This window comes from Dermacentor andersoni, chromosome 10 (assembly GCF_023375885.2).
Source record: "Dermacentor andersoni chromosome 10, qqDerAnde1_hic_scaffold, whole genome shotgun sequence".
In the NCBI taxonomy this organism is placed as follows: domain Eukaryota; kingdom Metazoa; phylum Arthropoda; class Arachnida; order Ixodida; family Ixodidae; genus Dermacentor; species Dermacentor andersoni.
In genome coordinates, this window is record NC_092823.1 from 46,375,140 (window position 1) to 46,425,885 (window position 50,746).

The 50,746-nt window shown below is 42.3% G+C and overlaps 1 protein-coding gene and 1 non-coding gene across 2 annotated transcripts; both read left to right on the top strand.

Annotated features, from left to right (window-relative positions):
• Window positions 1–10,536: 10,536 nt before the first annotated feature.
• Window positions 10,537–48,417, top strand: LOC129380636 (uncharacterized). The gene is made up of 6 exons (XM_072285109.1): window positions 10,537–10,755; window positions 13,181–13,319; window positions 26,378–26,486; window positions 34,447–34,614; window positions 40,505–40,618; window positions 48,250–48,417. Exons 1-5 carry the CDS (start codon window positions 10,570–10,572, stop codon window positions 40,515–40,517), a joined length of 615 nt encoding a protein of 204 aa, XP_072141210.1. The 5' UTR covers window positions 10,537–10,569; the 3' UTR covers window positions 40,518–40,618; window positions 48,250–48,417.
• LOC140213832 (U2 spliceosomal RNA) lies at window positions 16,447–16,632 on the top strand. The gene has a single exon (XR_011890812.1). It is a non-coding gene; the product is annotated as a U2 spliceosomal RNA (small nuclear RNA).
• Window positions 48,418–50,746: the final 2,329 nt, after the last annotated feature.

Consider the following 50,746-nt stretch of genomic DNA (forward strand, 5'->3'; position numbering starts at 1 on the left):
ATTCTCGCCTGTATTTGTTAAGTCGTAACACGAAATGTCATTGTTGAATGAATCGCAGGCATTGTTTCCGCTACTCGTGATAGGAGGAGAAATGGCTGGGCTATGCTGAGCCGACTACAGCTCGGGGGTCGAGCTGAGTCGTAGTGAAATTAGGCCGATTTATTACCCTGCGTTGTCCAGCACTTAAGGTAATGGCAGCTTTACTTTGTTTGCCTTAGTAAGTAATTTCGCCCTCATTCCCTCTCCTACATGTTCCGGACACTTTGTGGGCCCCAGAAACCTGGTATTAGTGGTCAGCGGTACGCAGATAGATTTAGACGACAGCGCTTCGACGGCACCTTGAGCGCTTTTTTGTTATTGAAATCAATTGTATAAGTTCAATAGCTGGTAACGTGTTTCCTCTTACATTAACTTAAATTGGGGGGCGGCGAAAATGAAGATTCGTGTTTTAAGCAAAATTATCCCGGAATGCCACCCAAATGTGGGAACTCAGACCCAGCCACATAATTTCTGTCTTTACAGTTTCTTCGTGCTTCCTGACCAGATTTGGCTTGTATCTAGCCGGGCCATTTAAAACTGCTGTCCCATCACATACATAACAAAGACATTTTGCAGAAATGTAGCAGTGTAGCAAAACAACGCCATTTCTGCGATGACCGCTACAGCACTACATGCGTTAACGTACAGCGTCGAAAGCAAAATTTATTAAGACATACACCAAGCGTCTTTCGTGATACGCTTAAATTGCTGGGCGGAAACAAATTTAGATGCCTCTCGCCAAAGTAGGCTACCAACAACCATGAGGGGTGAGCAGGACACAAACACTGTATTGCAGGACACCAACACTGTATTGCAGGACACAGATGGCAGGCCAAGTAAAAGTGCGGCAGTTCGTCGCAAAAGTGTGGACAAGCCATTATGAGTGCGCCATAACTACAGGACAATATTTACAAAAAACGCACAGCATACAAGCACCTGCTCACACTAACTTGTGGCAGACGATGCCAGGAGTAGTCCACAGTCAGCGTGGTTCCCACGGTGACTCCGCTTGATATTGCAGGAACCACCGTTCAAGAAAATTCCGTAAATTCCATAAAACGAACCAACAAACTTACGTCAAAATGTAAACTCGAGCCAGGAATGTCGACCGATCTCGTCAAGCAGCCTTCATGTAACGAGAGAGCGCACGAACGCGTGGCGTGGCGGTGGAGTTTCCTAACAGAGGTCCCATGTAGGACGGTGCCACCGCAAACAGTTGTAGCTATCGCAAAACGAATGTGTACGATTTCTGGCTGCTCAAATGAGAATATCTCTGATTTGACTTACATAACACATGTTACATGAATGCCGAGGGTAAAAAATTTTACACAGAATATTTATTTTTCAGCTGATTTGTATCTGCGGTACAAGTACGTTTTAGGGATTCGTCAAGTAAGGACGTGAACATGAAGAACGCATATTAAATGAAACTGGAAACCAAAATGTAACATACAAAACACTTCTCTTCAAAAGTAAAAGTTGCATTCTCTTGAGGTATTCAACTTAGAAGCGGCTTGCTGTCATGGAGCGTCGTTGTTCGATTGGGGCATAAGCACCATGAAATTACTTTTTGTAATAAAAATTCATTCCACTTGGCAATGAATAAATCTATTTGAAACACTGGCGTTTCCGATTTTCTCATCCTGGTGCTCCTATCTCTGTTTCGCGTTCTTAGCCATTATAGTAAATAGTTCAACGGATGGTGTCCTTTATCCGTCACTCAATTTTGATCGAACGTTTGGACCTCGAAATATTTCCTAGGCGCAAAGTGAAGGAATGTCAATAGTTGTGTCATTTCTGCCTCTGCTGTTTAGACAATTTTGGAATGAGGCAAAGATACATGGTTTTCGTCTAGTTGGTAATATATTCTTAGCTTCCGTTTTTGATGTAACCCCGGATAAAAGGAAGCTAACCCACAGCTCCAAGAACATAAGCGAGCACGACGCATTTTGCAATATGTCTGGAGCTAATGCTTATTTTACTAACTACCAATTTATGCAAGTGTAATGCTAACGTATCCAAAATAAAAGTTTTTTTGTTCGCGCTCTCAATTGAGTTTTTTTCCCTGCGTTTTCTGTTCCAAAACAGCGCGGAAAAAATACATTAAGGCCATTTGACAGAATAAATGAGTGGGAATGTTCGCGACCCTTACTGAACAGAACAACATAAATCTTCTTCGCGTGGCTGACTGATTGAGATGCGCATCGAAAGATTCTTCATGGTAGCACCTAAGATACGCTTGCAGAGAAAGTGAAACTTTGTGTTCTACCATGGGAAGAAAAGGCTAAATAACGCAATCATATAGTGCAGTGTTTGTGTGAAAGAAAGTGCACATTTATACACTGCTTCTATCGATCCACTGCCCAGCGGGAGAGTCGACCACTTTGATCTTTCGAAAAGTGTGTGCGTAGATTTCGCAGAGCATCTGTAAGCAAAAGTCTAGCCGCGCACTTCTAAGCTTTCCACTTGCATGCGCTGATATTATGGCCGTTCATTTGGACTTTGTGTCTGACTTATCAGCACAATGTTTGGCTTTCGTTCTGAGGCTTGTAGCCTCCTCGCGTCCTACCTGAAACGACCTATGCCAACAATTTTCTATTTTCTTTAAAGCTTCAAATGAACGTGTTGCATAGGTAATGTGCTATTTGTTGCACATTTGCCGATCCATTGCGTACAGACACGCATCAGCTAGAAATTCATGCAAAGAGCAGCCTGCTCGAGAAACGTTTGACAGATGTTAGCTTGCACGACCAGATCTTACCCTCAGAAGAATATTATGGCAGCAAGATATAATTTTGAAGAGCTGAGTACACTGCTTTGAAAATTAAAAGGATTGAACAACTTAGACCCCTCACTTACATCACTTCATCTTCTGCGGAAGCTGTAGTCCACACGCATTGAATTTTCTAACTGGTAACTGATGTAGTGCTCCTGCAACTCACGGTAAACATGAACCCTCATTTTCTAAGAAAGAGATAACTCGGAAACGACTTCGCCGTCAACAACGGCTAAACCAGTTGTGTAAACGATGAAGAAATATTTGTTCGGTCTGCATTCAGTGCTGATTTCGAATAATACACCAGGGCCGACATTATCAGTAGATCACTTAGTCCTCCTCTCCGACGTCAAGTCGCTTCGTCAAACCTGGAAAAGTATAGTGTTGCAGAAATTGCGATGCGACTTGCTGGTAACGCCACGACGTAGACAGTTAAGGTATATCAAATGGGTGTACGCAGCGAAGACGGGTGCAGCTGCTCTACCCGAAAGAGCGCCTCAGCGCGAATACCACTTCTGCGGGTGGCGACGTTTTTCCAAATAATGCAGCAGCACCCCGAGGACGGTGTATTTTGCTGAAGGAAAGCTACGCTGGACACAAACGTGCTGGTTACACCATGAACAAAAACAAACCCATTTTTTTCATGGCTGACTTTTTCATATATTATTGTACATACATATATATTAGATATATTATTATGATATTTGTATACATTAGTTCTTCTGCTCCTGCTTCCCGAGAAAACGTTTTTAATCGCTTCTCATATTATTAAAAAGCATAGACATTCATGAGGCTTTTTAAAGAGTTTTAGCGCGTGCGCATGCGCCTCGACGTATGTGCCACTTCTGTTTTATGTGATCACTGTGCGTGCGATATTCGTCAGGCAACACGTCTTGTAGCATCTAAGGTGGTCAATTTAGCACACATTTCTAGCTTTCCAATAAAAACGACTGTTCTGTCTCCTATAACTCGCACTGAACATCTAGTATTTTGGCTGCTACTACTCAGTAGACTAAGTTCTGATTCTCCCATCTAATTTAAAAATTGTTTAATAAATAATGATTGAGTACATAATGGAAAGTACGCAGTGCAACGAACCAAGTAAAGCATGTGAACTTGTGTCATTTGCATACCATTCCAAGTGTTCATGTTTTTTTTCAGAACACGATATCACGGTGGCCGTAAGTTACTGAAACGAAAACTAACAACAACATAACAGTACGTTTTGTTATTAAAGGCCGTTCTTCTAGTTATCTTCCTCTGCTTACGAACCTCTTTAATATTACTTTGCATACGAGTGCCTTTGGTTATGGTCGAAAGAATACAAGAGTTGCCCCATTTCGTAAGTGTGACTGCATGAGCAACATAAAAAAATTACAGCCCCGTGACGCTCTTCCCTCCGTTTGCAAAAGTGTGTGCAATAGCTATGTTTACACATCAGCCGTTTTTATTTAGGCGCAAGATTAGTACATGCCAACGAGTTTTTGTTCATGTTAGGTCTGTGGAATTAAACCTCGTATCTTTTCTTGATGCTGCGGGACCCACTGTTGATAAACGGAGGCTTTTAGGCACAGTATACTTAGACCTGTCAAAAGCATCTCATAACCTCCTTACCCATACACTCTCCCACTTCCGGCATGTGCAAGCTGATTAAAGGCAACTGGTCCACACATTTATTTACGTTACCTTTGGTGCGAAGTGCTCTTTGCCTTATGAATCACCTCCCGGTGTTCCGCAAGGATGTGTTGTAGTCCTATCATAATTAAACACTTTTGTTAATAAGCTTGAAGAACGTTTGCGTCATACATGTCTCATTTTGTACACTGACAATACTAAACTCTAAGATGAAATAAGTTCAGCGCAGAATTGAGAAAGCTTACAGCAAGATGCGAATCCTGTAGCGGAGTGCCGTGCTTCTCACTTTTAGCATATCATTTCAACTAGTACACTTGTGGAAATATTTTAGTTGCAACATGTCCTTACTATACGAATACTAACCTACTAACGTTTTCTGGAAAAGAGCGAGCTGTACGTACGACTTAGGAATACGGATTGATTCCCGCCTAACTTTTGAGGAACATGCTGCAAACATTGTAAATACACCCTGCAGAAAGGTAGGTCTCATATAAAGAAGGACAAAATGTTTACGAATGTCAACTGCGTTGTTCTCTTGTATTCTTTTTTTTCACACTCGACGTTAGAGTTTAGTTCTGCGGTATGGAACAGTATTAATTTGATCAATGCGGCAAGAAATTTAATGTTTTCATCGAGGCTTCATTTGTATCCTGTACGATAATTTCTGGGACGCCTCGTATTTTAGGCCTTTGAGAGCGCACTGCGCATGTCAAATTTTAGACCCCTACAAATGCGGCGAAAAAATCATGATTACATTTTCTTGTATAAGCTAATTCACAGTGACCTGTCTGCAGTTAATGTCGGCTGTAGCGTTCTGCGGGTCGGACTCAAACTTGCGTAATCGCAGTTTTTCCGCTTGAATTCAGCGTGCACCCTGAGTGGAAGCTCTGATTTCCTCATCTTGTTACTTTCAGCCCTTGCATTTATTCTTTACCTGCTTTCTGTCTTGTAGTTGCAATGTTTTGATCATTGCATCTGGTATGACTGTTGTTTCAGGTTTTCTGTTTTGTTTTCCGTTTCCGTTCTTTGTGTAGAACAGTTGCACAAATACGAAGGCGTAGCGGTGTTCTCGGACACCTTCAGAGAAAAATAAATGAAATGAAATAAGGCACATGTGGACTTCCTGAACAGCAGAAGGACTCTGGCTTTTAAGCAGCAGATTGATGCAGAGGTTGAAAACCTGCATTAAGTTGAAGTGCAAAAGTGAAGTGACCTAAGTTAGTCTTTTGAGACATCAAAAAGCGAGGAAGCGTCTAGCAACACCTATGCTTTTCAGGAATAAAAAAACCTGTTTTCTCCGCGCGAGTATCCTCAATTTATCTACGCCGCAGCAATCTTACAACAATACAAATAAACATTCGACAACATGTACGCTTGGGATGCGTTTACAAAATTTAGCCATTGCGCTTTAAAAGTTACAGCTTTTACCGTTATACAGCGAGAAAATGGCTATTCTTTTATCATATTAGCTGACATCTTGAATAAAGGAATCTGCACAAACGATCATAGATGGTTCCGGAGTTTCTTTTTCTGTACAACTTTATCGGTATTTTATGCACAAAAGAATTCGTTTTAAATCCGTAGAGCCCTACTGTTTAGTTTGACTCACTCTCCTTGTGGTTGTTTCCGCATAACAAACTAACTACTAACATTATAGTGGCAATCTGCAGTCACTCCTTATCGGGATTTATTTGTAAATTACAGTGAATGAGTATTCGCCATTGACGCAAGGAGCAGCAGGAAAAGTAGTATATACACGATGTTTAACGTAACTTGAACCAAGGATTTACAGAAAGTGGTTAGCCGCAGATGAGTGAAACCAATGGTTTACCGTCATGTGACGCTTCTTAGACCATCTTTCTTATATTCCGCTTAATGAGTTAATTAAGATCAATTATGCAAAATCTGTATTATTCACATTAGGGCCAAGTGCGTCGTTCCGTTGTAGAGGGGGTTCAGAAACGACCGATCCAAATTTTGGGGCAACGTAGTGCAGGCTGCATGGCGATTTTTTTTTTTTCGGCGTTTAAAGAAAGCCCACGAAATATCAAATAAAACCACGTTGCTGCGCTCGTGCGACATCGTATTTCAGCGTTCCGAACCGTGCGTCGATCCTATCGCTTATCAGGGGCGACGGCGCTTCCTTTTCCGTGTGTCACCGCCAAAGATGCTGACGCTCTGTGAAGCCGAGGCCTAGAGCCGTGGCCGCTCATTTCGCCACGGTCCGCGCGCACGGTTCTTTGGCACGAGCCGCGATTAAGAGCGCTGCCATACGATAGTGCACGAGTGCAGTCACGTGGTTTTACTTCATATTTCGCGAGAATTCTTTAAACGGCGGAAAAAATCATCACGCAGCATGTGTTGCCACAAAAAAAAAAATTGCATCGGTCGTTTCTTAACCCCCTCACAACGCAAAGCACTTTGCCCTGAAGTGCATATTAAAGATTTGCATAATTGATCCTAACTCATTAGGCTGAATATAAAAAAAGTACTCTAAGGAGCGTCACATGACCGCAAACCATATGCCGTTTGTTTCATTGAGCTGCGGCTAAGAAATCTTGTTTAATACCTTGGTTCAAGTTACGTCAGGAACCCTCTGTATAACCCTTACTAACTTTTTATCACCGATTATATGTAGCTAGACAATGAGTTGAGCTTAGGCTAATGTTAGAAAACCTCAATCGCTTATTAACCAAATATTTCAGTTTTGTTACGTATCCTGGGAGAGCAGAAGAATTTATTTTAAAAGCCCGACCGGTTATATTTTGTGTCTTTACCGGAGCAAGATTTCCTTTGCTTGTAATTCTCAGTGTTTGCAGTAATATTTTACGCCAATGTCCTAGCGGTAATTTTTTTTTAAATCGTGTTGTGTCAAGATAGACAGTTTCCTGCTTGTGAGATTGGCAGCCTCTGAAAGTTAAGAGGTTCTTGACACACGACCTAACGCAAAGGTTAGCATTTCAGTCGACACTACCGTACTTTATAAGCGAGAGTTTAAACTCCAGAAAAAGCTTCTGAGGATGTTGTTCGTAGCTCTGGTCTGTGTTCTGGCTGCCAGCACGGCCGGTAAGCAATGCACGTTTTTTTAGGTGTTCACTTAGTGCACTTTACTGATGTATCGGTTTTAAGATTCTTCATGCAATTTATGTAGAATGCCGCGGAAATTTAATCCTACAAATGTCGCTCCATCTTGAATTCACGCTGCCCCAAACTTGTGGTAGTCAATGAATGCGGAAGTAGAAGTACGGCCATGTGTGACAGTGTAACACTAGGCTACTCAAACCTAAAACACGTCAGTAAAATTGTAATTTTGAAACACCTTTCGCATAGGTAATCGCTTCCTTCTCATACATCTATGTGGCCGAGGAATGTTGACATAATTATTGAACTTTCTAGTTCTGTCTTCGCTATCATCACAGAGAGCCATAACAAGAGCGTTACCAGTTTCGTACAACCAATCGCTTCCCAGGAACGGAGAGCTTGCGTACAGTCTATCCTGTGATCATGGAAGAAAGAAGTGGGGATGCGCCATTGATTCTGCGCATTCACCATGGCCTAACACTTTCTCTTACCAAAGCCTCAGTTGCCAGCGAAGTGCTTCGTCTGAGAAGCTATCTCGATGGCAAAGCAACTGACAAAATTGTAAGCACGTTTTTGTCTTTGGTGTCATTACGCCAATACTTTCTAACCCCTTCTATCCAGCCTGTTGTACGATTTTATGGCGTACCGAATCTGAACTCATCAATCCAAACGGCATGCTCAACCCACGAGAAATGCTGGATTTCACATCAGGTGTGATCAAGCAGAAACGCGTGAGTGTGCAAGGGTTGAACTTCGGCGTGTTTGTGATGGTGCAGTAGCGGTGCGGTCGTGCATCCATTTTAATTAATGAAAAGCGACGGCAAAGCATAGCAATCTCGTGAAATCACCCAGGCTGATATTATGAATAAGCTAGGTGATGTGCGTGGTTGTGCTTTTTTCGTAGCACTGTTGAAGCGGGGATTTAATTGCCTCACTTTGTCTTGAGGCGAAGCGGAGCACGTCCTTGAAACGTGACAGTCGATGTATGATATCAGTCATTCTCGTCGGATTTTTTTGTCTCTCGCAGTGTATATATTCTGTCTATTCTGTGAAGAAAACCAGTTTAAGGTCAGCGCTCTTTCGCACGGCGCGTCGTCCATGTGCAGGATTTCTGGGTTGTGCACCCCATAAAAATTCACCTCCGCGTGTCACCATTTCTGACTCGAGAAACAACGCTTTAGGCACGATGCTTCTAATGCGCCTAAGCTCGTGGGCTGCGTCCATCAGGGTTTGCTATTTAAAGTCGTTATCTTTGTAATGCCGGGTGCTTTATACAGTGGCACAAAACGTGCCAAAGTTTACCTACCAGATGTGGCTCTCTTTATTGAAAACCATGCGAATGATATACGAGGACACCATGACACTTCTTATGCGATGTGATTGCGAACAAAAGATGGAAGGATTGAGCGCAGCTGAGTGGTCCTAGTTATTAACCTCTCGCGGGCAAGCGAGCGCGTTCCAACTCTTGGCCAACGGCTCTTAGATAGCACAATGCCGGTGCGCTTCGAGCCGCGACCTCATGCTACCTCGCCAGACTGCCATAGAATCTTATGGGAACGCTCCTGACTGTACCCCGGTGATTCTGACGTCATTGCTTTCGTCACGTCGAGCTGGGCAATGAAAATTGTGCTCGAAGTAGCATGACGTCGTCGAGCAGAGTGCGCAGGCCTGCTATCCAGGAGGCGCTGCTATTCAGGAGTGAGCCACTCGGCATCTGAGCCTGGGGTCGCAGGTGTCGAAACTCACTACCGCCAACGTTTTTCCTTTTTAATTTATTCTTGCCTTTTATACATTAATTTCTTTACCGCCATTAGGGGGGCGCAGTAAAAACGCAGGTGAGAGCTTGCACAGACAGGAAACACGCGCAAAAGCTCAGGCAACGCAACAGCTGGCGCCCTTTCGAGTAGCAGGTGGTCCCTTCCGCCCACTCTGCTCTGTTGAGGCGGCTCGTGATGTGTTATCGAGGCCAATGGAATCGTAGGTGCCGTTTTTTGCTTGTGCAGATGACAGGCTCGCATTTTTTACGCTGAATGGGCCATTTGATACTTTCTCATCAATAAACACAATGGTTTCTGATAGATGGTCACTGCAGTCACTCTAAAGTGAGTGTACAATAAGACCTTGTGGGAGAGTACCTTGGGATGTTCTAACCTCGCACTAAAATATTTCGAACTTCAATTTTTATGTTTTATTGGGATAGCAATAATACGAACACGTCAAGCAAATTTTCGCCAACGTTGTAACCCTCCGGTTTACGGTGATATTCTGCTTAGAATTCACGTACGGTAGGAATATGTTACTCCTCCTGCGCCTAATATTTGCACCTAATATTTCATCTAAAGCAGACGAAATTGCTGTTTATTATACTTTCTTGTAAAATGATAATAGATAATCACCCCGCAGTACTTTTACGAAAATCTTTCTAAGGGATGTAATAATTTCCGGTAAGCTGTAAATTCTCATATCACATTTGTCCGCTTGAGATGGTTAACGAGATCAAGTTCACCGGGCGCCGCATCTGTTATTTGTCTAGTGTAATGGAAATTGAGGTCTCATGCTTGCACTTATGGAAACTGAGTGATTTTACGAAATTAACAAAATAGTGGTCTACAAATAAACTTAGTGGCGAACAGTTTCTGGTATATCAATTTGTTTTTTCTAAAATCTAATAGAAGTCTCTCAAATTTTTAAGGTTCTTATTAAAAGCCCTACCACATTTTATACCTATTTGATTTAGGAAACTTGGTGTGGGGTCGAGCTATAGCTCCTTCCTAAAGCTTTCTTAGCTTTGTCACAAACGGCAAGCGCTCTTCGTTCGAAAACGGGCTCACTGAATGAAACTCGCACACGTCAAAATTCGTGCAAGCTAGGCAAACATTGCTATTAGGAATGGCCGTCATCTTGAATACTGCAATTACAAAGGTACGAGTTGAGTTACCTAAATCGCATCAGTCGGCATTGTGAAATCCTTGGGAGCAGTATTTGGTCGAAACATATCAGTGAACATAAACCTATAGAAATAGAAAATAGGTTAAGGAATGAAATCGAGTACGACAGCCTCTGTGAGTGACATTATAAACTTTTGTTCTTGTCGTTCAACAGTGTGTAATATTGGTACTTTTACCCTTAAGATACAAGCGTCTGAAATCGAAGAAACATTGTTCGAAGATAAAACCAACTTGGCTACACTATCGCTCGTCAAGGGTCCTGACGGCGTTCGAGTGGTAAGGGCTGCGTGCAAAAATTATTTGTTCTTTTTATTGTAGTACTAGATTGTCTTCGACCTTCTGAAGCAGTCGAAATCTCATATTTCGCCTGAATGAAGAACTATTTTTGTTATAATAAATAAAATTTTCACAGTAATCTTATTGGGATAGCAAATATATGAGCACTCCAAGCGCATTTCCCCCGTCGCCGTGATGTTCAAGGCCAATAACGCCGTCGCCACACGCCCTACGCAGCATGTGCGAGTGAAGGCGTGCGAGGGCAGCCGACGATAGCGGCTGAATCTCGCCAGCGCGAGAAAACTATAGCGCGCGGGATTTTACCTGTTTGCGTTGTGAGTTATAAGCTTGTTTAAGAAGGTAATGACGAAGATGTGTTTTAATAATGCACCTTATAAATCCTGCCAGCATTTAATTAACGCGAACTTCAACCAACAAGCTTCACGGCTCCTAAAGGCTGGCTATGTACCAATTTGATGGTTTCCGTTGGAGAAGGTTCACTCCGGCGTCTAAACGCGAGTCACTCTGCCTAACACCGAATCTTGGCCCCACTTCCGAGAAGAAAATGGTAGCAGTTATTCCCTACATCCACCAGGTATCTCAAAACCTAAAGAAACTAGCTCCACGAGGCAATGATCAAGTTGTTTTTCGGCACTCAGTACACTGGGTAGTTTATTTTCAAGAAGAAAAGAAACGAAAAACAGATCCCGCGATGAATAGGATACTGGGTGCAAAAAAAAAAACACCTAAAAATTTGTTGAGCACAAGACCTCTGTCATTTATCATATTCCGTTGTCCTGTAACTAATATTACGTCAGGAAAACGGGACATTGCGTCAAGGCTCAGAGGGCGTAGCAGTAAGGTTAATAAAACGCCACCCGATTGTCTTCTTGATTACATAGCCACAGGTGTAGACGCCAACCCTATGTCGATACAACGGTTATCGAAGGCAGAAACAAAGGCCAAGTCACTCGCCTAATAATTAAAGTCGAGCAAATTCACCGTTTAGGTGACGCATGTATCGTTAATTTTTCTTAACCTTCATTGAACATGAATTTCATGCGCATGCAATGACTGACTTTTTAGAATTCTTCAGGGTAATCAGTTTTATATTCAGTTTTAAAGTGATTCTCTATGACGTCATTGAGTGAAAGTAGCTTTGTTAGGCTCGGTGAAGGAATTAAAGATCATGTTTAGGAGCGCCTGTGCGTCCAATGTGCCTTCTATTGTACTTGCCTTTCCCTGTGCTCAACCACCTTTCGTTAATATAAATCACTTCTAATTTCTTATACAGCCTTCTGTGTGCCCTAAGGCACTGCTCAAATGAAAAGATCAACAGTCTATTCTAACGCACCTATTCCTGAATTAAAGCACACCCTTCGCTTTAGAGCTTGATTTCTCGATCACTTGAAAAATACACATGCTGCTACTTCTCATTTCAGCTGTGCAAAAGCGCAACAGTAGAGTTGTCAAGAAGCAAATTGTGAGGAAGAGCACTTCTAAGAAGTTCTAAGTATATATATGTAACGAAAGAGAAAAAAAAAGGAAGCGGAGAGGCCCGCTTCACATCATAAGAACCCAACGAACAAACTCAATCAAAAAGCACAACAAAGCACAATTGAAAAACAGCGTCCCATAACGGAGACAATGGGACATTGGCCCGTGCACGGTCAATAGCTACTTTTTTGTTGTGAAAGGAAGTGCTACCACAGAATGATTTCAATAGGAAAACCAATAACGACAAGCACTGTTGTCTGTTGGACGTCCCAAATTGTCACTCGGGCTGTACACATCCCGGAACGCTGTATTTCCGGTGCAGATACCATGCGAAGATACAGGACAGAAAGTGGCTTATTCACTTTTCAATGGAAGCCATCAACGATGTGCGTAAGGCATTTAACCCACCCTAGTTGCTTAATAGCTATTGCGCTGGGCTGCGAAGCACGAAGTCGCGGGATCAAATCCCGGACACGGCGGCCGCATTTGAATGGGAGCGAAATGCGAAAACACTCGTGTACTTACATTTAGGTGCATGTTAAAGAACCCCAGGTTATCCAAATTTCCGGAGTCCCCTACTATACCGTAACTCATAATGACGTCGTAGTTTTGGCACGTAGTACCGCATACTTTGATCTTACTCTTTTTTCTCAAACGTATTCAAGTGCACTGTGCGCGTATTCAAGACGACTGTGCAAAATAAATAAGAAATAATTAATTGAATGCTCTATAAATGGCTAAGTCTTGTATAATTGCTCATGTTATTCAACGTTTCGAACTAATGAAAGCTATTTTAACATAAAATCGCAAATTCTGCATTTCTTCCTGAAAATTAGGGACAGTAACGCTTATAACTACCATCCAATGCAAACTTGTGAATGTGAAAAAAAATGAAATGCATTTATCATCTTTTTTTTTTGCAACGCAGACAGGATTACTTAGCGCAGCTGAAAAAATTCAGCCGGCATTGTATGGGGCGAGACATGTTTCAGGAGGCCTACCCCACATTGTGACGAGCCTCCAACGGCAGCATGGTTCCCGAACGGTTATGCACGAAAGTAGAAAAGGTACAACTACAATATTGAATGTAATCGAAGTATCGTAATAAAACATTTATATAGTTTATATAGAAGTAAATATCGTAAACATGTCGTTAAGCTTTAGCGGTATTGTCAAACAGAGAAATCAGATATTTGTACATGATAAACTTCAAAACGTTGATACTGCGCTACGGCTGCATAGTGCTGCTTTGGAAGAAGCTTGACGCGGAAACCATTATATATCTATATACCATGCTCTCTATAGTTTGACACTTATGCTTTTTATTGTGAACTTGTGTTAGGTACTAACAAGAAATCGTCCATCATTCCAGATTTGATGGCGACTCCTTTTCAAAGTGCTGCACTAAATATAATTATTGACGTTTGATTGTTGATAGGAAAATAGTACGGCAAAGAGGACGTTCAAATGACATCCGCTAAAATAAAACAAAATTTGCTGCAGCAATGTGTGATCCGGATGTTCAAAACCTTTGGAAAAGTCGGAAATTGAGCAGTAAACAACTGGATGCGGAAACTTCAACAATGTGATGCATGGTAGATATTGCAGATGAAAACGTAGAGCAGATTTAAAAAAAATGGCAATTCTCCAATATAAATGTCTGTCTTGAGCTGGACTCGTGTGACATTTTGTCAACATTTCCTCCATGGCGCTAATCACCCATAGTCTCATATGCATCGGCAAAGACAACAGGAAATCCACCAGTATTATTAAAATGTGATGTGCGTATATGTTTTTCATCTTCTTCGCTCTGAATGTCTTTCACACAATTGGTATGTGTTTGTTTTTTGTCATTTGCAACTTCACCGCTTTAAGCGAGCCCGACGTTCCCTGAGTTGATTCTGGCAGACATGTATGCGCGTCTTTTAATTTCGAGAACAACCGTAGTCCGTAGAACACGATAGCCATGCAAAGCGACATTCACTTTCATTCGTCATCGTCATCATCATCAGCCTATTTTATGTCCACTGCAGGACGAAGGCCTCTCCCTGCGATCTCCAATTACCCGTGTCCTGAGCCAACCAATTGCAACTAGCACCCGCAAATTTCCTAATTTCGTCGCACAACCTAGTCTTCTGCCGTCCTCTGCTGCACTTCCCTTCTCTTGGTACCCGTTCCGTCACCCTAATGGTCCAATAGTTATCTAATGTGCTCATTGCATGACCTGCCCACCGCCATTTCTTTCTCTTAATATCGATTAGAATATCGTCTATACACATTTGCTCTGTGATCGAAACCGCTCTCTTTCTGTCTCTTAGATATATGCCTAAGATTCTTCGTTCCATCGCTCTTTGCGTGGTCCTTAACTCGTTCTCATGCTTCCTTGTCAGTCTCCAAGTCTCTGCACCATATGTATAGGTAAAATGCATTGATTGCATACCTTCTTTTTCAATGATAACGGTAAGCTTCCAGTCAGGAGCGCACGATGTCTGCCGTATGCGATCCTCACCTTCATTATCATGCTATAAGGAAGGAAGGAAAAAGTAGAGAAGGAAAGGCAGGGAGGTTAACCAGTTTAGCGTAACCGGCTTGCTACCCTACACATGGGAGAGGGATGGGGGCGATGAAAGATGGGGAAGGGGGAGAGAGAGAGAGAGAGCACATAGCACAACACACAAATATCGTCCGGTAGAGTCCATCAATCTGGCATTGTACGTGATAACACTGTCAGAGCCGCTTGTCCAATCCCGTCTCTTTCAAAAACTGAAGTAGTCCCTTCGTCGCCTTCACCTGCGATGTCTTCTGTCGGCGGCATGTGAAAATCGTGTCGAGGGACAATGGTCTAGTGTCAAGGTGCGCGAGAACGGATGCCAGGGACTGTCGCTGAACATTATATTCAGGACAGTCGCACAGAATGTGTTGCAGCGTCTCCTCGCAAAGACAGGCATTGCAGAGAGCGTTGTCGGCCATTCCAATGCGGAATGAGTAAGATTTCGTGAAAGCCACCCCTAACCATAAGCGATAAAGCAGAGTCGCCTCGCTTCGGCGGAGTCCAGTTGGCATATAGAGATGCATCAAAGAGGGCAGGTGGTATTGACGGTTGCTCTGGTTGGTCTGGCTGTTTGGTGTGCACCATGAAGAGAGCGTCATCTCCTGTGTGATATTATAGCATTATCATGCTATAATATCATGGTGTGGTGAAGGAGTTCCCACAGAAGTGTATGGGTCCCAGCCACTGGCTGCCACCACTGCCGTAGTCGCTCACTGCCCCGGCGTCCAGACGTGCCGTTCAATAGAAGGGCTCGTATGTGTCGACGTTGCTCGTGAATAACGACACTGCGCCAACATCTCGAGTTAGGCAATTAACGCTAAATAAAAGCATCAAAGAACAGCAAAAGGCATTTCCATAGCAAATTTTTGTTTCAAATAAGTTAAAAACACAAAGGTCTAAACGTATAACGGTTTCCAGCAAGTACTGACGCGAGCACAAGCAAGAAGAAACGGACACGACAACGCTGGACACACGGCTGAAGTTTATTTGGTATACATTCCACAAATCTCATGCGAGGCGGAGATTTCTGCACATGGGCGACGCCCGTCAAATTGTATTAACGCGATAGTGTTAAGTAGCCGGTGTCGCAGAACATCCGGCGCCGGCGCCCGCCATCGGACGTCGTTTCGGCAAAAAGATTTTCAAACCACCCATACCCAGGCCATCCATGTGACGCGAGAAATTTACTGAGATAATCGAATTCCTCAAGCTAAAATACGTAGAAAATCGTAAACTACGACATACACGCAACCTACAGGTATGATCGGTCTCGGATTGTAATGTGACTATAAGAGAAAACATAATTATGTAACACGAAAACTCAAAGAAACTCCTTTTCCAGAGTTTCTACAATTCATAGACCGGCGGCGGCTTCCGCCATCTGCGTGCGCGGCACGCACGTGTCTCAGTGGCAACGGAAAAGCGCACCCTCTTCCTTGCAATACCTCTAGCTGGCGCTCACCGCCGCTGCATCGCGGCCCACGCAAGAGGCCGCGTTTCTACGTGAAACACCCACCTTCATGCATAGCGTTAACGGCTAGCGTTTTTCGGTAAACATTACTGTTACATACGCTCCATTTGCCGGGAAGCGTGAGAAGCAGCCAGAGATGTTGGAATGCCATCACGTTCCACTCTTAAAGACGAAACTTAAGCGTTCTTCAAAATTGTATGTGTTCTTATAAGCTTAATATCTGATACCGGTTGCGTTTCGACCCAAGATATTGTCACGTCAAACTCATTTTTCAAGATGGCGGAGTGGTTGAAGCCTGCTTCACCTACCATCGCGGGTCGTCCCGGTTCATACTATCTTCGGGATAGGTCCATGATTTTTGGTCTACGGACATGAATCCGCTGGAAACTAGCAATATAGGGCTTCGCTGGACGAAACGGCCAAATCGGTCTAAGAACACTCTCCTGCATTATTTCTATGCATACCGATCGCATCAAATAAAGCGCGAGGACCTCCGTTTTGCCTCAGGGAACCTCCTTTTTTCCTTATTTTTTACACAGAAGTGCTTCTCATTCTTTGCTGGGTGTAATTACACACCTATTTTTGTAAAATATCGACTACGGCAAGCGGTGAGCAGTGACGCCACTTAATATGACACACCGCCACCAGCGTGGCCTTGAAACAACACCACTTTGAGGCATATCTTGCGGAAGTGGCTAGCATTGGCCCCATTCTTTGCCCCTCCCCCCCCCCCCCTTAAATACCCCAGTAGGCCCTTCAGGTACTGTCTCTCTACTGTACTATTGACAAGGTCTACCAAGAATTTTGTTCCTTGAACAGCGCGTTCGTCTACACGAGCCTCGTTGGTTTTTTTAGGGAGCAATCAGCTCTATGTACTGATCTATTGCCTAGGCCCTGAAGCAGTGTGAAACATTCTTTTATTTCTTTCCTTGATTCATTCAGTTTTGAACAAAGTCATTTCATTTCTAGCGCATTGTTATGACATATAGCAGTGAGAAAATAACGATATCATAATCGACACTCCCCTAATGCTGATAACTGGCAAGCAGTCTGTGCATCACCGGCATTTTGTATTTCATATCTGGCGTGCAACACAATTTTCGCTACGACATAAGTTATAAAAGGCGTCATTCGTTTGGTCGTTTCAGATAATGGCCCTTTAAACTGCACCGATAAATCTATTACCAACAATGTAACTGTTGAAGTTTACGTTGTGTCGGACTATCCCCACAACAAGAGATTTGAAGAGCGGGACTTCTTGCTCTACCTATGCATCTTCATGAACAGCGTAAGAAGAATGAACAACTTATATAAGGATGGAAGTGTGTCATACAAATAAGCATCGCGTAGGGCGTTGATACGCACATATTTGACTTTACTATAAAATAAACATAAACCTATTGCGAGAAGCACCGGGTTATTTAGAAGTATGCATTAGTTTAAACTAAAAATACCACAGTCAATCCCTGAAGCCACATTGCGAATATGTAGTGGTAAGAATATATCAAAATATTACAGTGAACAATGATAATGATATCTTAACGTAGTGTTAAGTCCCGCATACCCGAACATTGCGAAGAATACGTATTCTCGATTTTCCCAAATATTCAAGATGCTTAAAGCTTGTCAACTCTACCATGGTCTTAGATTGTCGTTCATCAGCCAACATCAGATATTGCATGCGTATGTTCAGCGGCGTGCACGGCTGGTGTCGCGACATAAATTCGGGCTGACTTTCCGATACACAACAAGCAGCCATGTCTTTCAATACCAGATTTATTTACTGTTCGGTAATATTTGTTCTTCGTTCTCAATAACCGAGGACAGCAGGTTACAATGAGGCAATAATGAATAAATAGATATAGACACCCGTGTATATCCCGCAAAAATTATTAAATCTATATTCAGTAAAGCAGATGCGCACAACAATATCACAAAACTAGCTTGTGGCATACAGCGCCGTAACGTGAGAGGCTTGTGTCAGTATAGAAAATGGGTTCGGGGTGTTTTTGTTTTGTTTCAGCTAAACGCGATATTCATGAGCATGTCTTGCCCTGACGTGAGGCTTATACTCGTTGGAGCAGAAAAAACCGACCAGGCAAGTCAATGCTTTCATCTTTGAAACACTAAAATATTGCGTCTGACACAAACAATTTTCTGGACTTTTCAGAACCGAGAGACTGAATACGTTTTCGGACTTGAACTAATGAACGACATGACTTCCTTGCATCTCTTTCGGAATTACGCCAGCGGTAAAAGGGCAGAATATGGATATCCGGACATCGTGCTGCTACTCACAGGGTAAAATATATACGAAAATGACGAAATTCTATCTCGGTGAAGAAACCGATTTTTATGTTCAGTTTGTACTTTATGTACGTTTTCATCTATGAATAAGGCGAATATTCGACACCTACAAGATTTTCTGACGTAGTTCTTTCTTTCTCTCATCACGACATACAAGATACTAACCTCGCGCACGGAGCCATATTTTCCCTTCGCCCGCTAACATTTCCTCCAAGGCTGCAGCATATATCGTGTGTCATTGTAGTATACTATGATAATTTGTATATAACCATCAAATAAATATAGAAGACCAAACACATATGCAAATAGACCAACATATTTTTTGCACACTTCGGCGGCACGTTGTTTGCTAAAACAGAGCTTACAATCCACTCAATAAAGCTTATGCAACATGAGCACAAGACAAATACGCTGAAAGACTGCCACGTTGCCGCATGTCACAGACACACATTGAGAAAATATACGCGTTGCCTATATAAAGAATAATGCCCAAAAACAGACACCATATTATCAAATTATACACATATTGAATAAATACCATATACAGTAAGATGGAGCAAGTAAGCTGGAATACAAAGCATATGTTGAGGATATATCTCATAAATACTGACCTAGAATTATCGCCATCTCTTCATTATTTTCATACTCTATTTAATTAGGTTACATGAATTCCTACTGTATTTTGTGATTATTGTAAACATGCTGCTTTTATTTTGTTATTCGAGTCTTTTTATAGGTATGCAATTGTAAAAAGTGATTCTGTTTTCCTTCCTCCAATATTGAGAATGTTATACACCATGTTCTTTTGAAATCAATTGGGAAATTTTCCTTTAAATAACTTTTTTCATATGAAGAATTTTTTTTGCCTTCTGAAATTTTATAACACGGGTTTATGGAAGAATATTTGTGGAATTCACTTCTCATATTGCAAAATGTAGGAGCCTCTTTCAACAATTTTTTTACAATTTTTGTAATTCACTTCATGCAAACTGATGGGGGCAGTTGGCAACAAGCAACAACATTCTCTCAGGTGTCCGAAGCGTCTAGCCTTAGTTTCTTCAGACGCAGCCGTAAGTGAAATGCAATTAAAAGTGAAAAATGAACAATAATTCTTGGGGTTTTAGATCCTACAGATCTTCTCTGAATTGCGGGTTCGCGTAGCGGGGGCCTCCACATTACTTTTACATATTCGGTTGTCAACACATGCACCTACGCTCGGTACGCTAGCGCTTTCCCTTCCCCCACCGTAGTCGTGCGGGCACTTCACCGGGAATTTCAGTCCCCGACCTGGTATTCAGCACAAAAGAAAACAAATGAGAAGCTTCTGCGGGTAAATGCATTTTCTTATTTCTGCTAAATAATAGTCAGTGTGCCGGAAGAGAGGCATAGGCGTTAGCACGGAAAGTGTTAATGTATTCCAGCCTAAGATAAGGCCACGTGAATATTCGATGACCACTTTTTTCATGATACAGGTTCAGTCGAAATCCTAATGTCACACTGATTTGTTGGTTTTTCAGGCGTGACCTCTACGAAAGTACTCGTCGTGGGCCAAACAGACATGTGTCCGGTAGGCTTGGAGCTGCATCAACGTCTTTTATAGTGCTGATTTTCGTTGTGCCGTAAGCATCATTTCGTCACTGCATGTGCAGCATGCTTCGTAATATCATCAGAATATGACTAAAACGTCAGCAAAAGCAGTAACAACAGCAGCTTCTGAGTTTAACGCTGAGTAAGCTACGGTAATCAACAAAAATTAACTAAGCTAATCCCGCTGATGACGTAGCACAAACATGGTTGATCCTGTTTGCTGAAATGAAAACCGCTTACTTTTACGGGATGCCTGTGCAGGGTAACATGTGTTTGGTCGCAAATATTTTATTTAACTTTTAAAGCGAGCCAACTATCGAAGTACTGTAATGAGAAGTGTGGGTGGTCCAGCCCTAACACTTTCATGGAATTACCACCTCTCCAGGGCATTATGCGGAAATTAAGCTTTTAGGTTGTCTCTTTCTCTGGGATCCGTATGAGTTCCTTGCCCAGTAGATGTAGCCGGCCATCTCGCACACAAATAAGCCATGAAAAAATAAGGCTGGAACACCTGTAACGCTAGTACGGTGGAGTTTCGAGAGGTATTTTGTAGTGGAGTTTGTTTATGTATCAGAAGTCGTGTTTGTATGTGTAAAGGCGGCCGCCAAAATATTTATTAAAGTATAGACTGCTCTTGAACAATGCATTTATATGTATGCAGGCGCGTTAAATGGCGAGCACTGGGTTTTCTGTTTTAGTACTCATAAACCCTACTTCCTACTGCCATGGTTGCTTAGTGGCTATGGTGTCGGGCTTCGAGGTCGCGGGATCGAATCCCGGCCACGGCGGCCGCATTTGGATGGGGACGAAATGCGAAAACACCGGTGTACTTATATTTCAGTGCACGTTAAAGAACCCCAGGTGGTCCAAAGTATCGGAGTTCCCCACTACAGCATGCCTCATAATCAGAAAGTGGTTTTGGCACTGTAAACCGCCTAATTTAACACCTACTTCGAATTCTAACGGCACCTTGACACGAAAGCGGTCTCTGTAGTAAGGTGTGATGGTAGACTTCATGGAAATGACTTACGTTCGCGGAAATCAATTACGTGGATGCACTCGGAAGAACTAATCAGGCTAACATCTTTATTCTTTTAATGCAGACGCTATCAAACAAATTTTTCTGACGTATTGCTGCATTATGGTTGATGGTCAATTTATGCCATAAACATCACATATACAAAACCTAAACCAAGTGTTACGTCGTAGCGATGATAAAGGAGCACGCAGTACCAACACCGTGAGCCACGAATTACCTTCTTGGGAGAACTTGGACCGCGAAAAGCAACTTACACCCAAAGCGTAGCGAAAGCGGCCAACACAGTCGCCGGCCATGAAAAACTTGATCAACAGGTGCAGAGCCTAAGCTGTTTTTTCATTACTCGTCGTACATTCTAACATAATCACTTGTGTTCGCTAATGTTCTAGAATCATCACCACTACGCACATTGAGCACGCAATATGATTGAACGAGGTGCTTCGCTAATATACCTAGCCACACTATTCCAGAAAATTTTGGGATATAAAGGCGCATCTTGCACCCAGTGACAACTTTGTTTTAAGTTATATAGACCGTGAAAAAGATTATGCAACCCACGCACTGTGGAAATCGGTGTCAGCGAAGGTTTTTGTGCTGTTTGGTTCAATTGGCGATCAGTAGCCGTGACTTTGATGTCAAATGTTTAATTCCTTCACTGTATTGTGCAATGGGGAACGGTGAGCAATCGGAAACATTATTTCGCGTGGAACACACAGCATGGCCTTTTTGCTTCAGGCGTTCTTGTGTCATTGTTGTTATAACCATCGATAAGGTTATCATTGTAATTTGGCCACACTGTACGTCAGGTTGTTGCACTAGTGTTACAAATCGTTATTGTAATTACGGGGGTTAACGCGCGAAAACCACAATGGAATTAGGATGCATGACGTAGTGGCGGACTCCCGATAGTGTTTTCTCCCCCTGGGGTTTTTTATAGTGCTCCAAATCTATGTGCACGAGCATTTTTGTACTTCGCCCGCATTGAAATCGGGCTTCCGTGATCGGGATCGAACCCCCGACCTCGAGGAACGCCCGACCCCAAGGAAAGCTAACGCGGAGACCCGAAAAGTGTTTATTTGACGTGTGGTTGCTTTGTAGCGTCGCCTAGGCGCTACAATGCTTTAATGCGGCTCTGCGTCTGCACGACCTGCGTCACTTCTCCACCTGATTAATTTGCATGGCCCTTATTTTTCCTGAATATCGGAAACGTACGATAATGTACCTTGAACATGAGCTTATCCAATTTGTCCGCAACCGGCATTCTTCTCTAGCAGCAGTGTTTTCTTGCCTTCTTACTTCGCCTATTAACTTTCCAACCGGTGCCCCATTTATGCGAGCTGCGAGAGAACAGTGGCAATGCTGTTTTTCACTCGTTTAGTGAATGTGGTGGGTCAGCCCATACTCGGTCCTTTCTCTCCCTATCTACTCTATATTAATTTATCTTGCTCCCCTCACGACTGTTGCAGGTTAGTTAAGAGGTAAGTACTGCGGTGTCCGCAATGTGGGGGAGGGGAGGCACGGATAAAACAAGTTGTCATGTGGCGACGCTCAGGGAGATCCGGAGGACATTATGGTGGCGAGAGGGAATGGTACAAGGGAGTTTCAGTCGTCACCTCTCGCGTCCTGCCTTGTATATACACGCCCTAGACCATTAGTCCCCCCCCCCCACACGGCGGTGTACAAGCCAGCGACAGCAGCAGCAGTAGTGGAAAAAATTGAACTAACAGGACAAAGCTTCACTTTAAAAGTGAGGGCAAGCCACCCTTTTCAGAGTGTGAACTCGCCTTCAAAGGGACCACTGAGCCTGTTTACCTTTCGATTGTTCCAAAACTGTTGATTCCGAGTATAGCAGCCGGTCACCACACTACGCGCGGCAGTTATGAGATCAGCGATTACAAATACGCGCTCGATGCTGAAAGCTGACGATGCGGTTGTGATTTTCTAATGTGTATTCTGTTTTGTTCAGGACAGTGGGTGCGTCATCACGTGAATTTTGAATCTTAAGCGTCCGTACGAGGAATGGTGCAAGATGGGTGAAATAGAGAAATAATTGGAAAAAGAAAGATAACCACAACTTGTTAAATGTTAATGTCTCATCGAGCGGGAAAACTTACCTAGAAATGCTGGCCCCATACGCACAAGCAGCTGCTACTTGCACTTTTATTACTGTAAATAATAAAAGTGAATTTTAGTGACTGGTATGAATGATCGCATACAAACTAAGCACGTGCGAAGAAAATGCGATGCAGAAGCCGCAGTTATGTTCATTCTGATGAGGCCTACAGATGCCACACTCCGGTGAAAGGTCGAAGTGGTTCAGATTAGATTATGGTGTTTTACGTGCCAAAACCACTTTCTGATTATGAGGCACGCCGTAGTGGAGGACTCCGGAAATTTCGGCCACCTGGGGTTCTTTAACGTGCACCTAAATCTAAGTACACGGGTGTTTTCGCATTTCGCCCCCATCGAAATGCGGCCGCCGTGGCCGGGATTCGATCCCGCGACCTCGTGCTCAGCAGCCTAACACCATAGCAACTGAGCAACCTCGAAGTGGTTCAGTTACCGCATTCCATCTCCACAGTATCTACGAATCCATACCTACGTTGAGTTAGCATTGACGAACGCAAACAAGTGTAACTCTTGGTGCCAATTTATTCATGATTTCTAAATTACGGCTAATCATCCGATCAAGTTCACATTCACCAACGCTTACGTTGCATCCACGATAATACAAACTTCCTTAACGTGGCTTCTTTCCTCCTTTGCGATGATATCTTTGTCCGCGGCATCCCCACACGTTTCCTATTCTACCCTCCTCTCCGAATTAGTTGAGGCCATTCGTCACTATTTATCTACCGCACACAGGATCGCCACCAAATTACATCTTCAGGCAAGTGTCTGCAATAAGCGAATGAGCTGGGCCTGCGCCTACTTTTGTAGTGCATTTCGCACGACCACCACTGTTTGAACTGTGCCCTGCTCTATGTCACTTTGGATTATAATTGTTCCTGCCGCAAACCTAGCGGTCATTCTGAGATTACGCGTTTCTTAGTTCCAGACCCTTCATTATTCTTGGTCACCTAACTTTCCTTTCATGGTGCCTCGCAAAGCGAGCACATATTTGGCGGACGCTGTGTATCTGCGATCTCTGATTTTGGTTGGCGCTCTCAAATGAACTCCTTTAGATTTAAATGTGCCCGTACTGCGTGCTTTGTAAAGTGACTAAAACCACCTATGACACAATCTTCGTAAACGCCATCATGCCATCCACGCTGACATCCCTTGACCCGCCGTGGTTGCTCAGTGGCTATGGTGTTGGGCTGCTGAGCACGAGGTCGTGCGTTCGAATCCCGGCCACGGCGGCCGCATTTCGATGGGCGCGAAATGCGAAAACACCCGTGTAATTAGATTTAGGTGCACGTTAAAGAACCTCAGGTTGTCGAAATTTCCGGAGTCCTCCACTACGGCGTTCCTCATAATCAGAAATAGTTTTGGCACGTCAAACCTCATAATTAATTAATTAATTGACATCCCTCGAAGCCAATCAGGCCGCACGTCCACCATGCTCTTCCTCATTGGCCCGCTTGACATACCAGGATTGCGCTTTTTCCATCGTGGCCAGCATCAGAGTGCAGAACTACGACCATGGTAAAGGATAAAATAGCGCAGTGCGCAGGACACAGATCATGACAAAACAACAGGAGCACTTTATGTCCGTGTACACCCTTACGTTATGTTTGACACTGCTACACGAACTAGCATACACTCCTGGGCTAGAAAACCGTAAGAACTATCCGCGAAAGTCAACACAGATTTGTCGAAATACCCGAATTGTGGTAAATACAAATCGGCAGAGCAAGGCACCCTTTGTAAAGAAATAGTGACGCCTCCCATGCAAGCCTTGCTCATAGGTCGTTGGTGCAGGCAGAAGTATTCAGAAAAATAAACAAAACTTTATGCCACTAAAATAACTACAAGCTTGTTTGCGACAATGTTTACTTATATTTCAAATCAATGAAACCACGGAGACATGGCGGTACAAGCAACATTCTAAATCTAAAATAGATATATCACTTTTCTAGAAGCTACGCCAAGAGGTCAATCTAACCATGTACCCACGTGAACAAAAAGCTATTTGAATAAAGAACATCGATTAAATACAACGAATCTATTTTTCTAAGCTCAGTACCGCTACATAAGGTACGCCACCGGTTTACAACACAGAAACTTGTCAATGCGGCCCTCGGTCCATTGAAAGTATCCCCTTGTTGCAACTAAAAAGAGTGTCCACAAAAAAAGTGACTGCAAGCACACGGTTCAGCCACCCTCATGCTGTTCCCCATGAACTTGGCTACACAAACAGGGCGAATATATTACATAATCCGTCCTACGATAACACTGATATTGGAATGAAGACAATGTGTAGTATGATGCACGAGAATAAACGCGAACATATGAGAAATAATTATGAACCGCGTAGAAATGCAAACCTAACACATTGGCCACACGCAACGCATTTAACTCTTTTCCAACACATAACAATATTTCCGGAATTACACGGGGGATGAAAATCTGCGAAGTAAAAATATTTGTGTGTTCTATTGCTCAAATTCAAATGTTCCTTTAACTAACTGGTGTTAAAGACTGTATATGACTGCGAAGGAATAACCATGCGTTGGTTGAACTATGGCAGTCGCGTTTGAGAAATATGCTGTGCTCATATTCACAAAATTAGCCAGTTTTGTTTGCACGGGTTCGGCATCGGTCACAGCTCTACAAAATCTCGGTGATTTTGCTAGCGCGTGAAACCTGCAGGTTACATTGTTTTTTGAGCAAATTTACCTTGATGTTGGAAAAATTTGTGCAGAAAATAAATTCATCTTAGCAGCTTATGGAGCTTGCGTTCACTTTTACACCACCACTGAGACCACAGCTTCTGGCTTCTGTGAAAGACCGTCGCTGCTCAGACGCCTTCTGCGGTATAGACCGGCTCACTTACGCTGAAAACGCAGAGCCAACTAGGGCGCACTTGACACTGACTGGATTGTGATTTCAAATATACTGCTGTTTTGCTTTGAACTTGACGATTATGAGAGTAAATGACAGCGAATAAATGCAATGGACGTTCTCGACAAAGGCTTTGGTCATATTTTATATTGTAATACTGCAGGAATCGCTTATGAAGGTGGCCTTTGCACCGATCACTATGTGGCGATAGCTGAAGACATCCCAGGTTCGTACAGCGGTGTCCTGGACGCTGCACATGAACTTGGGCACAGGTGAGAAATAGCTCTATCAATTTAAAACACTGTCACATTTTAAAAGGGCACATTGCCCTCCTAGAGTGAAGACGGCATTTCTCAAAGTGAGCCAGTGTACCTCCGTTGCAATAGTCTCCTACAAGGCGTCCAAGAGACAAATACGGTGGCCGACACTCGTTATTCTCAAATTCTTGCACAATTACCCGTCGCTCGAACAAGCACACAGCGCAAGCCGCAAATCTATGCCATTTTACAGCATAAACGGTAATGGACTCATTCCAATGGTTGTGTCGGTCGGTGATGGTGACCGCTGCATCCGCCGACCGCATCCGGCGCCCGTGCCAGCTGTCGCCGAGGGTGAGAAAATGCGCGGTTTCCACCTGGGTTCCCGCCGCGTGGCAGTCAGCTACTCTACCACTGAGCCATGCCAGCGCATGCCGGCATGTAATGGAAAAATGCCCCGTAAGCGCGTCCTAGCACGCGACGAGACACGCGATGTGACATGCGCGCCGCGAAGCACCGAGGGAGCACGACACCGCTTTGGCAATAGAGCGCTTACCCTTCCAACCGTTCGAGGTTACCCTGCTCCTTTGCTCTTCGCCACCTCCGTCGGCATCGGACAAGGTCTTCGCCTGCCCTCTCCAAAACGCGGATCGAGCCGTGTATTGGACGCAACAGCCTTACCTAACAGACCATTCTTGCGATAATCGATTCCCCGGCTGGTAAAAGCAGTCATTCACCACCAGCGACACCAGCCTCTGCGCCGGCGACGCGCGATATAAGGTTCCGCCCGTGAACTCCCATCTGGGGCACAACACCGCTTTTATAATGAAGCGCTTACCCTTCCTAGTGTTCCAGGTCAGTTAACTTGATTATTGTACTTGCCTAAAGAGCAAGAATCGCTGCCTGTTGTTTGTGTCGTGCCCCAGAGAGGGCTTATGTCCCTTGGAAACATGAGCTGAAAGCGTGTGCCGTTCTTTAAGTAGCCTTCTTTTAATTTTTTCCTCGGAATTCGAGACTAACCCCTGAACCAGTCCTGACGAAGTACTGGCTACTGTGCTGGAGACTGTTCAAAGGATTGAATCCGGCCAAGACGCAATTCGCAATCCTTTCGAAGATTTGAAGCTGTGAGAAGCATACCTAGATATTGAACTGAAACAATTGTGTTCTAGGCTTCGCGCTCTTGAAGTTGATGTTTCAGAACTAAAAAAATTACCATTATTTATCGTCAGCTGATTCACGTGGTGCGGTTTCGAGCGACATCTCTGATCAGCTCAGAAAAATTGAATCACGCTATAATGATGCGAAAAACCGGCATCCACGCGATAACTTTTTTTTTAATTACCGATGATGTTTCTGAGACGTGGTCAAACTCTCAAACTAAAGTCATTGACCTGTGCAAGAAAAATTTGATATTACAATTGATTGACCCCAAATAGAACGGGCACACGAAATTGGCAAATATGAGACGAATAAATGCCGACCAGCCATGGTCAAGTTCTCTTTCTTTAAAGACAAACACATATCCTTGAAAACGGTTCAAAGCTCGAAGGAACTGATGTCGCACTGCACGAAAATTTTTCCTTCCAGACCTGCCTGGCTATGAAAAAGCTTCCAGAATTCGCCAAACCAAACAAAAGTTCCGTGCATGCAAGCTCAACTTCGGGAAGCTTAAATTAAATGACAGCGTGTACGAGTACGATGCCGTTAACGACGCCGTAATGTTGCCTTCGGCGAAGGAAAGGCGTAACTCGACGACACCTGTCATCAGGAAAGAAAAAAATTATGTCTTATCGTAATACCACTGCACACTTATGCTTCACTAACATACGCAGCATCCTTCCTAGACGCATCGAGCTTAGTTCTCATCTGGACAGCTGTCAATCTGAGATTTATTTCTAACCGAAACGTGGCTTCCCCATGAAGTTAGGAACGACGAAGTCTTGCCTGATTTGAGTAACTTCACTATCTATCGAAATGATGGGAATGATAATAGGGGAGTTGGGGTGCTGATTGCAGTAAAGAGGCATATAACTTCTATTCACGTTGATATTCCTAGCAGATTAGATACTTTATGGGTTCGCATCACATCATCCACTTCTAAACACCTTTTTGGAGTCTGTTTAGACAACCTTACAGTCCCCAATCATTCACCTCTGATTTGCACGATAACCTCGCTGAATTAAAAGCTAAACTTCCAAAAGCACGTATGTACCTAGTTAGCGACTTCAACTACCCGGAAATCGATTGGTCTAGCTTATGTTCGCGAACGAGTGACGCTAATACTTCTCTTCAATGAACTCTCAATTTCTCATTGTTACAACTGCTGCATAAGCCTACCCGAGAGAACATGCTCGATCTCGTCTTCGCGTCAGTCCCAGACAGTATTAGCGATATTTCATATTCTAACGGATCTTGCGATCATGTGCTGATTCTTTTTATGTTTCCATATCCTTATGCACACGTGAACTAACGTATAAACGTATTTTGGCTATAACCTTGCTGACGTCAATACGATTCATTTCGGCTTGCAACGTTTTTGTGACTCATACCTTCCGACATTTTTACAGCGTTCCGTCCATGACAACTGGCTTTGTTTAAACACCGTTTCGAGGAATTAATGCACTTTCATATACCACTACACTCATTTCGCGTGAACTCGTCTAAACCGTGGTTTAACCGGATGTTACATGTACTAAAAAAAACAAAAAAAGGCCACTTTTAAAAGCTGCCAAACGCCTTGGCACACCTGCTTCATGGCAGAAAGACAAAACGGCCGATAAAAAGTATTGCAGTGCCATCTGCAAAGCCATTTTAAATACTATTCTCATGATCTTCAATCGCTTATGACGCAAAACCCCAAAAAAATTCTGGAAAGAGATATCGCCTACTGATACTACGGCTCTTATTTCCTTGTTCGATGACACTGATGCTGCACTCAATCAAGAAGATTGCCCGCATATTTTCAACGACTATGTTGCCTCAGTGTTAACGAAGGAAGACCATTCCGCTATTCCTTTATTACCTGATATAGATTACCAATACAATAGCCCCATAGAAATTAGTGTCACTAGTATTGAAACACTGATTAGCAATATCAAGACATCAACTTCCGCCGGCGTTGATGAGTCAGTTCAAAAACTCTCAAAAACACTTATGTATTCAATCAGTATCCTCTTTCATATCTATCGTCAGTCGCTAGCAACTGGAGATATTCTAGAGGACTGAAAAATTGGAAAAATTATCCCTATATTCAAATCAGGTGATAAAACAAACCTATGTAACTATCGCCCACCATTATTGACACCCGTCCCATGTAACATTCGGGAACACATCATTGTATCAGGTGTTGCGAAGCATCTAGAAATTAATAATTCGTTTACTAACCAGTAGGGGTATAGGAAAGGCTTCTCGTATGACACTCAACTACTGGAATTTACTAACGAACTATTAGAAAATATAGAGGAGAACTTTTAAACAGATGGCATGTTCTTTGATTTCTCAAAAGCATTTGATTGCGTCGCGCATTCCCGTTTAATGGCTAAAATGACTTCCCTTAACCTTAACTCATTAACAACATCATTAAGAAGAATTTTTTTCTCATCTCGCAAGCAATTCACAGTTGTTAACGGCCGCTCGTCTCCACTTAGCGATGTACTCTTTGGTGTACCTCAAGGTTGCGTCCAGGGCTCGTTGCTGTTCCTCATTTACATTAATGACCTGCCATCTATCATTAAATCAACGATACGCTTGTTCGCAGGCGACTGCATTATTTACGACAAAATATGCTCATCTGCAAATAACGCAGCACTTCTTGGTTACCTCGATCATGTAACCGCTAGGTGCACATCATGGAAAATGTAACTTAACATCGATAAATGCAAGTTAATGACATTCAACCGGAAAACAATGTAATTCTTCTTAGAGTTACTTACTCAGCAATTATTTAGTGTCTCATGCGTGTCAATACAAATATCTTGATGTTCATTTCACGAGTAAAACTCTGCTAGTCCACTCACATACAGAAATTAACAGCTAAAGCATCACGCACATTAGACTATCTAAAACGTAATCTTCATGGAACTCCGGCCACAACCCGTAAGGTCGCCTACCAAACCTTCGCTCATGGGCAGGTCGAATACGCATCACCCATTCCCCTCCCCTCCCCCCCCCCCCCCATCAGGCTTATCTAATAAATTCCCTTGAGATGGCTCAAAATTATGCAGCACGTTTCATTTCCAGGAAATACAACTGTGACTCGAGCCTATCAAACAATAAATCTTCGCTCTCTCTTCTCTCACTCACGGAGAATAATCGCACTAATCTGCCTATTTCACAAGATAGTATCTAATGCCAGTCATTCAACGCTGCCACTTGTACAACCTCACCGCTCTTTACTTCGTTTAAATAGCTATTTAAGCCTCCAACGCATTTCTGGTAGAACCTTAGCATAGAATTCATCCGCCTTGCCGTAGAATAACATCCACTGGAATGGTCTGCCGGAACACATCGTCCACATTTGTAATTCACCTCATTTTAGGGCTGAAACTCGCTAAAACAGACGTTTGGGCGAGTTGGTAAGCCACATTCTAAAGTTAGTCAAAGTCAGCGCTCGTCCGTGTCGTTCTCCCTGCTTTCCCCATCAAAACCGCGCTCTTCTGTTTCAATTAGGGCTGAAGTAACCGCCATATTTTCTAGTTACGAACGTGTCAGTAACTATTGTATAAAAATGTTCTTTCCTTTTAGTGATCGGTACTAACCGTCAATAAGCGTTGTATGACCATGTTACTCAGGCTCCCGACTTTGCCCCTATCTTTGTAATCCCCCCTCACACAATGCTCCGATGCTCTGAGCTTGTGAGGTGACTTGAATAATAATAATAATAATAATAATAATAATATAACGTGTATATCTCGTTTTTCAGCTGCATATCATTAGGCCAGGCAGAACGCCATGTAACAAATGCGCAGGTAACGGTACAAGGCAGTTAAACTAGGTCTGAGGAAGAAACAAAAGTTTAGCCTGCATACAAGAATGCTAGAAAGAATGTATATTGTGTATCTGCATAAATAAAGTTGTCTAGGTGACTATGTGACCGCCGCGTGTCAAAGGGGATGCCAATAAATCATAATTCATCACTACCATTAGCACGTTATCGTGCCACTTGTCAAATCAAGCTGGCTACGCTACTATGTCACTGCCACGTTAAAAAGGGGATGTCAATAAGTTATCGTCATCATCAAAATCATCATTAGGCTCGTGTCGTGCCATTTGACTTGCGATGTGAGGTGCGCGTCGCGTAGCGTCCATACGTGCGCCCTTTGCATTGCAGTTGCATATTATTACATCAAGTGGCACACCATGTAGAAGTTGCATAGGTGGCGGTACCAGTTAGAGAAGTCTTTTGGGAGGAAATATAATGAGGTGCACAAATATTTATGCAACGAAAGACATGTATCGCATACTTGATTAATTCAAGCAGGCTAGATGACTGTCACCGTCCCGTTTCAAGGGGAATGTCATTAAATAATAATCCACATCATTAGCATCGTATTGTGCCACTTGATACACGATGTGATGTGGCACCGTATAGCACCGTTACGTAGAAACTTTGCTTATAGCAGTTGCATGTTTATTGTAGCGGGACCTGGTTAACTCAGGCAGAATAGGTGACTATTTCTCACCGATCTGTTTCGAAGAGGATGCCAACGCACCATCACTATCATCATCATCATCATCATCATCATCATTAAAAGTAATTTACCGTGCCACGCGTGAAGGGATGCGACATGTGCGCCATGTACTCTGGATATCTCTGTTAACTCTGCGGTAAAAGTTATGGCACTTCCTCACGATGTACGAACCGCTGCTGAAGAAGCTAATCGTACACAGAGCTACGGGCGCGCCTGCAACCAGGGAACATCGGGCTTAGCAGAACACTGAGCAGAGAGCAGGACAAGCCGCAGCACAAAACGCCGCTCGCCATCGACGGCGGGCGGACCATTCAAATAGTTCGTGTGAAAAACAACATAAAGAGACTTCGCCGCGTAGACCGTGTATTGCGTGGTGCCTAAAATGTAGCTCCTACAAAGCCGCTCCTCCAGTTTAGGCTGTGACTGTGCTGCGTGTACCGGGCAGACCTGTGACTTTTCTTAGAGTAATGCGCACTGTTTAGCCGTAAGAGACGTAAGAGCATAGTTCCCTTTGCACTGCAGAATTCGCACTGACGTGTCACGAAAACGCAGCTTATCTCTTTTATACAGTGTGATCATGTTTTAGTTGTACGGAATTTTTAGTCATCGCCTGTGATAGGTAGCATGATGCTTCTCGTTGCGCTGGATTATTCGAAGAGTCGGATAATATTAAAACGAGGAATTGAAATACACATTCAGCTAAATACTGGGTAATATGTCCCCAGCGGCCAGATGGAAAATAAATTGGTTCGTTGCCGGGAGCACGCCAGGATTTCGCAGCAACGAGTGTGGTCCGAGTGACTGGGGGAGAAACCGTTGATTGCATCCCTTCACGCAGTGCACGATGGTTTGTGACAATGTTGGCCTACGTGAGAGGAGCCGCTAGAGGATGCGGATGACGGTACACTGACGCACCGTCGGCATTTTATTTCTCCATCTCCTACCGAATAGCGGGTGGCAGGTAAGGAGTAGGTGGCACGTAAAGAGTAGGTGGCAGGTAGGGCTACTTATTAGCGAAATATACCAGTGACCTTGCAATGCATCTGCCATGCAGCATACGCGTTGATTAGTCCGAAACGTCGGCCAGGACTGTGAAGTTATTGTTCGCAAGGCGGCGACAAGCGAAGAACCGTTGTCTTCGGAGCTTGTCCTTGTCGAAGTTGTGATACAGATTGATCACCTATGCTACGCTGCTCGGGTGTTTAAAATCGCCATCCGAAACACGTCATTGGCAATGTTTTCCATGATGTTTTTCATTTGATCAGATTCGGGCATGAATGCAATGACTCGTCTGCAGAGGTCGTGAAAGTGTACAATATACCTGGGAAACGACCCGACCGGCCGACCTGGCCATTCGTCAATACGCTATTCGGGGCACAGCTGTCTCAGGGCGGGCCGCCTAAACTAACTAACCGGGGGAGGCCGCCAATGATGGTTGCGTTTAATGCAGACCATGCCCTAATATCTACCTGGTGATTTTTTCGCCAGAGCCTACCGGCCGTACAATAGACATAAAATGAAGTTATTTAGTGGCGACATACGTTAAGTTCTGGGCACTTACCTTGTAATATCAAGAGGTCAAATCGTCAACAGCATTGACATTTGTGTAGCTGAATAGCAATGGACCTCACTCGTGAGACACCCCGGATCATACGACAGGTGGTGATGGAGGAGGCGGGCACGTGGTTGCATCGTTAGGTATGGTGGGCTTTAGAGCAGGGTTGTGGCATTCTAGGATAGAAGCTTGGCAGTGGACCCAGCATCTGCACCAGCTGAAGTAACGTTTACTATCTTTGATATGTATAATCAGTCGAGTCTAAGATACAATAATTCGCATACTGTCGGGTGGACGGAAATTCTTCCGGCGCAGACATGGCCCTATTCGTATACCTTTAGCGTCAATGGTTGTCCGTGCAGGCAGGCGAAGTGCCGCTTAAGTACAATACAATTTAAAAATGATATATGTTCATGTGCCTACTGGGAAGCGCCATATAAATAATATTAGTGCTTTCAACGCTCGACTAAGAGGCACAGTCTATTTCATTTATTTCGAAAGGTATAGTTATATTGATACTCTGATACAGTATCTCTGCTGGAGTTCCTTCGTCAATGTTCGGAAGACTACTTCAAGGATGCCGACGCTAGGGCGAGTATCAAACTCTTTCACGCAGCCATTTGTGTTTGGTAACTACAATTTACATACATATGCCTGGATTTTCTTTGCACGGAATTCTTGTGTGGAGATTTACTAGACATTATTTACATTGTTCTGAATTTTTTGCTAGCATGGGCGCATCGCATGACGGAACTCCACCAAACATGCAGTTAGGCAATCACCCTGGTTCGCTGGGCTGTTCTCCTTCAAGTGGTCACATAATGACATATGTAGACGGTGGCCACCTTCGCTACAAGTTCTCTGAATGCAACAAGATGGAAATTCGCCATTTACTGCGGTAAGTGCCTGATGTATTCATAGCCCATACGTGAATTCAGTGGCGATTTAGCATGATATGCGACAGAAACGTGTTAGCGTATCTTGCATCCTTTCCCTCTTAGTTTCTCTTTCTCGCTCTCTTGGATTCATGATTTAAACTGCGTTCACCACATTCGAAAGTAGGAGCTCACTGGGCACAGGCTCTAATTTTTCGAGGAGCGAAGTGCAACTTACGGTGATCCAGAGCAGACCCCTGGTGTGGAAATAAATAAATAAATAAATATGCGCTCTTCTAAGCTCTCTGATCTCCGCTCTGAGTCTATCACCTGACAGGCTTCCAACCCGCCACACATATACAATTTTTTTCCACTTTGACACTCCTAATGCTAACGCATTTATATTCGATCAGAACGACTCGGAAAATGCGGCTGAAGGCGAGACAAACAATGACTAGAAATGCTATCTTTTGATTCGTTTTCAACGTTTGTGAAGATTTCAGTGAAAACAGAATACATATTTCTCACAGCCACAAGACCACGTGACAAGACATTAAAACAAACCACCTAGACTTGGCATATATTTTATTCATATTGCAACAAGTGACCAGCTGCGTGCGCGTCACCTAAAGAATCTATTTACAATATGTTGCTCTAACCTTCATGGGGCGTTATTATTATAACTAACAAAATACGGAGTCGTTTATACGACAAAATTATATCAGGCTAAATAACATCTAAACTAACATCTAAAAGTAAATTATTTCTTAACACGGTGTGCACAGTCTGTTCTCTACCTCATTCGGAAATGTTCCTTAATCTTACTGAAATAACTGCTGCAATATCGGTCAAATAAAATCCTAAATATCATTTGTTTTGAGCCTAATATATGACGCAAGGTTTTTTTTAATTTTGTCGAGAGCCTTCATAAGTGCTAGTTTTACATCACTTTTTGCGTAATAGTAAGGATTGTAGACTTGATACCTGCATAATTTAATACTCTCCGCCACGGTGGCTTAGAGGCTATGGTGCTACACTGCTAAACACGAGGTCGCGGGATCAAATCCCGGACGCAGCTGCCGCATTTTGGTGCGGGCAAAATGCAAGAACGCCCGTGTCCCGCGCATTGGGGGAACGTCGAAAATCCCCTGGTATTGAAAACTAATGAAAGAATTCAATGCAATTCATTAATTATTATTTCTTGTTTCATTTATTTCTTTTAGGCGCAGCCATACACAAACAGCTTTTTCCTAAAAACACATACAGGACAAAGACTCAGAAAAATATTCGCTAACCAGCCACCAAGTAGACAAGTTTCTGTTTAGAATGTACCAAATATCCTTCGATAGACGCTTCGAAATTTTTCCGGTTTCAAAATATATGAGTAAATCTCAATATGAACCCTTCCTGGGTGTGTTCACTTGATGACGGTTAAGGAAATAACACATTAGGCAGGGCAGATATATTACCAGAAGGCACGGGAATGTGACCGCCATGTTGTACTTCTAGTTAATATTGCAATTACGTAATTCAACTGTCTGAATTCCACTGAAACGAATAGATCGATTCTGAACGCTCTATAGTGTTGCCATCTGGACAGAACACCGCCTTAGAAGACAGATTTGTGAGCTAAATAAGAATATTGATTTATTGTTTTCTGGACACAATTTACCGTAGCATTCTCTGGCAGTGCCTCTTGCATTTCGTGGGATAAGGAAACAGCAGAATATATGTTTGCTCTTGATGCAATGCAAGAAATTTCAGCACAGCATCGATATGTGACAACAAAAGCAGATCTCCTCGCTTTGGAAATTGTTCTAAATAATTATACTGCTGCTTGTCGCTGTTTCACTTTACAGCCACCGGGGAAGTACTTGTTGGGAAATCAAGGCAAAGAAGTCCTACGCTGTCAAAGGTGTCTACCCAGGCGCACTGCTCACTCCGGGACAGTACTGCCGGATGCTGTATAAGAACAAAGATATTATGTACAGTTTAGCGGTAGGACTGTATAATGGATATTCTATTTAGCGTACAACTGTTATATTGAATCTTTTAATAGGTTTTACTTCAGATGCAACAGCAGCTTCATTATGAAGCTTCCGGATTTCGTTCACAAAAATTCCACGCCATGCTATCTCACTGCTGACGTTCAAATGGCTGTGTATATTTTGAAAGATACATCCATGTAGCATCTAAAACAATAATACATTTTATAGACTTTAGGAGCTTAACAGCAAGTTCCATGGGATATTTTATTAATCGAAATGTCAAGGTTAGGCTCCTAGTTCTCTGTTAACGGGGATGCCACGGCGTCTCGCGAATAAGTGTAAACTAATGCACGCGTGCCTGTTTTCGCATTAGGCAACTCAATGAACTGAGCATTGAGCTGTCATGCCCGTTAATTTGAGTAAATGCGTTCATGAGGCAATGCGATACCCATGCTTTAGGACACCGCCATTTCACGAACGAAAACGTATATCAGCGTGAGGTGCGCAGAAAGTATACGGTGAAAGCTTCTCACAGAAACATTTGTTCAGCATTGTCTGGCGTCCGTTGATTTAATTTATCTCATCGTGTTTCGCAATTCCATAATACCAGCCAAACAACTACATTGCTGAACTGCGAATGTAATTCCTCGGAGAATGCAGGGCATGCGTTAACGAGCATGGCCTGATCAGCCCCTCCTCTTTTATTATACGCTATAATTTTGACGACCCCATGTGCTCACTCAACCGTACCGCTGCCTTCCTATTGCTGACTTCATGGGACTGTGGTTCTTCGAAAGCTTCTGTGTTATCCTTCACTTTCTTATACAGGGTGTCCCAGCTAACTTGGACCAAGATTCTAAAAGTACCGAATAGTTCTAGGGAAATCGTACCGACTGCATGGTAGCACTAGTCGTATGCGCTTACGGCCAGTCTTTCTTTCATCACGAATGATTACATAATTAATTACTTTTAATTATTGAACTTTTTAATTATTACTTGAAATGCAAACATATCAATAACGAAGTTGTACGGCGCCTCAAATAACCTCCGGAACAAGCATTTTTAGTAATATAGTAATTTAGTAATATAGAAACACAACTTCTGCAGAACCCTTGTACACAACGTAACGAATTCACGTAAAATATAATATGGAATAAAGAATCTGTCCGCTTTGAATGATCTAATGGATGCTGTTTACAGAAGCGCGACATCTGTTCTTGCTGCGCAGCTATTGATTTGTAAAATTCGTACTTCTATTTTTCTTGACTTTTCGAATTCTTCTAAATATTCTTTAAAAAATTCAGGTCCTAAATCAAAATTCCGCTTCCAGCAGTCACTATAATTTAACTTTGCGTCTAGATGCAACCAATTTCATTAAAATCTGTTCAGGAGTTATCTCAGAAAAGCGTTTTTACGTTTTACATGAATTTGAATAGGCCGTGTGGGAGTTGAGCCCGAACTAAAGCGTCCTCTTAAGGCGAAGCTGCCACATTGTTGTCGTAGACACATATGCAAACCCTAATCAGATTTCTAGCTGTAAACACATGAACGTGCATATATACAATGTGAGAATCTATTTTGATTCAGCATCAAGCCAACTTTTATAAATAGAAAACCTCTGCGTTTCGTGCTTTCCGATCAGCAACTACAGAGAAATAGAAGAATGCTTGCGTTAGAGCGTAAATGAAACCAAGTTATCAAGCATTTATAGCTTTATGCGCTGGTGACAAATTTCTAATGAAATTCCGGCCGTAATATAGAAAGTTAGGCTATTGTGTGATGAATTGATATTCATTAAGTTTAACAATGGTGCACTTCACGCTGCGTTTGTAAGCATCATGTAAGCAGCACGTTTGTAAGCAAACAAAGCGATGTCTAAGCGGATCCATTCGTTTCTGTGATGATCCTAGATTACGCTATTCCCACGAAAAAGCGACAAACGAAATCTGAGACACGTTTAGGTGATACTATAAGAACATTTGTATGTAAGTAGCTTCTTTGTTCCCCTTCATTATGTTTACGATTACTCTTGAATTATCCACTATCACGGCACATGATTACCAGACCACGGAAGAATTCACCTATGAACAGATTGTGGTTGTCATCAAGTTACCAATATTTGCTAACAATAAAAAACGCGACTATTCATTTACAGCAACCACCTTCACAATGTATTACACACTATACATGCTATAGTTGATACATACGATGAAATAGAAAACCTGGTTAAAATATACGGTAGATGTGGTTGTTTTTAGGTACTTGAATTACTCTGTACAAGCAAGAATTGTTGAATAATATCGCCCATAAATATTTTTTTTTGAAGAACAGTAAGAACGCGGCCAGTTCGACCACAACAGTGGTTAGAGAATAGTTAGGCGCCATCCTTCAATGTTAAAAAGTGCTGATTCGGGAGAAAATTGTTTCGAAGGGCTAACGTGCCCCGCTTTAATCAAAGGATGTCCAGCTTTCCTAATTGTAAAACTACTGTATATATGCCACACTTGAGCGAGAACTCTACGTTCAACAGATGGATACACACAGTTATGATGGAGCTGAGTGCTACTGAAGTGACCAAATATGCAAGCACTTGTACTCAAAATTAGGAAAGCGAAGCTTCATATGACTAGGCGAAACAATAATGCGTCCGCCCGCACCTATGTGCAGAAAACTATCATGATCAGCAATGGCTCGAGCGTCTTCGTCCTCTTCCACAACTAGCTCGTTGGCGCCCGTCAATGCAACTGCGCGAACCCGCTCATGCCAGTGCTCACGCTTTCGTCGTCGCCGTCGTCTTCCACAGAGGCTACGCCGCCGCTCTTCATTCCAGTTTGCTGCGTCACCGCTCATAATTTCAGCGTACAATATCTCTTGTTGCCGTAATGGGGAGGCCGCGTTTACGGAGGTATTAGCCATTACTGAAGGGGGTATGAGCCATTCTTTGTCTGAGGTGACGGTCACGTGTAATTTTGAAGCAATTTAATTTTGAAAGAGCACAAGCCTCAATGGAGGGCGGACGCTTGTGACCACGCCGCCAAGCAAACTCGAGACATCGAACGTGTGTGTAACCTCATTAAGAAACACAAAGGCCTAGCTAATAATTCGGAAATACTTTCCTGTAATGTCTCGATAAACCCGGGGATAAACACTGGGGCTGCACGTCTCAACTTCGACAGTCAATCACATGTACGGAGTCATATGCTTGGGCGCAGATTTTTTTGTTAGAGTAACAACTTCGAAACGCGTGTTCTACATATACACTTTAAAAATGCCTACCAACGACACTTATTATTAAAGCACGTTATTGCGTATTGTATTTTTCGCGCAAACCGCATCTTCGCAATGCTGGGTTTACAACGAATGTGCCGGTAAACATTATAGCTGTATTACAATAAATTGACATAGAATTAAATGTGAGGCTATTGTAGCTTTTTTGATGCAGTGATTGAGTTTTATTTTGTAGTTTTTGATACTATATTCATCGTTACTTCACCGGAACTTTAGCACCGGGTGATGTATCAATGCGTCAATTAGAAAGGACAGCGTAGTTATTTCGTGATATGTGTACCGCTTTATATAAAGTGGCGGAAATTACTGGGGTGGGAGCTGAAAGGTACGCATGTGATACGTTCACAAAGACCTTTTCGTAGAAAACTACCGTTTTAGTTCTGCCACACGAGCACTGTAGCGATTTCGTGCGATCGTACAATGCGGGGTTAAGTACACCTGCAATAAGTAAACCTGTATGAACCCGTGACCTGTCGTAAACAGCACACAGGCTACGGCATGGAAAAAATATAGATCACGGTTAAAAAAAATATTTGCTTTCCGGTGAAGGCCTGAGAGGTCGTGCACGCTGCAATTAATAGTTTTGTAAGAAAAAAGGTAAACTGCATTGAATTGGTTTATTATGTTTATCTGATAGGATGAACGGCTAAGACGGTACTGCAAAATGAGGTGCTGTGCAGCTTTCCCAGAGACGAAACACAAATGCGCTCTTCACAGAATGCTCGATTACATGCCGTGTAGTTTCAACAAGGTAAGCAAAAATTTTATGCCCCTACTCGAACTTTCTTCCGAGCACTCTTTTTGCGATGATCAATTATTCCGTGTAACGTAGGTACTTACGCTCCAATTTCCTCTAGAACTTTAAGAAAAAATGCTACATTCGTACTGCAATATTGCTACCTAAAGCAGGGATACTTTAGCTTGCGGGACGCACTTTCGATTCAGACCTGAGAGATTTTTCTGGCCTTACAGTGGGCGAGGCGTGAGGCGAGTCGACACGTGTTTCAGTAAGCGAATATAAAACTCGAACCTGTTCTAATATTTGTTTCTCTAATTTTTCACCACTAATAATAAACATTAATATGGAAGAGCTTAGAAACATTAAACTTGGAGATGTGTGAAACTAAAGTGTTGCAGAAACAGTGTGAAAATGTGATTTCAAAAATTAGATGAGGCCCTGAAGACTCAATCCTGGGTTCATAAATAAATTTGTTGGTGTCAACGCATATAATTTATTGGCGTTTTATTCAGCAGGGTACTTTGTAGAGCTGAGTGAAAATTGTCTAGACGGCCATTGAAAGTATTTAAATAAAAAAACCCGATTAACACATACTTCAAATAGTTATGTTTATGCAGAAGCATGGTCTATAGGGACAGCTGGTAACTTTTTTATCGAAACAAAGTAACCTCTCGAAATCTAGACACACGACAAGTGTTTAGGATAAACACTGACTGCCAATAGGTATAGCTCATTGCAAAAGGCAAATTTATAGCATGAAAGAAAGCATCATTAACAAAATATATGCCAAGAGAAAGGAAAACACGTCAATCATCATTAGCGTCGCGCATTCCGATTCATCTGGATATTAGCAATTTTTCGTAAAAAAACATAAGCAATGGCTTCCTGATACATGCGCTTCTTCGCGATTAAATCTGCAAACACTCGGTAATTACGCGCGCGGGATGATCACAAGGTTTGCCTGACTACTATGCCAGAAGTAGAACTGCAAGGAGCCAACACATGTATGGCTATGAAGTCCGAGGAGGCATTGCTTTTATGGCTAATTTTGCGGCAGCGCTCACACAGGTGGTCTCTCTGACGTGTACTAATCTCGTCTACGAATGAAGTACCCCAAATCTAGTGCAGAATTTCCTGTCCGCATTCCACTTCTCATCCTATGCCCATCCGGCATGGTAGCCAGTGGCCATTGACGGTGTGTTGCGGAGATCGAGTATGCAGGCCCGATAAAGCCTGCAGTGACTGTATTGATGTTGGCAAAATCTGAAAACGCTCATGCGCGGAGGTTTAGGCGAACGTCGAATATGCAAGCTAGTCAAAATTAACATAGAGTCCCTGACTCGAGCGAGCGTCATACTCGGTTATGGAATGTTAGCACGTAAAGCACCCCAATTTTTTAATGCTTTGATCAATGAATAACTAAATCAATCAGTCAATATATAAATCAATAATAGAGTCTAGATAGCCCTGTTTATGAGATGGCAGCTGCTCCTTGAGATTCCAGAAAGTCGGTGTGGTGCTCACGACACTTCGTGCGCGAACTCTCTGCCTTGTTTGGAATAGCTGGTGCGAGATACGGGGCTTGCACCACGTTAACGCGATTCTGAGTCGATTGTGAGCATTTCCGGAATGTATACTTCTTCCCAAAACTGAAAGGACGTTCAAGACTCTTCGCAATTTTTCGCAACCGAAAAAAGTATCACTGATTGTAGTAGGCGGCCCGCAGTCGCTTTGTTGTTGCCTCAAAGCTTTCACCCAACTAGTTATCCCCAGATCTATACGTATCAAATCGCTTGTTAGTTGATAGGTCCTTGTAGTTAATTTCATTTTTTTAGTTCTGCAATCGATGAATTACTATTTAATATTTAAGGCACCGTGTTTTAAAATGCTTTTACCAGTAATCAGTGCATGACACCAGTTACCTTATTGTCGGGGCAAGCTGTAACAAACAAAGCAGCTTTGAACGTTTGAAGTCATCAAGAAATATAAGAAAACACTTGCTCCACGCGCCAGTCTCGCGAATGCATGAGCTCAGACGCAAAAAATACAGGCAGTGCCTATGTTTATTCTCATCCTAGTCCTCCAGATTTTCGCCGATGAATTTTACTTCCAAACTATAGCACAATAATGATGGACATTTTGTACCCTGAAGCCTGGAAATCTATCAAAATTTTTTCCAGCCTCTAATTGGCCATATCAGGAGTACTTTGTAATTGCCCCAACCACCAATTGAATAGATGACCAGGACGCGAGCATTATCAGAATCAGAATCAGAATCGGTTTTTATTGAGATCATTAGAATGATTACAAGTTGTTAATATTCAGGAGGAGGTCCCGGAGTAAAAGACTGCAATTGGACCTCCTTTACAAAGTAAACGTAATAAAACAAAAGTACAGCAGTTTTCAACAAATTGTTAAAAGATTACAGGTTTTAGTATGAATACCATGATTGAAGAATTACATATGCATAAATGTCATGAAAAAAAGCACTGTAACACCATCTCGTTGACAACTGATGAAGTAACTGCGTAGATGACGTGACGAACACAGTAGAATTTGTTAACTCGAATGTATATGTGAGGCAAAAACAGAAACCTAACAGTACGGCAATGAAAATGAAATGAAGGGACCCTGAAAGAATGGTTATGAGTATGGACTAGGCATCAGTATTCGACAGAATGTAATCTTTTAGTTGTTTCTTGAATTCGTGAATTTTAAGTGTTTTTATGTAAATTGGTAGTGTGTTCCAGAATGCGATAGATAAAAAATGGACGCGCTCTGTTTGCCATAATTAGTATGGATCTTAGGTAAAATGAAGTTCCTATTTATTGCAAACCTGGTAATATTAGTATTTAATAGAGAAGACTGTGGTAACAAGCTATCGCATCGTGTGTAATTGATTTGACGGAACAAAAAGGTACCTAGATTATATTTACTGAGTTGTGTGACTCTAAGAATGTGATTAGTTCGTAAAAGATATGAGGCGTTGTTAATATATGGGCTAAATGTAATTATCCTAATAGCCTGATTCTGTAGAGTTTGCAATGAGTTTAAATGGGTTACGTAAGTATTTCCCCAGCACGTAACGCAGTAATTAATGTGGGAATGAATAAATGAAAAGTATAATGATAGTAATATTTGATGGTCGAATATGTTTCGTGCTTTTAGAAGTACCCTAATCCCGTAGGTAATCTTCTGTTTTAGTTTGGTTATGTGTTCAGTAAATTTAAGATGTTTGTCTACTTCTATGCCAAGATAATTGCATGAAAAACTTGCAGGGATAGGACTTCCGCCCAATAAGATAGGAGGAATGGAGTGAAGTGTTCGTTGGTGGGAAGTGAATACAACAAATTTTGTTTTAGACGGGTTTATCTGTAGCTGGTTAGTTTGGCACCACTCCATCAGGCTGTGTAAGTCGCTATTAAGGTTAGATACTAAGGTTGTAATACATTTATTCGAATTAATGATAGTAGTATCATCTGCATAAAGTATACATTTCGAAAAGGACAGGCAGTTAGGCAGATCATTCACGTATAATAAAAACAAAAACGGACCCAATATGGAACCCTGGGGCACACCAATATTAGTGAACATGGTTTTAGAATGAACGGCTGAAATGGTTACTACTTGCATTCTGTCTGTTAAGTAATTTTGTAGTAACAAGACCGCTGGGCCGGTGATTCCCAATGATTCAAGCTTACGAAATAAGATGCGGTGATTTATTTTCTCAAACGCTTTGCTTAAATCTACAAACACTGACGCTGCATAATTCCCTTCATCGATAGCTAGCTTTAGTTGATCGGTTAGAGCAACGAGAGCCAGTTAGGTCGAGTAACCCGAGCGAAAGCCGTATTGGAATGGTGAGAGAATGTTAAATTTTGTAAGGTAATAAGTTAAACGTTTTTCTATTAGCTTTTCGATTACCTTACTAAAGAATGGTAATACACAGATGGGGCCATAATTGAAAATTAAAGAGCGGTCACCTTTCTTAAAAATTGGTGTGATCTTGCCTTGTTTTAGCTCTTGTGGCAAACTGCCTGATTTAAACATGACGTTGATTATGTCTGCAAGGACATCACTTATTAGGGGTGCAAGTAATTTTATATGGGAAGGGTGTAATTTATCGATGCCGGCGCCGGTTATTTTCATGTTGTTTATAATGTTTAGAACTTCCTGAGATGTAGTTGGAAATAAAAAGAAAGAATGTGGCAGGCGCTGGGGCACGGGATTCTCATGCGCAGGTGGCTGTAGCTCGCTGCTAAAGAAGAAATCAGCAAACGCATCAGCTATTTATTTGGCGGTGTTGTGTACCATACCTTGATATGCAATTTCTGTTATAGCTTCGCGATTATTTGCCCTGTTTAAGAAGGAGTTAACAATTTCCCATTTCGTTTTTACGTTTTTACCGCATTCCAAAATTTTCCTTTCGTACCATGTTTTTTTAGCTTTTTTCAATGTGGCAGAAAGCTGGTTCAGAAAGCTGTGGCAGAAAGCAATGTGGCAGAAATGGCTAAATTCTTGTTAAATGGTTGTCGTTTGGTTGTCTTATAAAGATTATCCTTTTTGCGCATTAAAGCTAAGAGCTTATCTGTTATCCATGGATTTTGAGGTGACGCGTACTTCTTCTTGCATTTAACTTGAACGGAATGACGATCAACACATGACTTAAGCATAGAGATAAACAGTGCAAATGCTTTTTGTGGATCATTTGTAGAAAAGATGGGGGATCAGTCAAGGTTGGACACGGCGTCAAGGAATGATTGTTTGTCTAATATAAACTTCGTGTACGTGATTTTTTCGGAGCCATGAGTATAGCGAAAATTTAGAAATATAGGATAGTGATCAGTTATGTCGGTCATCATAACACCTGCGTCTGGTGGATACGCCAAATTTGATAATGCATGGTCAATTAATGTACCTATGGGGTGGTTAGCACATCGTGTCGGCATCTTAATTAAACATTCATAACCAAAGCTGTTAAAACAATCAGAATAATGTAAAGCATTAGTAGACGTGCTATCAGCGAGGTTAATGTTGATGTCACCTATAATTATTACATTTTTGTTTCCTTCAGCTAGCAGTCCCATGACTCTATGGAGAGCAGTACAGAAGTGTATTGCTGATGACGAGGGTGAACGATATATGCAACCAATTATTAGGTCTTTGTTGTCTATGTTAAGGAAGTCATTTTAAGTTCAATCCAAACGTTTTCACAATTAGTTACATTAAGTTCAAGATCGTTCCTTCGGTTGTAAGTAATATCTGAATAGATGTACAGCGCTGCGTCACCATGGTTGCTGAACGGACGATTGGAGTATTCAGGAACAAAACTAGAAAAACAGAAAAGGTGTTTATCGTGGTCGCTCAACCAAGTTTCAGATACTCCGATGATTGAAAATGGGAAGGTGAATGAAGAAACGAGATCGGAGAATTCATCGAAGTGCTTGCGCAGACTGCACGCATTCAAGTGCAAGACAGATCGCTGATAATTTGAAAGAAGATTGTTTAACTGGTTAGCTGTTAGATAGGACGAAATTGTGAGACTTGCCTACGGGACAGGCGTGGCGCAAAGGTGGATTAGAGTTAGGTTATTACTGAAAGGTCGGATTCGTTTGCGATGCGAAAGACGCGGCTTTCAGTTGTTTTCCGGGCCTTGATTTGACAGTTTTCTGTCCACAGAAATCTCCAGTTCTTCGTTTTTTTTCAGACCCAAGGCTTTGGAAAAGAGAGCTTTGTTTTCAAGTGTTAATGTTCATTAACGAAGTGGTAAATGTTCATTAACGAAGACAGGGTTCTCTTTTGCTTTTGCGAGGCCAATATTACTCAGGCAGAGTCTAGCTTTCCGTGCTTTCGCGACGAACTCGGCTTTCTTCGTTCTCGAGCAGAAGCGAGCGATGATGTTTTTATGTTCTGTTTTAGTAGGAACACGATGAACAACGTCGAGGTCACTGGCCGTTACTGGGCAACCAATTTTGTTGCCAATAGTTTGTATGACTGTCACACAGTCCTCTCCTTGCGTGCAAGGGATGCCCTTAATCTCGACGATGTTTAATCGAGAATATTGCTCCAGTTCGCCAAGTTTCTTTGTCAGAGTGTTGTTTGCTTGTAAAGCTTTGTTTTCGGATTTTAGCTCTTTGTTTTCGGCGCTCAGCTTTTCGACGAGTTTGCTTAGATATTCCACGCTAGTTTCCAAACTATCAGTTCTTTGTTAAGTTCTACGACGTCTATGCCCGAATTGCTCGCCCTCAGCAAAATTTCCCAAAAATGACATCAAGAAGTTTTTCGCTTACGTTTCCAAGCTTGGATTCAATGTCATCAATTCTTTTGTCATTATGTAATGTCATTATGTAACCACGATCTCTACTGCAATTTTTTTTTCATCTTAGAAAACTACCCTTCCATCTAGCACTCCCACCGAGCATGCTTTTGATGAGACTACCAATGTCTTCACGAGAAAAAGAAAAATTATCACCAACGAAAAAACAAACACTACTAAAACATTCCTTACTGAAGGGAATTACAATGTAATGGGTTGCCGAGGGTGCATTGAAAGAGCCCATCGAGCTACTGCTATTTGGTATTAGTGAGCATGTTAGTAATTAGTCTGGAGGCAAGTAAGTAGACGAAATTAATTATATTTTACAACTTGTCCACTTACTTTTGTAGGGCAGTCATTGGTCACTGTAATCAATTATGTTTTTGAATTATTATTCGCAATTAGAATTCGTTACGTTTTCTGTAGCAGGTAAAAGTCTGGTAATGACAGAAAAATTTCGAGGCGCTTGCAAAATGTCTTAGCGAGAGCCCTTTTGTCCAAATAATACCCGCAATAGTGTAAATACCGAGAATGGCTTGTGCAGCTTCTATGGTCTGCTGAGATTACTAAGCATGCACGTAGGAATTTGATGACATTTGCTTCCGTTATCTCCTGCGTCAAAACAAGAGAACAAAGGCAATACCTGAGTGTTGTCAACAGTTGGGAGACTTCTTCAAGTCATTTGTTTTTTTTCACTAAGCATATACGCGCAGAACATCTCATATTAGCCCTATCTAGTTTCGCTAAGGGCATGTTACATAGATGCAATGCAATAAATGTTGTAAGAAATACAGTGTGCGTTTGTATTATCAACTCTTGAAAGCAATATTTAAACTGGAATTTAAGTATGAGATTACATCAAGAAGCCTACTTGCCCTAATAACCGCCCTGCTAAAAAATTCTATAACGCCATGCAACTTATCAAAGCACTCTTCTATTAAGCCCGACAAGTTATTTTGAAGCCTGAAATACTATAAATCCTTGACACTTGTTTCTTGACTCCAGACTTGGAATCTGCTTCTAGAAAGGATACCACGACTATTGGCAGTCGACGCTTGTCCTCTTCACTGGACTTCTCATCCAGTGTGAAGCTTCTGTGTTGTTACCTTAAGATATTTAATGCCTATTGAAATACGTGAATTCTTCCTCCATGATATTGTAGTGATGAACAATGGGTGTTCGCATGAACATACTCGCTGCGTATTGATGGTAGGGATATTATGACCTCTATCCCAAGAAAGCACCCCTATGAACCAATTTTTATGCCCTTGATACAAAAATAAATGAAAGATTATTCTGAAGGATGATCACACATTATTTTTTTCAGGTATGCTTTCAAGGTGTCTGCAGACGAAAAAGAGACCTGATTCCTTACTCCAGGAGAAAGGGCAGACGCGCGCTTCTGCGATAATTTGTTTTGAAATCTAGAACTCTCAATGACGAATACAATAATAATTAAAAAATTACCTGCAACGTACAGGATATATGAACCATACTTCAATGTGTATCAGTGCCTTTCTTTTCCCGTAATGGAGGCTGGGTTACGCACCTGCATAATGCATATTTCGAAAAGCCTCGCTTGTTGAACGTTTGACAAGTGTAACACGAGGCCCACTGAAAGCGCTAAATAGAGGACAGTGCTTCAAAAGTGGAGTTAGTGAATAAAATTATATGGTTTCTAATTTGGCCTTCTTAGCAGCAAGGTGTTGCCTATCAACAAAAGGCGAATTTGCCCTGTCTAAAATTTTCTAGCTTCTATGCTAAATAAATATTTTTATATTCATATATTCCTAGATTTCTCTTTTCTCCAGCTGTCAAAAAGTGAGGGACAGTTAATTAATATAGACTTAAGACAGTCTAACCCTAGACCTTTGGTTGGAGTCGAACCCAAGACGTTTGGTATTAATTAGAGCGAAATTATTTAAAAACGGTCAACTAAGGCAGCGTCAAATAATGCAGTCGAATCAGCAACGCTTGTTGGAAGAAAACAATCAGAAGCAACAAAGCATTCGAATGAGGATCTCAAGTAATTAATGTCTCTTCTGCACGCAAGTTTTCGCATTCAGCCTTTTTTGCGTATGTTAAAGGGACTATCAATATTATTCTTTGAACGGGCAGGGAAATGCGATGTACGCAACAAATGTTTGCAACTTGAAAGGAAAAAAGGTATTGCGTTTTGTTAATATAACGAATGCTGAAATTTTTGCCAATCGGCTAGGCTTCAGGCAATGAATATGTAGTCCGAATCAACGGTAACGAAAAATAAAGTAGCATGCAGAAATTTCAAAAAGAAATAGCCGCAAGTTTTGGACAAAACTAGCGACCTGTTATTGGCATTTAAAGGCTTAAATTGGAGGGCACTCTGGGGAGTCGGGCATTTTGTTGGCTTCGGATAAGAAAGGGTTTACAGTTAAGTAGGACAGGCGGCAAGCACAAACAAAGAATAACGGACTCTCGAAAAACTCGAAAAACTCGCTTTCGGACACTTTCTAAAAAAATTTTATTAAAAAATCTGAAATCATGTGCGTGAAAGGCATTTGGTCGACTAACTGATGCAGGCTTTAAAAAATGACTGTGACAGCTTTTGAGAACACGACACTGGGTTTGCGATATCTTTACATTCTTTCCATCACGTCTATGACGATGGCGTTTTCGATATTGTTAATTAGTTATCACCTGTTCCTAATAAGGACTTATGCACATCCTTAGCGTCACTATCACTGTAAGACAAATAAATATCACACTGCCTCTGCAGTAGCGACTGCGCTATGCGACTCTGACACCACGCACGCCTTGAGATGACTGACATCCCGACTTACAAAGCGAAAAGCATGTTTAAAATATGAATGCGTAAGATTGATATCGCTTGCCTTGCTGTGTAGCAGTAAGCACTTGTTACCTCTCGGAATTGACGAATTCAAACACTTTGTGCTGGTTTGCTATATTGAAGAAGTGCTGACATCTGTAGTCCTTGAGTGTCTTAGATCTCAGGTTTATAAACGAGACTTAACGTGTGCATTTACGACGGTCTGACTTAATAAATAGTGGCAAATGTAGGATAATATAAGTGCTCCTAGATACTATTTTGCGACTAGGCAGCAAGGCATCTTTGAGGAAGGAGTTTCAAAAAGCTCATACGTCCAAGGATTACGGCCAAAAATTATATTTCTCAGAGCGAAGTGACGTAAAAGCCAGATAACTGTCGCCGTTACCTGGCTAGCGCGTCATTCACGTGCATATATGGTTGCATGTGGCGCGCCCTTCATCTCCCTCGCTGACTTTGTAGCGACAGAATCGTACAAAGCCGTGACTGCAGATAGCAAAACACAACGCAGCGCTATGTTTTCTGCTACTCATGCATACGCTTGGAGTTTATGATATTCTAGAAAGAAAGTATTTGAAATTTTCATGTGTCAGCTCCATTCTGATTAGATAAAAGCAAATAATGAACTGGTGTAATTAGCCTATAGTGCTACACTACCTTGCCAGCCATGCAGCGCAGTAGTTGAGCAGAGGTAGATAGCCCATTTGGAGGCAGTTGGGTTCTTGGCTCAAACCAGTATATTAGCGCGAAAGTGTTTGTTATTTTGTTTACATTGAAGTGCCTCTGAAAAGGATGTTAAGAAGCTCCTAGCTCCAAACTGGTTAACGCAGGCAAACAATATCTTGACCTAACTAAAAGTCATCTTTACTGGAGTTCCACATTGTATCCGTGTTAACCTGCACTTGGGGGCTCGACGATCTAACCCCTGAGGTGCCGGAGAGTGTTGTTCCATGAAAAGTTTCATGAGAGGTTGCGCTTCACCGTCATCCCAGTGTTCGCA

What these genes read in the sequence shown, in the direction of transcription:
- LOC129380636 (XM_072285109.1), top strand. Translation starts at nt 10,570, where the DNA reads ATGAAATCGAGTACGACAGCCTCTGTGAGTGACATTATAAACTTTTGT. An exon ending in TATGCACGAAAGTAGAAAAG is followed by an intron (nt 13,320 to 26,377) that starts GTACAACTACAA and finishes GTAATACTGCAG; the next exon opens with GAATCGCTTATGAAGGTGGC. An exon ending in GCACATGAACTTGGGCACAG is followed by an intron (nt 26,487 to 34,446) that starts GTGAGAAATAGC and finishes ATTTTTTGCTAG; the next exon opens with CATGGGCGCATCGCATGACG.